The 67,911-nt window shown below is 46.2% G+C and overlaps 2 protein-coding genes across 2 annotated transcripts; one reads left to right on the top strand and one right to left on the bottom strand.

Annotated features, from left to right (window-relative positions):
* Nucleotides 1–15,856: 15,856 nt before the first annotated feature.
* LOC139290434 (low-density lipoprotein receptor class A domain-containing protein 4-like) lies at nucleotides 15,857–47,776 on the top strand. Its single transcript, XM_070912214.1, has 4 exons — nucleotides 15,857–15,926; nucleotides 42,108–42,262; nucleotides 43,839–43,889; nucleotides 47,192–47,776. Exons 1-4 carry the CDS (start codon nucleotides 15,917–15,919, stop codon nucleotides 47,774–47,776), a joined length of 801 nt encoding a protein of 266 aa, XP_070768315.1. The 5' UTR covers nucleotides 15,857–15,916.
* A 12,132-nt stretch (nucleotides 47,777–59,908) lies between these two features.
* LOC139290380 (uncharacterized protein C18orf19 homolog A-like) lies at nucleotides 59,909–64,295 on the bottom strand. Its single transcript, XM_070912149.1, has 4 exons — nucleotides 64,202–64,295; nucleotides 61,671–62,155; nucleotides 61,318–61,429; nucleotides 59,909–61,105 (listed from the first exon to the last, which is right to left on the bottom strand). Exons 2-4 carry the CDS (start codon nucleotides 62,093–62,095, stop codon nucleotides 60,791–60,793), a joined length of 852 nt encoding a protein of 283 aa, XP_070768250.1. The 5' UTR covers nucleotides 62,096–62,155; nucleotides 64,202–64,295; the 3' UTR covers nucleotides 59,909–60,790.
* Between the last annotated feature and the right edge of the window lie 3,616 nt (nucleotides 64,296–67,911).

The following is a 67,911-nucleotide window of genomic DNA, read 5'->3' on the forward strand; positions in this document are numbered from 1 at the left end:
AATACTTTATTGATCCCCAGGTGGAAATTGTACAGTACAGGTGCTCCCATTCTAGAGTAGAAAGCAGCATAAATTAGAAATAAATGTACAAAATATAAAAAATATACACATTTACAATATTTAAGTGAAAAATAAAAGTAAAAGGTATATACAATAGCAATGTATATGTATGTATATATATATATATATGTATGTATTGCACTATTATGTATGACTATGTATGTATTGACATTTAAGAATAAGTAATAGTTAGGTAGAACATAATAAGGCCCGATCAAAAAGGGTGTGGTTAGGGCCGTGTTCAGACCGACATTAGCCCTGCGTGAACAAAATGCAGCGCTCTTATTCATTTCAATGAGGTGAAGCCGACCTGCACTTTAGATCTGGAGGAGCTCAGCGGACCCGTTAAAACCACGGACTTTGAGAACAGCACCACGCAGTTGGCAGAAGGGGAGGCAGCAGCCTACATCCGGTGAGCCAGACTGCTTTTGCTGTAACGCAAATGTGATGTCATCCGGCAAGGTGCTGCTATTAACCAATGAAACAACCGGTATCACCGGTACCTGAAGCAACACGCAGCCCCCCCATGCGTTGCTGTTTTGGACAGGAGCGCAAAGGTGAGAGGGTCAGGCAAGGTTTGAACTTATGCCCTTACATTCTTCACACAACTGCGTCCCTCACTTTTGTGTGCACCACTGACTGTCCAAAAGAAAACGTTGCGTTGGTGTCCCCGTTTTTGTCAGTAATCGCGCAAAGAGCGACAACAGACGCAGAATTCTTGGAGAGCTCAGCAGCCAGTGTGATGCAACCAGGAGGAGGCTATGACAGCAGGCCTTGCCCTTACACATGATCGGAAGAAACATCATACTGTCACAGTGGGAAGTGGAGGCAGCAGACTGGTGCAGTCCAATGATTTATTGTAATGAAATGAGCTTACAGGCAGGTGCTGGAAGGTGGGCAGGCAGGCAGGTAGTTAGGTAAGTAAACTGGCAAAGGAACAAAGGATCTGGGCCGGTATTTGTAGCAAGTGGCTGACGGGGGGGGGAGGTGAGAACAGGTGAGCAGGCGAACGAGGACGGCTGGTGGGAAAGTGTGAGGGCATCTGGTGGACGGCTCGAGGATGGCAGGTCCGGGGAGCTGGAAGAAAGCACGCGTCCTGGGGGCAGTGAGCAGGGGGCTGGGGACGGGGACAGATAGAGGGAGTAATGCAGAGGGGCAGGGGATGAGAGAGTGTGGCTGCAGGAAGGGACTGAGAGGCGAACTGTGACACGTGCGAAATAGGTATTTCAAAACCTGCCGGTGTCCTCTCAGGATGGACATGATTTATTTCTCTGCCTCTCATTCCTGTGGTTCCTGTGTGTTATCATCAAGAGAGCTGCTCTGTGCTGTGACATAGTGCACATGTGCAAAATGTCCCTGCTTTTTTTCTAGGAATAGATAGAGAGCCGGTGCAGCACAGAAACCACGTTTCCGTCCTGCTATCCCCCGGTGCCATTATTTAGTAGGTGTTGTTATTTTCTTACATTTTTAGATGCGTCTTTGACTTGAGGGTCAGCCTCAGCACCGCATAATTGACACACAGACATCAACAACTATTAGCTAGCATAAATGCTAAACAAACGGTAGCGCCAGGGGGAACTGTGACGTGTTAAGTAATCTCGAGCGGTCAGAACCCATTAAATCATAATAGGTGAATCAACGGCTATTGTGTTTTCGAGTAAATTAGGATGATTTTGCCCCAAACGTGAAACAACGCCGCTGTTGTCTGTGTGACGCTCATTTAGCATTCAACAGGATAGCCAGGTTTTCTAGAGTGACTTGCGGTGAGTGTGACAGAACAACGGGCAAAACCTGAATGTCCTTACTTACACTGTGTGATGACAGAATCACCTTATAGAGGGCCTTAAATGGTCCTCCGTGTAACTTGGTGGAACTGCGGACACCCGGTCTGGCTGGCCTGAGCCAAGATTAGGACTGTTTGGATGGACGGAGATTGTCTGACATTGTGGCATCACACCAGCTTCCAGTTCAGCCGCGAGTGACCTAACTATGACCTGACTTCCACTCCATCTGTATGTGTGTGTGTATGTGTGTGCGTGTGTGTGTGTGTGTGTGTGTGTAGTGGTTGTGTGTCTCATTAGCTCTAGGTTAAGGCAGGGAGTCCTGGCGGTGACAGGTTTATTAAATATCTCAGGGCCCACAGTGGACATGGCAGGGAGGGAAACCCCCACTGCTCATGTAATTAATGTGGCCACTCAATGCTCATGTTTGGAGCCTCTGTGTGTGTGTGTGTGTGTGTGTGTGTGTGTGTGTGTGTGTGTGTGTGTGTGTGTGTGAGAGAGAGAGAGAGTGTATGTGTGTAAGCCTGTATGCTTTTCACTTTACCAGCATGAGTTTATTTGTTAATGAGTGTGTGTGTGTGTGTGTGTGTGTGTGTGTGTGTGTGTGTGTGTGTGTGTGTGTGTGTGTGTGTGTGTGTGCCTGGATGGTTGTTTTCCCTGTGCTGTGGAGGGACAAGGAGCTGCTCTGGGACTGTGAGCTTTCCTGCTGAGAGAGAGAAAGAGAGAGAGAGAGAGATAAATGAGAGATGAAGATGATGATTGAGGGTGAGGATGAGGAGGAGGAGGATCTAAGGTAAAAAAAAAAAAAAAAAAAAAAAAATGCTTGGAAGACACAAAAACAAATCCTGCCATGATTGATTACTGAAATTGTTTTTCATGTTTTTACGTACCAAGCTCGGTCTTTTCACACTGACGGTGAAGTCTGCGGAGCAAAACAAAGTGGTCTAAATGTTGCTAACCTCTGCTGTGGTACCTGCTCCCCCCAAAAAAGTTTCTGCTTGAGGGGGTCGTACTTTCTAATGGGCCAGGAGCTTGCACTGCTGCACATCGGCTGCAACTTGTGTACAGCAAGCACAAAAAAAGTTTCTTCTTCCTCTTTGCGGCCAAGTTTTTTTTTTAACATTAAACATTAAAGCCCGCGTGGTTCAAAAAACGAGATGAATGAAAGAAAGAGGGAGAAACAGAGGGTCACTTTGGAGTCTTCCTGGTCTAGTTCCTGAGTTTTGTTCCTTTGGCTCCTTAGTACCTGAAATGATTTGGTCAAAAAGTCTAATCTGATCGAATTAAGATGTATTATGCAGTATTCAGTTCCAAACAGGCATTGTGATTGGAGAAGAGACAGTCCCTGGTTGCTTCTTAATACTGCGGTGTAACACGTCCTGGGTGATATCGCTCCAGCTTGTTCACATAAAAACCTGAAAGCCGAGATGTGCTCAAATTCCACTTTCGCCTGGCTGGATTTGTGCAAGTTGGACTGCTGCTGCTTTTGCACCCCCTGTTTATTTGTTACAAACAGCCCGTGAATGTGATGTGATGATACAGCCGACGATTGACAGAAACAAAGAGAGGGTGAGAGAGAGAGAGAGAGAGAGAGAGAGAGGGAGTGGGTGATCGGGAAAGCAAAACCCAAACGGAAACTGAAAACTGAAAGGCGGTGAAGAGGCCCCGTGAAATGCATGTTTTTGAGAATTTGACTTGAGGCTCTCCAGGACCAGGTTCAAACTCAGATGCATCCGTAACTGAGGACCCCGACAGTTCGACTGTGCCTATGTATGTATGTTCTACAGCTCTGGCTCATGGGCTTACATTTTATATTGAGTGGTGGTGGGGGGAGTGAATTGTGACTTCATGAAGCTTGTGATGGCAATGTACTTGATTGGCTCATGCACAGCTGTGTTCCCGGTAAGGTCGCCGATGACGCCCATGCCAGTGCTGTTAGCTGCTCCACCACCCCGACCTCTATTTTGGATTTTGTGTTGTTGATTTACGCCGATTTGCTCCGATTCATCGAGCGCTCCCTCGAAGAGCACGAGCCCTTTTCCCCACCGGACCATCTCTGACGGAAATACGCCTTTGTGCCGCCTCTCACTCACACTCGCCACACGTTTTAGATCGCTGCAACAAACCAAGGCGAATTTCCATTCCTTTGGCTCTAAATCCGATCGGAGGAGGAGCCAAACGCGGGAGGCTCTCCAAAAACTGCTGTGCTTCGACATTAGGTGGACACACGGCTCGATCAGAGAGTAGTTTCAACTCGGATGCATCCAGGAAACTGTCTATACGAGGTCAGCATGACCTGTCAGACAGCATTGGACCGCCAGAGGTCATCACAGCAGTGCCAGGGTCTCTCAGTTTAACACTCTCTCTTGTTATTGCTTAATTAAAAGGGGATTTGTGTTTTCTTCGCCAGCCACGCGTCCTGATTAATACACAGTCAGATTAAGAGTACAGTATGCAAAAATATTCACTGTATGTCCTGAGTGACCTTACTTCTTATATATATATATATATATATATATATATATATAACTTTTATTCAGTGTGATAATGAGATGTATCTGACAGCTTTATTCCAGTATTTTGGTCGCACACTGGTAATCAAATTGTGAGAGTTTCATTTAACGCATCTCTCTAAAACCTAAACATGGGGGGGGGGGTGGATCTCCGTGAAGTGAAACCTAAAGCGTGAAACATGAAACACGGAGGTGACAGAGAGGAGCGCTTGATGAGCTGCTTGGGAGGACGGTGAGTGACAGGAACTGGACGGCAGTGAAAGCAGACAGAAAATGAAATGATGACACGGGCAGCTCTCCCACCTGCACAGACAAACCGTCTCGCCAGCAAACCAATCACTCTCCGCGGAAGCAGCCTCTCACTGGGTGTCACTGGGCAGACAACAAGCACACACACACGCTCACATATATACACACACACACAAAATCAGGGAACTTTGTCTAAATCAGCGCTCAGATCATTTCCCAGACCATTGCCAAGCGTCTCCACCTCTGCGCTACTGACCGTCTTGCATTGTGTCACTCCGTTCTCCAGAGGTCAGACACACGTCACGCGTTCCACGTGTCTGCGCAGAAATGCAGCCGTCAGGCGCAGTTTCAAACGCGTGCCGCCGCCGGAAACAGGGACGGAAACTCCAACCAGAGGAACAAGACAAAAGAGATGCAAAGGGCCGTATTGGTGCATGTGCGGTGCTACAGGTGCTGCTGAGAGGATGAAGTACCCTCCCCGAAGCCTAATTTGATAGCACATCCATGAGTTTTGGGTACACCCCCAGAAAGAGCTCCTGGCTGTGAGGCAATTTTTGGTGTAGTGGCCACAGTTGGAATTGCAGGTAATTTGACTTCTCCCCAAAAGTGTCACACTGAAATGTCTCCTTGTTATTATCGCAATGTGGGGAATAGCCGACTGTGACGGTTCCTAATTGAAACCTTTATAGTGGCTGTATGTCTCCACCGTACAGCACATGTGCTGTTCCCGACCTGCTTACTAAATACATTGGTTATCTGATGATCGGTGTGTATTTGGAAGGAGGTGCAAAATGAAATGATTGGGTCGGACCAATGAGCCAATCATCGACAAGGAGCTTCAAAGCGTATTTGCTATTACAGATGATGTTATGTAGAAACGTACTTTCCACACCTCTGGAAGGTTTTTCAGTCAGCCTCATTTTACATGCGCCAATCGATGCCTGTAGCGCACACATACAGCAGAAGAAGTAGTCAGGGGACAGTACCTGGGGCGTGGCAGTCCGGGGGGAGCGGATGTGACAAAGTTGCTGCTTTTCTCTAGAGTTGATGCGCACTGATGCTGGGAGCGTGCAATAACACGCCTCAGGACACCGCCAGCGCATGGTCTAACATGGGTGTGTGGGTGTCTTGACACGTTATGCGCAGCTGGCGTGTGTTCCCCTTAAGAAGTGTAGCGCAAGGATGCAACAGCAATTAGTTCTTGACACCAAAGATATAAGTATTTCAGTGTTGCTTATCTCTCTTTCATGCCCAATCACCACTAAAGGGTTTATGCAAAAAAAAAAAAAAAAGAAAATCTGGGAAATTCATGAAATATTCAGGATATCTGCGTATTTCTGCTGTGGATCAGACACTCCACAGTCTTCAGGTTGTGGCCCGGCATGGCAGCATCTGTCAGTATTCCTCACATATGGAGATAGGGATCAAATAATCACCATTTTTGCTGCTAATTCCACCCCGTCATACGCTTTTTATCCACCACAAATGAGATACCACTGCTGACTGGATGCAGCGTTAATGTTGTTGTGCAGCCTTGCCTTTGGTTTTAGCACCTCAGCAGTGAACGCTGCGGTTACAAGCTGTTGTGGGGTGATCTGTTGACTCCCTGTAGTCCTGCTTACTACTACTGTAAAAGGAGGCTTGGTGGGGGGGGGGTCCGCAAGCAATGCAAGCTGTGAGCAGGGACACTCGCTGGCCTGGTACAAGCTGTTAACTCCCTGGTCCTGCTACAGAGCTATAGGATGGCAGCGAGGCAGACTGTAGGGAACGCTGGCTGGGCTGGTACAAGCTGTCACGGGCTGCGCTGTTTACGAGCTGTGTGGCGGGAATGAGTCAACCTGGGAGCTAACAAAGCTACGCGCTATGATGACATGTAAGTAAGTAAAATCCAACCAGCGCAGGCAGGGGTCCAACGGAGGCAGCTGTGTTAGTGTAGGCAGCATTAGATCGCCGGTTGTGCTGACCTGCGTGTCGCAAAGTTCTGCCAGGGTGGTAGCAGGTCTGGGGTGCTGCAACATGTTCCCACCACCATCCATCTGTCAGCCCTTGCTCTGAGCGCAGCATCTCTCACCTAATGTAATGTTTTCATTATATCCCTCAATATGGGAGCTATAGCATTTTGTGTGGCGTGGCCAGGCAGGCAGAGAGGAGTGCTTGGAGTGTTTGGATGGCTGCAACTTGTTCATATGAGCGTCCATCTGTTCCAAACCTGCTGCCCCTCACAGTGGGCAGCTTATGTTTTGACATTCTCAGATGTATGTAAGAGATAATAACACGAAACTGATAATACCTCCGCTGAGACGGCTGATCACGTTGTTGCTCCGGGCGATTTCTCGACATGGAAACGACAAACAAACTACCAGGGCGTGGATTTAAACTTGAATTTTGTTTTTTGGCAAATTAAAAATTCACTTAACACAGTCGTGGGAAGAATTTGGCTACAATCTATTCCGCCCAGCAAAAACAAAAGGAAAAAAAGGACATAAATGGGACCAGCGATCCTAATTAGTCCTTTCAATCGGAGTTAGATTATCTTTATAAAACATCCAAATAACTTTGGATCAGGCAGAGTTCCTACAAATTTAATGGCTTGAAATGTAATGGCAGAGGGCAGCCTAATTATTCTGTTTTTGGGTGTCATTGCAGCGTTTGGTTTGCTGGAAAACAAACTCTAACGCCCACAAAGTGAGCGTGCTTAAGTGAGCTGAAAATGATTATGCCTTTTTTTGGGGAGGGGGGGGGGGCATTAGAGAAAGGTGATAATAGAAAAGTAATAGTGAAACTGGACATCATAACTACATGCTGTATGTGTGTGGGTAATGGGTAAGAGAGGGTAAGGGAGGGGCAGAGGTGAAGAGGATCACAGACAGTGACGGATAAACATGTGACAGACAGCAACATGTTAATGTGACTTCTGGAAGCGGAAAACAGTGTGACAGTCAGGTGACATTGCTGTCGGGTAACAGTGCAAGTTTCACTTCCTTTCCTTTGTTTTCCATCACCAACCGCGTTTGAAGCAGTTACAGTGATTTGTTCTAGCGTGATCCAAGACGGTGAACTGGTGGGAAACAATCTGGGTCACAGTGTGAAACTTAGGTTTTTCAGAAAGTCTTTGATCGGGGCCTCACGTTTGCCAGTGATACCAGATGATAATTATCTTGCAAACAAAACAAAAAAACTTATTTATTTATTAGGGCTTTATTTTTGTAGTTTGTGTCATCATATTTGATGGTAATATCGACATTGTTCTCACCAAGCGGCAACATCGCTGAAAAATGTTAGCATTGTCACTGTGGCAATGCTAACATGCTGATGCCTAGCAGGTTCAATGTTTACCTTAGATTAGCGCGTTGGCGGACATTTACTAATTAGCACTAAACACAAAGCGCAGCTGAGGCTGATGGGAATGTCTTTATTTTTGCAAGTATTTCATAGACCAAAGCATTGGACAGCGAAAGGGACACTTTAAACTGATGCTAGTGCTAAATCAAAGAAAGTGAAGGGATCCCCAAAATCACAATTACAGTTCACCCTCAGGGGAGCAGGAATGTCTGAACCAAATGTAATGGCAACCCATCCAATAGGTGTCAAGGTGTTAAACTCAAAACCACGAACCTCAACCTGACGGTGGCGCTAAAGGAGAAATCAGGGGATGACCAGCAGTGGGTGGGCTTCATCCTTTGGGGAGCATGAGCGTCTGTACACAATTTCATGGCAATCCACCCGACTGTTGTTGAGCTATTTCAGTCTGGACAAAGGTGGTGGACTGAGCAGCACTGCCATCCCTAGAGCCTCGCCAGCTGCACTACAGTCTCGGTCACTACGTGTAACTCTGCAGCAGGCCATTAACACTGACTTCTAAACCGCACTAAAGGCGATATACAGCGTTCCTTTTCCTTCCTCCGTGTCTTGCGTCTTTGTTGTAGATGCAGATTGAATTCAACACAGTTGTGTCGCGAGGCCGTGGTTTACACAATGTGCAGAGATCATTGTCTGAACAGCAGACCTGGGGGTGAGAGAGCGATGCGTAACGGCCGCCGTGAAATGCCTGCAGTGAGAGCAGCCGTCACATTGAGTAAAAGCAAACACTTGTATTGTGGTCATAAACCGTAATGTACGTTTTTAAAGAAACAATAAAGCGAGAAAAGGCAAACCACTGAAACGCTGTGGTCCAATACTGAACATGTGCTTTTTGAGCAAGTCGACTGTGCACATTTACATATTAACGTGTGACAGCATATGACACAAACCCCCCCCCCCCCCCCATACATTTTATGGCTGTTTGGAGATCAGGAACGAGAATATATGCTTGCGTAGGTATGCATATACAGTATGTATGCTTATGTATTCCGGTATATGTGTATACATCATTTGATTTCATGTTGAGCAATAGGTACGCTTCAGTGTGTGTGTGTGTGTGTGTGTGTGTGTGCCTGCAACTATATGTATGGACTCTTAACAGCAGGAAGCTGTAACCTGCACCATCCAGCCTCTGTAATCACTGCTGTTTATGAGTACATAAAACAGCACACACACACACACACACACACACACACACACACACACACTCTTGCTCTCTCCCTCATGCTATCTCTCCTTCCCTCACTTTTACACACTCACACACACACATTTATAGCAGCTGTCTGTCTCACTGGCTGTGTGATTATTGCCGTCTGGTTCGGGGCTCTTATCGGTGTTGTGACAGAAGTGGCTGACGGGACACACACACACACACACACACCTTTGCTCTCTCTGTCACTTTTCTTTCTCTTTTCCTCGTCTTTGGTCTCCCCTCTCAGCTGTGCCCCGTCCTTCCCCTGGCGGCGGTGGAGCGGCAGAGTTGCGGCGTTGCGTCTGCGCTCGCCCTGCCGAGCCGTGTGCCAGTTCAGGAGATTGGCATTAAAGCCAGACATGAGCTCATCGGCCCAGCTGGGCAGACAGCCCATTACAATGCTCAGCAGGGCCCTACCGCAGGGGTGAAAAGAGCTCAATACCTGCTGATTATCTACTCTTTCTCTCTGTCTGTGTCTCTGGGTCCCTCTCTCCCCGACTCACTGGCTTTGGCTTTCACTCTGTTCCTTCTTCGCTTCTCTTCTCCTCCTCCCTTTCTTTCTTCTTCTCTGGTCTTCATTTATTCATCCACTCAGTCAAGTATCCTCCACCTCAGGCTCTGTCTATCTCTTTCTTGATCTGTCGTATTCAATCTGTCTTTCTCTCATTCAAACCCAAACTTAGACACACACACACACACACACACTCACACACTGTCGGGTCTGTCCGTCTGTCACCCTCCTTTCTCTTTTTCACTCTGTCTGTCTCTCCGACACACACACACACACACACACACACACACACACAAAACTTTTCAGTGAGCGCTGTGGTGTCATTGCAGTGGTGCCTGCGGCAGTAAGAGAGGCAGGGAGGGGTGGGTCTTTTTTTAAATGACAGGGGTGGAAGCGAGGTGGGTGTGTGTGTGTGTGTGTGTGTGTGTGTGTGTGTGTATAGAAATGACAGGGGTGGGAAACCAGACAGCTGGTGCACCTGTGCGGACAGGATATGACACGGCACTGCAGCCAGACAAGGGCAGGAAGCAGCAAATATGATGTGGCGTGCCAGACGCTTTTATTGAATGCAACTCTCTGCTCTGCAATCTGACTGTCTGGAGTGGCTCTGCTGAAGACGCCGGGCTACAGTCGATGCCTAAGCAAACACACTCTTTACACTTGCTCTCTCTCCCCCTCTCGCTCTCCAGCTTTGTCAGCTGCTGAGATGCATTGCGGTTAATTCATGAATCCCATTCAGCCTTGGTATTAAGGCTGAGTCATATCCATCTTTTGTTCTGACATTTGGAACGGCATTCAGCAATACTGACTCCACACAGAAGTCACGGGGTGTTCCGAGTTATTAGTCTGACTGAAAATGTTATGCCAGAGTCAAAATGGATCATCGTCATGCGCAAGTACTTTCATCACACAAGTCCCATGATGGAGGCTGCACCCCCGTGAGGAATTTTTTTTTTTTTTTGGGATAAACAGGCATTAGTGATGCAGGGTAGAAACTGCTTTGCTGGAGTTTATACACTGGCTTTATGTGTGCATTGTGGGGATTTACAGTGTTGCAGGTTATTTCTTGTGCTTGGCGTTCACGACAACATTTGTAATCTGTCGGTTTGGGCTGATCTTATCTCCCTTGGTCTTAAGCCTTGGTAAACTGTGAGGCCAAAAGTATGTGGACACCCAATACTTTACAGCCACATGTGATTGTTGAGCATCTCATTCCTCTGGGAAGGCCTGGCCTTGAACACTGGAAGTCTACCATCAGCCATGATACACAACACACACACACAAAAAAGCCTCCCCATCAGTCCATTTGTTTGTATTGACCACTCTTTTCATTGCTGCTGATTTCCCAGAAGCCTTGCCACCTACACGTGCTTTTAACTACGCTCTCACATTCAGCCACACGAGCACAGGTGAGGGGTAGCGGTGGTGTGGCGAGGTCCGGGCCTCACAGCGGCTGTTCCAGTTCCTCCCAAAGGTGTTGGATGGAGGTTGAGGGATAAGTCATACTAACTCATTCATTTGACAGTTTTGGGGGAAAATCAAATTCCTGTAATAGTCATGCTGCACTTTAATGCTTCTTATGTTCACCATAAAGCGCTCACCGAGAAATAACTGGACCTCATATGTCATAAATAATGACTCACCAGTAGAGGCAGGATGGAAACGGCCAACAAGGTCAACTTCTTTTCACTTTTTGATCCAACAGGGAAAAGCCCTGCACTCTTGCGCTAATGCCCATGCTACCATTGTTACCAAATGATCTTGCGCAACTGCATAGATTGCTTATACAGATCACTTCCTACCATCCTAAAGTGCTGTGGTTAGTCTACTTTGCTTTCACACCACAAAGAAACTGCATCCGAGTCCGATTGGACCCGGGCCGAGACCCTCCTTTTCAGGTGGTCTCCGTCTGGTTGTTTCGGTATGCACCAGAGCTTGATCGACAGCTTTTAATGAAGCAATGGTCAAAGTGGAAGCGGCAGAGACCATGATATCCTTTGGACTTTTACTTTAGTATGGGTCAAGCTAAAATCAGCGGAGTGCCCCTTTAAAACAGGGCCTTTCCCCAAACTGTTGCTACAAAGTTATGCTACAGCATTGTCTAAAATATCATTGTATGCTGTAAGCATTAAGATTTCCTGTGCTGGATTTAAGGGGCTATGCCAGAACCATGAAATGGCCCCAGACCAAAAGAATATGAAAGTATGAGGACAATGGTGTCCACATCTTTTTGACCATTTAGTGTAAATGTCCTTTCCACGGTATATTTAGCATTTTTATCTCAGCTTAGCAGTCTCTGTGCAAGAGACAGCGTGCAAGCATAGCTCTATAAAATAAGCTGTAGGATGGGACACTTTCATTTTCCTTGTGCCCCCCCCCCCCAATGTTCCCTTGTGATTTCTGATGAAGACGAGGCGTGATTGATTCAAAGCATAAACCCGTGCCCAGGAGGCGGCTTTGGTTTCAGAAGTAATGGAGCGGCGGGGAGAACTGAAGCAGACACCAGAGAAGTGGAACAGTTTTTCCAGTCCTTGTTTGGGATGATGCATAAAACAGACCTTTTCCCAGCTGAGCCACAAGATGGCGCTATGAAGTAGTCTCTCTTTCAGCACCATGCAAGCTCAGATGGAGAATTTGCTCTGGATATCATGACAGAGGGACGGACCTATCTTCCACTGAGGCCTTTACTGTGCAGCTTTTTGCCAGCATCAGCTTGAGCACACCCCTGATGCGTTCATGGTCTCATTACAAACAGCTCAGCTAAACTTTCAAGCGCCTGTGGCTGAGAAGAGAAGACTGTGTCTTTCTCATCTTCTCAGTCATCTATCTGCAGCATATGGTGAAAATGCAGGCAGGAAACCTCATCTGAAGCGTTATCTTCAAATATACTACACATGTGAACACACATATGCACACACACACATGCACAACAGGCTTCCCTTGGCTTCAGATGAAGCTGGAGTGGTAATATCAGTAGTGCTGGTTGTGCGCAGACACATGGTGGTGGTGTTTCCTTTTCGGCCTGCAATTTATATTTTAAAAAATGATATGTATACTATATATATATATATATATATATATATATATACACATATAGATAAATAGATAGATAGATGGATATAGATATTTTAGGCATAACATGAACATGTCGTGCTTTGATTCAAATGGTCACAAAACAACAGCAACTGTAACACACAGTGAACCCCCTGAATAAGCAGGAAAGCCCCATGCAAAGTCACTAAAATAGACACATGCACACGTGCCGAGCGTGATAAACCTATCAACCTAAAGTTAGTATTCCTCAAATACACGATGAGACAGACGTTTCCCGAGAGAGACACAGAGAGGCTATGTGTGCAGTGTGTGTGTGTGTGTGTGTGTGCAGACTGCAGTCAGGGGGGATGGTAGGGGAGCTGGTAGACTAGAGTGCATTTGGTATTCAGCCGTGCCTAGTATTTATCTGTCTGCTGGCTGTCTAGTCTGGTCTGGCCTGTTAGTGGTGTCACCCTGCATGCTCCCCGGGGGACTAAATTGACGCTCCAGACAGACTGCGTGTGTGTGTGTGTGTGTCTGAGTGTGTGTGAGTGTTGTTTGGTGGTGGGGTGTTTGAGAGTAGATAGAGGTGGGTTCCAACAGCGAGAATCGATGTGTGTCTTGAGTGTGTCTGTATATGAGAGCTTGTCTGGGGTGTGCGTGCATGTCTGGAGTGTGTGTTTTATATGTGTGTGTGTGTGAGGACATGAGAGTGACCTCACATCAAGGCAGAAAAGAACTCTCCTCAGTGTCTCGATTGATATTGCTGCTTTAGCTGACAAGACAGCAGCGCCTCAATTTGTTGCTTCAATAAAATTATGACAGCTGCCAGGCGTTTGTAAATTGCGTCAGGGTCACGCTTCTATTTTTTCTCCCCTTCCAAAAGTGTCAGTTCGCTCATGGAGGAGTGTGGAATTCATTGGAAGCCGTCAAGGAAAATATTTTTGCATGATTGGATATAGAACTTGGCTAGTGATGCGGCACTTAATGCACAACATCTGTTGGAGGTCTTTGCTTTTCCCATTTACGTGTTTTCCTTCACAGAGGTCCATTGTTTTGCATTTGGTTGCCGGTGTATTTCAGAATATAAATGGTAACCCCCCCCCCAGAGCAGGCATTTCCCAAACAATTTTCAGTCAAAGCCCATATATGCGATTTTCTCCCATGGATCAGGGAAAAAAATTATACTTTTATGATCAGGTCTCTGATCAGAAGAGTCATTCCTGTATTATTCTCTCTGTCCTGTGCACAGATGAAGTAAAAATCAAACCATACCTGCTCTGCTGGAGGGCCATCTGAAAGCTCTTCAGTGACCTCCTATGGTCCCTAGACCACAGTTTGGAAACCTGCTGGTCTAGAGTGGCATTCAGAGCGTCTTTCCGATTTGAACAGCCTAGTTTATTTATAGACTGCAGACGGTCCTGTGCTAGAGTCTGTGTGTGTGTGTGTGTGTGTGTGTGTGTGTGTGTGTGTGTGTGTGTGTGTGTGTTGAGTGGGAGGGTTGCACTGTTGGTGAGATTCAGGGGGGGTGTGTTGGGGTGGATGGGGCGGTGGGGGGAAATGCTTCTCTGCTGCACATGTGCCCCTGAACCACAAGACTGGCGCGGGGGGTCACCTCAAGGTTAGCCCCTTCAAAGAGCCGTCTCCATTGGCTGCGGCCCGCCGTAACAAGGGATTGAAACTCGAAGCGATCTCCCCACCCTCCCCAAATAACACACCAGACCGACCAGTCCTCTCCCCCCCTCCTCCTCTCCCCTGCTCTGCTCTCCCACAGCCATTGTCAACCACGACCCGGCCGTCTGCTAGCTTTCTGAGTCAGGTCAGCCCCCCACCTCCCCATCCAACCCACCCATGCACACCCACCCCCCTGCAACCCAGACACACATACACACAAACATATAACTCCTGTCCCATCCCATCTCCGTTGCTGCCTTCAAGTCCTCCTTGTAAAGCTCTCCATCCGAGCTGTGAATATGTATGTCAATGCACATTCAGGGGCATTTGGTGAGAAATAATAACTAGTTTTATTTCGGTGAACTTTTTAAGAAATCAAGTGGTGTAATTTATTCTGCAGGTCAACAGTAAAAACAATCATTCAGGTATATATATATAAATAAACTATGGCGTGTTTAGTATTCATTTTAGTACCTTCTTAAAGCAAAGACTTCAGACTTAACTATAAAGATAGTAGTCTGCCAAACAGGTGCAGCACTCAGCTATATAAATGAGTATATTTATGAATAGTCAGGCAGCACCATATTCAATTAATGCATGTAGCTAATATATGCAAGCCTTCATGAATATTAACTACTGACACCAGACAGCACGCCACCAAGTATGACTGAAACAGGGGCCCCATGCATAAACAAAATAGTATTTTACTCATTTACAGAAAGTAACTTGCTGGGACCTTAAACATGTTTTTTGGCTTTGTCACTTAAGCCACTAGCAAGAAAAAGATAAAAGAAAATTAACAAATAAAAACAGACTTATATCTTGATTATATGACCTAAATCTGTTTTTGGTGTGAACAAAAAAAGTAACCCTTACCATAAGCTGACGTGCTATTTTGGATCTCAAATTTGTATCATACAACCTGTTTCTGTCATCCATCTCTCCAATGCAATTTGTATTTTACAAGGAGGTGTTAGAGTATATGGCATTTTATCATATTTTTGGCTGGTTGAAATCAGAATTGTGGCATTTCCGTCCGCTCCTGAATGCAGCATCCCTCTTACCCCTTGTCTGTCCCTCCTCTGGAGCCCTGTGGTTGGCCGGAGCGGCAGTCTGTCAATGTGTGGGCGGGGCTTGAGCCCGCTGTGTCTGCTCTGCTCTAGTAGAGGAAGGACAGCTGCTCTCAGCGGCGAAGGAAGGAACGGAAAAAACTACACAATGCGTTAGCCACGGGCAATGGCTCGTCCCCAAATATCCTATTAATTCACTGTCCGAGCCGCTCCGACACAAATATGGCGTGAGAAAAACCGTGGGAAATAAGTGCGAAACTGTCGGGAGTTACTCGTAGCGGCGGACTCAGCTGCCGCTGCCTGGAAGTTTTCTGTTGTTTTCCCGTCGTGGGGCCCCGACGGTGGCGGCGGCTCTCTCCCCGGAGCGGTGTCCCGGTCTGCCCAGCCCCATGCAAAACCTAACGGCCCCTGGCGGCCCCGGCAACTCCAATGTCACCTGCTCCTGCAACTGCACCGCTTCCCAGCCACAGGGAATGGAGATATGTGAGTAATATTAGTTGCGTTTCTCCTGACCTTAAAAACCTACCAGGAGAGACTTTAGTGGCTAATCCGTTTTATGTGCACTCTCCAGTGTAGCAACAGAAGGACAACAAATCAGACTAAGTGTTCATCCAAAGACGGTCAACCGGCTCTGCTGTTCACACGCTACCTGTCCTCCTGCACGGGTGTCCCTTATGGTAGTCCTGCACTACTTCTATAGGGACTTACATTATTTCTGCGCTGACTAATAGAAACTTTGTGGTGACAGTAGAGTGATTACCGGCATGTATAATCCTGTTTGTTGTCTTTATTTGCCTGGAAGCTTGTACTTGTAGCACACGGTGTTGAGTCGACAGTGGTCATATCGCACTTTGTGTCGTGTTTGAGCTCTTACAGTAGCCATTACCATGACATGGACATAGTAGCTCTCAACGGCTAGCTTACAGTGAGAAATCTGTCATATTCGTGTAGCGTTAGCATTGCACAGACTTGTACTGTAGCCTTCGAGATGCATTACAGGTTAACTGTGGTTATTTTTGAACAAGAGCTCTCCTGTTGTGAGTTTGTCCTCAACTGTTTCTTCTCACTGTCAAGTTTCCCCGCTGCACTTTTTCCTAGACGTGTTGTGCCACAGAGAGCCGGTGTGCCATGAATACAGGGAGATTTAGCTGTGTGGGCCTGCTGTGCATATGCTCTGAGGGATCACCACAGAGGGTTAAATAGTTTGCCTGTCAGCACAGACAGGAAACGCTGGAATGGTATGTTATGTCTGTCTGCCTTCTGAGCAGCCCAGAGAGAAACTATCATTATCAGCTCTGCCCTAATGCTGCTGCCTGCTGGATCCGCCGCAGTTGTTCCTCTTTATGACTGGAGCGCAGACAGACACATACTGTAGAAGAGCAGACACGTGCAGGCAGGCAGGCAGGCAGACAGGTAGAAATGCAGAGGATAGCCAGACCGTGTATGCATCCAGTCTGACAGACCTGCAGACAGACAGACAGACAGACAGACAGACAGACGGACAGACAAAGCCAAATAAACAGCAGACGGGTGCATAGCAGACATGCAGACAGGCGGGTAGATTCATAACCAGGCAGCCAGACAAGTACCGACAGAGATATAAACAGAGATGCGGACAGACACAGCCGAAGCTAGACAGGCAGACATATTGACAGACAGACATGCAGACACACAGACAAGACTACAGACGGACGGACAGACGGACTGAGTTACAGTGATGTGTAATTTCCATTGGGGCCGAGGCCAGGCCTGGGCAATGTGAGGTGAACGCAGGATATTAGATTCAGATTTGGCAGCAGAGCGTGGTTGCGCTGACGCCACATTGTAACCAAGAAGTGTGTGTGTGTGTCTGTGTGTGTGTGTGTGTGTGTGTGTCTGTGTGTGTGTGTGTGTGTGTGTGTCTGGCAGCCGGACTGGTGTTCCACCATTCGTTTTCTGTGGCATCATCGTATCGCTAGCCAGGAAAAACACACATAGTCAGGCATGAACCGGTGCATCCACAGACACACTGATACAGCAGAGAGCGCCTAATTAGATAATCCAGTAGAACTGCCTCAGACTTCTAAACTGAGCAGACAAGCGGAGCTGCAAAGAAGAAAAAAAAAAGTCCAATAATTCTGTTGATTGGGACTTGCAGCGTATTGAAACTACAAAACAAACTGCCAGTGTATTTAAGATTACTCATGCATCTGCGTTTGGTGCTAAATAAATGCTGGCTTGGTGTTTTCAATGCATTTCTCGTCATCTGAACGTCTCACTAGTTGGAGGGAGCTCCATTCACAAGTGGTTTGAAATAGCTGTGTCCTACTGTAGTGGCCGTCTGGTTTGAAAAGAGCTCTTGTTTGTCGGCTGTGTTGTCATGCAGACTCGGCAAGGCTGAATAATGTAGCTCATGCTTTGATGATTTCTCTGGCTGAAGAAAAGAGCTACAGTCTGCCTTTTTTTTTTTCCCTTTTTTTTTTTTTTTAAGCGGAGCGGGCGGTCTCACTGGTGTGTTTCCTCTTTTATTCAGACGAGGAGAAAAATTGAAAGGGACCACGAACATAGAGGGATCACAGCGCAGACACTGTGTCACGGCCAGGAATCGAACTTCTGCCTACACACTGGGATTCACGTGTAGAATTTGAAAGGCAGAGACCTTTCAACAAGTGTTAGTCCCTAGCTGTATTGCTGTGCTTGGGTTCATTGTGGGGTGCAGCTATCTCGTGTTGTAGGTGTGGTGTTATGAAGTCCTGAGGTCAAACACCACAGCTTCATAAAGACGTGCGGTACACGTGCGTATTCTTTAGCCTCAACCTACAGTAAGCGGTCACAGAAAAAATACTCCGAATCCGTTTTTTTCTGATGACATGTTTAACCCACAGCGATAAAAGCTATTACCCGTACAAATCAAATTTCATAGCCAGTTAGATTGGCGTGTGAAGGCATAGCATTGAAGTATAGTGCAGGGTGACGCCATAAGCAGGTCCTCTTCAAACATTTTCTACTCTTAAGTCATTTAATCTAGCATTGACTTACTCTTATCAGTCCGGTCTTTCTTAAACAAGGGGGTGGGGTGGGGGGTACTGTATGCCAACTGCGTGAGATTGAGATCATTTCACGTAATGCAAATACCCTTTCTTTTTTCCAATCAAGAGACGTCATCTTGATACCGGTGCAGTGGTTTGTTTTGCAATATGGATTCCAGAAGATTGAACGAAAGTGGAAGTGCATCTGCAGTCGGGAAAACTACCTGGAAAACCAGGGTTTGGAGATTCAAAACAAGATTAAATGACATGGATTCGTAATACCTTTGTTAATTTCTGACCATTTTTTGGTGGGGGGGGGGGGGGGTGGTCTCATGTGGTTGCTTGTGTTTTGGTTCTGTATCGAAACATTTATGTTTCTCATAGTAAAGTATCCGGGAATAAAAGCATCGCCTTGGTATTGTCACCGAAACTCAGGTGTCCTGTCGGCACTACTATCAACGGATTTCAAATCATACTCAGCCATTACTATGAAGGTGGGGGGGGGGGAGCATTTTAAATGTGTCTCCCCAGAGAAAAGACTAGAAAACCTTAGCATGGCATATTCATAGAATATCTTTTTCATCCTCCTGGTCCTTTTTAGATGCACACAGAGCAGTAAAGCGTAGCAGTATATATGCACTTGCCTCCTGGGAAAGGCCTGGGTCCATGTGTCTGAGACTTGAGTGGCTGCCTGCGTCTCTGTGTATGTAACAGTTAGCCTGCAGCAGGGGCCAGCCAGCCAGCCAGACGGATGTAAACGGACTGATCTGTAATCCTGTGTATGAGTGGTGTTAGTGTGTAGGTGGCAGCAGGGTCATCTGTCAACTACCTCAGGCCAAACACACACACACACACACACACACACACACACACGGCTACTTGTTGACTTTCCCTCAGACGCGTACACAAAGATGTACACATAGGCACATGTGCACACATTTACACCTAGATGTATGCACACACACACACACACACACACACACACACACACACACACACACACAGACAGGCACTCTCAGGCTCAGCCAATATTTACCCTGCAGTCTCCCGCCAGACAGCCAATCCAATCTCTCACTAAGCTCTTTGTTGTTTGTTTGGGGTTTGTTTTTTTTTGTTTTTTGTTTTTTTTTGCCTCTTTTTATTTTGTTTGGTTTGTTTGTGGAGGTGTTGTTGATTTGGAATTAGTTTGGTTTTTATTTAGTTTCATTATTAATGAATTTTAGTAATGAGCTCTGACAAAAAAAAAAAAAACGACGACTTCTAACTCCTAGTCTGAACAGAAATTCTGAGACCTTGGGGAGGGGAGTGGCAAAGACAACCAAACAACAGTATTAAAAAGAAGGAGACCGATATTTCTTTTGCGATCACTGCTCCTGTAATTAATTTCACAGGGAATTTCTGCACTTGGTTGGTGTTTCTCAGTGGAGCCTTTATTTAGTCTGCCACCTCTCCTGAGTGGAGGGGTTATAGCAGTGAACAGCGGTGCTCAACTTCCAGGGGTTAAGAAAGAGCTCCTTGTTTCATGTAAGTCAGAGGGGGTCCCCACGACCATGTTTTTACGCCATGGAGTTGACCTGCAGACGCACTCTGCTGGCCCAGGTAACTTTAGCACGGAGCCCTATTCTGGTAGAGAGAAAAATATCTCTTCTATAGTCTTAAACGGCTTAAACGCTATTTCATTCTGTCTGACAGAATGTACAGTATGCTCCGTATCAGCTTGTCTTTATTGAAGCTATATGAAGTCAGCAATGAGTGAAATAGGGCAGTCATTTCAATTATAGATTATAAAATGTCAGCAACTAGTGAAATATGAAATATCTCAAGTTCCTCGATCCAGCAGTGATGTTTTCAAATGTCCCACCAACAGTCCAAGCCCCAAATATCATCAGTTTACTTTCATAGATGGCCAAACATCTGTAAATATCCACATGCATTTTTACACATTTTCTTTAAAAAACTGCCATGCTTTAAAGACAATTTGCAAATGCAGAATTGGGCTCAGTCAACTGTAGATGTCATCAGTTTCATGCACATTTCCACCCAAAACTCAGTTTGGTATGTTTTGTAAACTTTGTGGTCTCCGCCAGAATTTAAAAACGCAGTTCTGTGGGTTTGAAAAAGCGTTCAGTCAGTGAGGTTGGAGAGAGAGCTGGTTTTCTCTTTTTGAATGCAAAAAATCAATACGTTCACTTGTACTTACTTTATTACAAGTGAAGGACGGTTGAGATGGGTTTATTTTCGAGATTTGTACGTAGATTAGTAGTGACCGTCAAATCAATCAGTTTCACTTTTTAGCAAGACCTCGTGAAGTCTGTCCTGATTTCTGGTGGAGCGATTCGCCTTCAGTTATGAGAAGACGGTTGGAGAGCTTCAGTGTCCTCTCATTGACCGATTTCTGTTTTTCCAACGTTTTTAATGAGAGGGCGGAAAACTCGGCGGCTCCCCGTGTTTGTTTGCGCGCGCCCATCACGTTGTCTTTTTGTTGGCATGCATTCATCGTGTTTGTGCGGCTTGTAGGATACACGCGGTGAGTTTTGGTGAGTCGCACTGAATGTACACAACTCCACGGCGCACCTTTTTTTTTTTTTTTGAAAGGAATATATTTTTGTAGCGCAGAACAGCAGTGTGGTTGATGTGTGACTTCCCTTGTTTGTTTGGGCTGAATGTGTCTTTGTCTCCGCGTCACTGAGCCTCACACTGCTGTCCGGGATGTTTAACTATATGTTATGTCATGTTAGCACAGCAGGGCTAGGATTTGTCATGCCTTCTTTTTTTGGTTTCTTCTCTTTGACAGTTTTTTTTTTTTTGGCTGTAAATCGGCTTGACCACTATTCAGTGCTCCCCCCCCCCACCCCCAACGTTCTAACCTTGCGGCCGTGCAAACCCTGTGTTTTTGGAATCAAACTGACAACCCTTGAGGCTACAAACACTGTGGAGGATGCGGCCCGCCTCACTTCAGCTGAGCAGGTCAAGTTCAGGCAGTCACTTCCAAAGTCCCACGCAGTGAAAAGGTCAATCCTCGCGTCCGTTCACGTGTCCCGGCAGCACCTTCACTGCTCAGTGCTCCAGCCCCGGCGGCATTCACAACCTCGTCACCGGCTGCTGGGACTCCCTTTGTGTCTAGATTCTGCACCCCCAACCCCACACACACAAGCCCCAGACCTCCTCCCTTAGTTCCCAAAATGCCCTTGAGACCAGGGCAGATTTGTAGACCTAGTGCGTTTGAAGACAGGCCATCCGTCAAGTGTGTGTGTGGTGGTGGTGGTGGGGGGGGGGGGGGGGGGGGGGGGGGGGGGGGGTAGTCTGCTGTCTCGGTCAACATCTATTTACACAGTTCGACTGTCTGAGATGCTAAAGAGTTCCGGTGAGTGAATCAGCCCCGTTGTCTGCTGCATGTCTCATGACTCCAGGTCTGTGGACATGGACGGGACATATTACAGTCAATCAAGGGGTCGCACTCCTGACACACATTGACAGACAGTATGCAAGCACACTATTCCTTTTTTTTTTTTTTTTTTTGTCTGATGGCAGATTTGTTTTTCCCAGCATTCAGACAAATGAAATGGCTGGCATGTTTATTACCCTTTGTGAACCCAGTCTCACTGCATGTCTCTTTCCTTACATGAAACAAAGCAGCGATTATTGCTTTGAAATTGCAAATGCTGTTTCGCATCGCAGGAAACAAAACAGAAAAAAAAAACAACCAAAAAAATCAAGCAGAAATGCTGTGCCTCCCGCTGTTTGTCAGATTTTTGGGTAATCCGTTTGTTTATGTGTGCAGGAACACCCAGACAGTGGAATAATGGCATGTCTCTTCAAGTGGTTTGCAGGATTTTCCTTGGATTTTGAAGAGGCTTACGTGGTAAAGTTTCCAAAGGGGTGTCACTGGTGTGTGTGTGGGGGGGGGGGGGGGGGGAGCGCTCTACAAGATCACTTCAGTGGGGGGACTTTAGTGCCAAGGTAGCATTTAAAATACCTACTGCGAGGGAAATATACGTGGTCGACCATTTTCATGCCACATACGAAGGGGCTTTTCAAATTGTCTCTGGCGCAAGCAGAGAAAAGACTGACACCGGACGTTTGCAGCTGCCAGAGTTGTATACTTAATACTGAGAAAGAAATGAGCTGAGAGCTGTCTGACATCGTGATTATTTTTCAGTATACTGTTTAGGTGTTTGTTGACGAATTTTTGCATCCTGTGATAAATGCTGTCCTCCTCACTGTTGGGAATGAACGCATCTCAAAGGGCTCCTATGTATCAGCAGCAACTTGGACTTTGTTGACATGGGATTAGCTTATCTTGTCAAGTCATGGAAGTAACTGTGGAAGTGACACAACTAAAACTAAAGACTATTTTGTTAAGGCATGGTGCATAGGCACCTGCTATCATTTAAAGGGGAACTCCACCAACTTCACACATCAAAGTCTGTTTATAGGTCTTGGGGAGTACTATTACATATGTGGAAAAAGGTCTCTAAAGCCGCATGAGGCTCCAGAGGGAGCTGTGTGAAGTCGGAATGATGTCATCAAGTAGTGTCACTCAAGTGAAAATGAAAAAAAAAAAAAAAGGTGTGGAGTTAGAAAGAAGTGAGCTTATCAGACCTCTGTAGCCCGCTCCTCACATCTGCTTGAGGCTAGCGGCTCCAGGCTATATTAGCCGCTACGAGCATAAAATACCCAAAACTCCGACCGAGACTTGCATTGTGGGAAGTGTAGGCACCAGTATTGACAAGGAAGAATAATATGTATTGTGATAAAACTAAAAGCTCTGGCTCTGTTGCATCAATTTTTATTATGCTATTTTAAAAAAATATATATCCATCCAGCGTTGCACGAGTACTCTTTCAGAGATGTAGTAGAACGGATTTTGAACCCTCTCTGACCTGATAATAGTGAGACGTATCCTTGGTCATCACACTGTAGGTGTATATGCACCCAAAAATCACCGAGGATTTAATCACCAACAAATGTCTAAAGTTTGTCAGAGATGGAATTGGCCGCATGGTGCAAAAACAAAAATCTAAATGTGTCCAGGCCAAATAAAGACATTGAATACAAGTGCATATTAATTACAGACATCGGGCAAGTCATATAGACACATAGCTGTCAAAACGATAGCGGTTACATGCGTTTGGCAAAGGGAAATCTGAATTGTTTGCTTGTTTGATGAGTCTTACTGTCTGGTTCTTAACGTTTTATGGCTAAACCATAACTAGACACAGTCTGGATAGTAGGTACATGATAAAACTACGTAGCAAAGAGGGCCTTTGGTTCGTCAGTCTTGCTACTTCAACTAGTCTGTTGGACACGGTTGCCTCCATGTCAGAGTTGTCAGACTTAATCTGATTCCTTGTTTTGAGGGAAGTTTGACATGACGATAACAGTGCAGTATAGACGATGCTCATTTTGGTTTTTGGTTTCTGAGCCTTTCTTTTAAAGGCAGCGGATCAGTTTTGAAATTCCCCTCGGTATTATGTTCTCATACCCCAAAAAAAGTTGTCGCCGTGAAGACACCGATCGCATGTGAGTGAGCGAACGAGCTCCTCTTGTGACCGTAAGTAGTTCCTGTTGCCGTTTTTAATTGCCTGAATGTAACTGTTGTTATGTGTAGTGATTGACAAGCGATTGCGTGTTGCCTAGCACCACCAAGACGCCTCTCACTGCAAAAAAAACAAAAAAAAAACACCTCCGTTTGACTGGAGTCAGAGCTGCGAGAAAGATTTAAAAAAAAAAATAAGAAAAGAAAACCAGGCTTTGTGGTGTGCCTCAGGTTTTTAAGCTAATCCATAGTTGTCTTGTTTTTGAATATTGTCATTTTTAGGGTAGTTTTCAACTTTTCCTGAACCAGTGTGTTTGCACGTGTTAAACTGTCATGAAGGGTGTTACCTAAACTCAGTGTTAACTGTCTAAACATAACACTATAGGTCTTTTTTTTTTTTTTTTTTTGCATAACCGAGCTATACAAACACCCTCTCCTATCCTGTACCATCTCATCTTCACTGTACCCCCTAGTCACCCCAGCACTGTCCTGTCGGGTTGGGGGGGGGTGAATCCACAGCCCGTGCCAGCTGGGCTTTGCTCTGGATCTGACCTTATCACAGGAAATTACAAGGATTACACCAGAGGCAGAGAAAGAGAGAAGGAGATGGAGATAAAGATAGAAAGGAGAAGTAGCCTTTGTGTTTTTAAATGAAAAACAACAGAACAACCCTGGATTTTTCTCTGCGGTCACATGTGCATTAAATGTGGCTCTCCTTCAGTACATGTATGTTGGGAGTAGGTAATGGATGTAAACCCAGATGGTTGGCTGATGCATCCATAGGGAAGACAGCGCTCTGCCAAACCTTACACAGCCGCAGATTCCTGTAACTGAACATTCTGCAGTGAGCAAGTGATGTCTGTGGGGTATTTTATTTTTTATTTATTTACATTTTAACCCAGTTTAACCTCCCAGCTTGGAGTCAAATAGTAGTAGAGTATGTGTGTGGGAGTCAGAAAAAGAAGCCTCTGGTTGCCCAAATCCTTCTCCTTGTCCTCCTCTCCTCCGTCGCTGCTCCTCGCTCTTCAGTGGTGATTCAGACGGCTGTCTGATTTTTGGTCCCTCTCCCTTCCCGTTCAGACGCACAAGTCAGACAGCGGTGTCTGATACCTACCACCCCCACTTCTCCCCCTCCCCCCTCCCCTTCCTCTCCCCCCTGGCAGCCACCAGCTGACCCCAATCAGGCACAGGGCCTGCTCTATTGTCTGGCAGGGGAGAGGGGACACTCGTACACACACACACACTCGTAGACTCAGACAGGGGGTCAGAGGGAGATAGAGGCTGTCTGGTCTGGTCTGGCCTGCCTCTTTGACTCCCAACCCCCAACCATAACACAGCATTTCTCCTTTTCCTCCCCTCTTCTCCTCCTCCCCTCCCTTCATGCAGACTCATTGGAAGTCCCAGATGTATCTGACGCTTGTTATGCAAAGTGCTTTGGATTGGAATTGTCTCACTAACTAAGTTATTAAGACTCATTATGTAAATGAAATGGTGTTCTTGCCTGCGTGGTCAACTTTGCGGACATATATGGAATGCTTTTTGGCCTTTTTGTCAAGGAAAGAGCGTCTTCCAACATGGTTTTTGTCATGTTGTTTGTCATTTTCTCATGAAACAACAAGTATTCTTGATTAAAGTATAAGGCGGACAGTATTCAATTTTTTTCTTTTTCAAGTCCAAAGGCTGATGTATCTTCTTCCTCTGTGCCATAGAGCTCCACTGTTGTCCAAGATCACAATCGCACCAATGAGCCACACTGTTGCACTGGGTGACATGTTCCTTCATTACCATGAACACACACACGCACACACACACACACCCACACACTGAAGTTTATCTTGACTCAATCCCACACACACACACCATCCTGCTGCTTTAAATACTCACTAGAGCACCAAAATGTTTGTTAATCGGCAGTTGAAAATATTCCCCAACATATGCAGCATTTACTTTTCTTTGTGTAACATTTGTTACAAACTACAGTGCCCTGCTGTTGGAAATTACAGACCCTTTTTTTTTTTCTTTTATTCTTTACCACATATTTTAGGGATGCCATGGTGAGAAAATCTTCTTCCCACCGGTTAATACAGTTGTGGCGGCACCGGTGTTGCCGAATACACTGGGCATTTTACAAGAAGAGATATTCGTTGCTGTGTATGGCCGAACACCATGTAACACCATTAACAGAGGCTAACGAAAATACACAAGCCTAATATATTAGTGACAGCTTTTAAAGATCAGTCTTTAGTAGGATGGGCTTGGTAATGAGTGCCACAGACAGGGTATGGAAGTCAAATAAGGCCGGCACTATCCGTGAATCTAGGGAGCCATTTCTGATATTTACTACGCTTGCTGGAGTATAATTTGGTCTCTCCATATGCATCCACATCTCACCTGTGGATATCAAAGCATTTCAAGTCACAGAATTGACATTGTTGAGCATTATTCTCCAATATCCAAGATTGCTCCTACTAAACTTTAAACGGTGTGGAAATGTGTGCTGCAGAGACTGGTTGTCATGGAAATGATAGATTAATATAGAGTAAGAGAAAGCTGAAGAGACAAATGTATCATGTAGGCCAACCGAAAGCATTTGACTCAGATTTTAAGTGGCCATTTGTGTTCAACTTGACCACTTTTTGAAGTTTGCACACTGACCAAACACACACAGCCTGTCTCATCACACGAAGGAGCTATTTTTGGTTTTGATTTAGGCACATGGAAAATAGAGAGGACGGCGGGGAAGGCGTGCTTTCTATCCGTCTCTCTTCTCTCTACACTTGGCGTTGTGCTGGAAGCTAATGTGGCTCCTGGCTAGCGTTGCTAATGATGATTAGGGCTCCTGCTCCGTGCAGCATGGAGATCCTGTGTGTGTGAATTATTAATATAGGTCATAGTCGCAGCATCCGGCTTGGCCCAGCCCGGTGCCGTCCCAGCGTTATCGCAACACACGGCCCCTGCTTACCCACGGCCTGCCCCATCTGTCTCCCAGATTAACCCAGCGGATCACCTACACCAAGGTCTGCACCAGGTTGGGCTTCATAAAAGGGCCCCACCAAGAGTCGTTCTCTAATGTCTTAGATTTTAAAAGATTCTGTGCATTTGCGATTGGAATAATGATTCCAAAAACACTGAACGCAGAACCCTGGGTTGCTCATTTACAGCAATTATATTTTCTTGAAACAGGAATCTTAATGGGAAGAGTTTATGGTTCCTCCTAAGAAACTTGCTTCCCATGATGAATTGCTTCCGTATATGTGTGTGTGTGTGTGTGTGTGTGTGTGAGTGCGAGTGCGAGTAGGCGGGTGGGACTGTTTGGGAGTCCCATTTCAAGAGCCAAATTGCTTTCCCTCAGTTAATATGTGACTGTTGCTGCATTGAATGTCTACTAGTCTGGCTGAATGTCTAGGAGCACAGAGCATGTGTGAGTGAGAGAGAGAGAGAGTGTGTGTGTGTGTGTGTGTGTGTGTGTGTGTGTGAGAGTGAGAGAGAGTGTGTTTGTCAGCCCTAAACAGAGACAGACATGCCCTCTCAGCTGTTTTTTGTCTGCAGAAGCGCACACACACAGAGAGTCAGACTGCAGCTCCATGCGGTGTTGAATGGCAGTGAATCAGCCTCAGTCCACTATTGTCTAATTCTGATTTAAAAAAAAAAAAAATGAAAAATCTCCATTTCTGTCTAATGTCGTCTGCACTGAAAAGATGTAAGAGTGTGTGTCTGTGCGTGGGTGTTGCTAAGTTGTTGATATCTCTGGTTACACGCCGTCTTTGTGTCGCCCAAAAGAGTTTTACCTCGTCGAATCAGGAGCTTCTTTTCATTTCGCAATATTCGCCGTGAGCTGAACTCCCCAAGTGGTTCTTCTACAGAGAGAGACAGAGCGAGGAGAAAAGGAAGGAAGAGGGCGGTGTGGGTGGGGAGGAAAAAAGGAGTGCGGGAGAGAAGGCAAGAAAGAAGTGACAAGAGGCAAAAAAAAAAGAGAGAGAGGGGAAGGAGATGTCAAATCTGTGTTGTTCCGCTGCTCTTCGTGTCGACTCTAGAAAGTGAATTCATAAAAAAAATAAAATAAAAAAAGCAGGCCCATGGTTGAACCTAATTGCTGACGCCTGCACCAGAGGTTAGTAAGAGAATGTGTTTTTTGTAGTTTGGAAGAACCAACCCTTTAAATTCTTGACCTTACTGCTTCAGCGCCAGCTGAGGGAAGCAGTTGCAGGGGTTTGGAGATGCTGTATTACTGCAGCATCTGTGCTGGCCTTTTGCCCAGAGGACTTGGGTTTGACTTCTTTTTGGTAAGACACGAGCTGCTCCCCACACTTAACTATCCTCCCCTCTGTTTGAACCCCTTCAACCCCCCCCTGCCGCCCCGGGTCTATTTATACCTCGGTCCCTCCTTCAGCAAGCCTAAGACATCCTGGCCATCTCTAAAACACCATCACCATTACTTAGAGAATGCCCCCCTCCTCCTCCTCCTCCTCCACACACACACACCTTGCCTGCCTGCTTCTTCTTCTTCTTCTTCTTCTTCTTCTTATGCAGCTTCTTTTCTTTTTTTGTAGTTTCCTCTGTTGTCGGCAGCTGTTGCTCAGCACCGCACCGAAGTTCAGCCTGCGGTCACGGCCAAGTGTTCCAGCGAGGAAAAAAAAGTTTTTGATAGGAGTTTTTTTCTCTTTTTTTCCCCCGCACATACTTCCCTTTATCTTGCATTTTTCTCCTCGTATACGCGCACTATTTCTCCCCCTTTTGCACCGACGTCGCTTCCCCTCTCAGTGTCTTGCTTCTCTTTATCCCCGTCTCACTTTCATTGTCTTTTCTCTCACTCTCTCTCTGTCTCTCTCTTCCTCTCTTCCTCTCTTCCTCTCTTTTCTGCCTCTGTCCCTCTCTCTCTCTCCTGCCTAATCCTGCCTGCCAGGCATTGCTTCATGGTTGTTAAGCATCTCAACCCGAAGGGGTGGCGGTGGTGGTGGTGGTGGGGGAGTAGGGGAGGAGGCGCTAGTCATCTGGTGAAGCCTATTGAGCAACTTAAGCGTGGTTGTTTTGCTCTGTTGGCTCGGCACAATGAGAGCGCATGTGGAAGACATGTTTGCACCCCTTCATCTGAGAGTTGGGGGGGGTCGGAGAGGAGGAAAAAAGAAAAGTGGGAGGGAAGGTAGGAGACAGAGAGGAGGTGGGATGAGAGAGAGGGAGGCAGAAATGATGACAAAAGTATATGGAGTGAAGTGAAAGAGAAGAGGTGGGATACAGAGAGGAGGCTGAAAGAGACAGAAGAGGAGGAGAGTAATAGATGATGAAGGCAAAAGGATAGATGGATTAAAAGTGAGACAGAAACGGACGGATAAATGCAGACTGAAGGAGAGTGAGAGGAGTGTGACAAGAGTAGCAGAGTCGGACATAATGAGAGGGAAAGAGGAGAAACGCAGACTAAAATAGAGGGACAAGAGAGACAGTCCATCTCGGTGGAGAGACGGTGAGTATGACAGTGAGTCATAGCAGAATAAAACGCCACGCAAGCATATGCTGCTGTTTAGGAGCCATCTTTTTCCAAAATGGAAACCAGTTATGATTTGTGGGCAGAGATGAGAAGAAGAAAAAAAAAAGCAGAGCAGATTAAACTGAGTTATTACAAACAGACGGGGCGTAATTCCACACAAGAGGAGTCGGCCATTTGTCTTTTGTTCCCTCATTATGTGTTTTTAGCTGTTTTTGTCCACGTGACGGTTTTTAGTTCACCTCAGAATTTGTTTCTTGGTGAGGTGTGAGATGGGACTGCAACTGCGGTTGCTAATGTGTCCATTATCAATTTGTCTTTTGAGTATTAATGAAAAATGCCCACAAAACCCAGAGGTATTCAATTCAACAATTGTATAAAACAGCAAAGTAAAGCAGCAAATCCTCACATTTAGGAGCCAAGATTACAGAATATTGGCTCGATAGATGATTTACAGTAATAGCTTATCAAAATTGATTCATTTCCTGTTGATTGGCTAATTGATCCCTGAATATGTGTGTGTGCGTGTGAGAAAACCCTCGAAATATTAAAGCTAAATCAAAGCTCGAGTAAGCCCAACAGTCAAACATACTGTTTACGTACGCTAGCTGGCCAAAAGTATGTGGACACCTCTGTCTACATACCTCACTGCACTTTTAGTCTGTGGCTGCATGGGACGCGGTACAGGCGTTTTTTCCACTATTTTCTGACACCCAATAGACCAAATGTTTTAATCTATGAAGAAAACAAATAATGGGCAGATTCACTCATACTGAAAGTTTGCGATAATGGCAGTCATTGCGTGCTGCCGCCAGGTTCCAACATCTGGCGGAAAGCCTGAACCCATGGTTTTGATATGAGATGTTCAGTAGCCACCTATGAGGACAACGATCAGATGTCCACATGCCGTTGGTCAAATAGTGTTCAAGCAAAGAGTTTCTTAGAGTCAAACTCTCCAAAAACACATACACACCATCATAATGGAGGTGGGTGAAACTGACATATTCAGCATGAGCCTGGGTTCTCTGCGCAACCCCAACAGGCCAGGCAGCTCCAGTTCGGATGTGTCCCATTTCTCCCAGAGCTTCCTGTGTTCCACCCACAGTATCCCCCCGCTGTCTCTGTTATGGCTGATCACAACGGCCACAGAGAGCTTTGCAGCACATATGCAGCGCGCAGCCTACGTCTGGGAGGTGTCTGTTACCCCTACTGATGTTGAAAACCCACTTTTAGAGTCGCTTGGTAAAATCGCCTCTCCTGCGGGGGTGAGGTGTGTGTGTGTGGGGGGGGGGCATGTGCCAGGAAGCATGCAGACAGACAGACAGACAGAGAGACAGACAGATAAAAGCCCAGTCGTTCCTTCCTCCTCCTCCCCTCTCTCATCTCTTCTGTTTTGTTCTTTTTTTTTTTCCTCCGCCGCTCCGCTGTTTTGTTGTTCAGTCTCAGAGATGAGACACAAGACGCCACGCTTTGTTGTTTGTCTGCCTTTAACATCTGTCTGCCTTAACCACATTCTCCCCGCACCTCTATCTCTTCCTCTGCTGACTCCCCCCCCCCCCGTCATATGTCCTTTTCCCGCTCTTATCTTTGTTCCTGTCTCCTCTCTGTGTCCAATCTCTCTGTGTTTCTTCAACCTCAGCTGTATTCTCTTTATCCTTCTGTTTTTCTCTCTGGCTCTTTCCTTCTGTGCCACTCTGCCACAGTAGCTATGTGCTACTTCTTTCTTTTTCTTTTCTTCTGTCATGTCTCCCTTGTTCTGTTCAGCCAGACCTGTGATGTTGACCTGTACGGAAACGAACACTGCAGAATAATTTCCATAACCCCCAGGTCGACAAAGATCTATGTGTCTGGATGGCTGACTGAGTTGTCTTTGGCTGATTGGACTCAGCAGGGTGAGATGCTGTGTGTGTGTGTGTGTGTGTGTGTGTGTGTGTGTGTGTGTGTGTGTGTGTGTGTGTGTGTGTGTGTGTGTGTGTGTGTGTGTGTGTGTGTGTGTGTGTGTGTGTGTGTACAAGCATTTCCTTATCTGTGCATGGGCCATCTCCATTAATGTTGGCCTTTTTTAATTGTGTCTCTTTGGGTTTCGATTTCTACCTATTCAATTTGGGAACTTGCAGTATTTTTCTATGCAAACTCTTCAATACCAACATCAGATTATAATAAAGGATTTCATTGGTGATGTTCTATATTCTTCTTATTGTCAATGTCCTTTTTTAAAAATGAGACTATACGCTGAATGCTGCAGAGGAATAATGTAAAAAATACAATCAGGCTTTGGATACACACACAATACTTGTTAAAAGGATCAGTTCTGGTCTCTTCATGGACTGTTGACAATAAGAAAAATATAGAATATCACCAGACCTAGCCTATTATTGGTTTACAAATGTGATCTGTACACAAGTAGAACATAATATCAATATCAGCTACATCCACCTGTCTTCCTGTTGGTCTTTATTTGCCCTTGGGTTGTATGTGTGCTTGTGCGTGTCCTATTGGCTAATATCCTTATGGAGCTAATTTCCTGCCAAAACTTAACAAACAAACAAACAAACAAAACATGTTTTACAAAAACAAACACAGTGTGGTTGGCAAACACAACAACACCATTGACAAAGGAAAGAAATATGGCGTGACTTTTGTGCACAATCTTTCTGCCATGGTTGTGCTGAGGATTTCCCCACAAATGTCCTGAGTAATTCGCCCTCCACAACAGCCGGTGGCGCTATGGGTCAATTAAAACGCGCCTGGAGGTTGAGCAGAGCAGAGCTGACTGAACAGCCACTGTGGACAAGAGGCTGGCGCCGTTCTGTGTAGCTATCCGAGAGGTTCAGCTCACTCTCGGATAGCCAGACAGAACGCCGCAAACAGAACAGTTTTGTTTTGTTTGTCAAGTTTTGGCAGGAAATTAGCTTCATATATTCTGCCCCTAAGGCTGTCGCACACCCGGGCGCTGTTGCCTCCTACTGGCTGTCGTTTAAGAGGAAGATGACGACAACGACGATGATGACGCGTATGTTAGCGATGAGGCTAACGAAGCCCGTCATTGCCAGTCACTGTCAAAGCTCTGCTTCCAGGTTAAAGCACATTACTACACACCCCTCGTACCCGCCTAATCTGCTCCAGGTTATTACGGTCTGTCGGACAACACTGTCTGCCCCCCCCCCCGCAGTACCCTTCACTGTCATCACAGTGTTTCCATCATTTATAGCCTTCCTTCTTTTGCTTGTTGAGATACTTTGGGTCCAGGCTATTGTTGTACGTTCAGACTGATGGCCTTCACTTTCTGTCTTTCAGTCATTTGCTACCAGCATGCTTAGAAATAACGGAACAGACTGCCCAGTGTCCTTTTTAGAGTAATAGTTGTAATTATCATCATCATCTAGCAACTAGACATGCAGCAAGTTGCTCTCAAGTGGACGGCTGCTACTTCTTTTTTTCTCTTCAGATGCTTCTCACATTAGAGAAAAAGGATTCTACATTTCTCTTAAGTAGAATCACCACTTTGGAAGAAATATCCACCCAGCTAACACACATGCGCGCACACACACACACACAGACCCTGTTGAAGCTTTGAGCAACATGCTATGGCAGGGTGAGCTCTAATCATACAAAACGTACCTCAACCTCCCCCACCCTCCAAACCCACTCACACACTGACCCTGTCTGACCACGGTCAACATCCCACACATGTACACACACACACACACACACATGTGCGCGCACACACACACACACACACACACACTTTAACCCTGACATTAGTCTGACCCTCCAGTCTGGTCTGATCACTCAGAGAGAGTGAAGTCAGTCTGGCTTTATGGCAGGGGGGTTGGGGGTTGGGGGGTGGCCGGCGTGTCTAGACACTATCCTGTCTGTCTGGCTCTGATAATGTACACACACACACACACACACACCTGAGAGACTGAAGGCCAGCTCTGACTGTAGGGGAGTGCAGTGTATGTGTGTGTGTGTGTGTGTGTGAAGTGACATGGTGAGCCTGCCGTGCGTCCGCCGTCTCACCGATTGGATGAATACTTTAACACCGCTCCCCTCTCTGCTTTACTGCTGTTCATGAATATTACAGCACTGGAATATTGATAATATTAGACTATATTGTAATATTCATGATATGTTATCACAGTGCCCTGCGACTTTCGTATCTCTGTTCATGTTCTATTCATGCGGATGGAGATGATATGGTCTTTTCAGGAGCCAAAGTGGGGATTTATTGCCGGCTCAGCATCGGATCTCATCATTATGGCCTACCGCAGCAATAATCAAACTTAGTCTATGTTCAGGGAAAATGCGGGGGGGGGGGGGGGGAGATCATTTAGCGGTGACGCAAACGCACGTTGAGTCAAAGTAAGAACGTGAAGCGCTCGTGACACAACAAGAGAATGAAACTAGCCTGATGCCATAAAGTGTGTCGGCAACAAGCAAAGCGCTGTCTTTTACATTATTTATATGTTATCTTTACATTCGAGTCACAGAGCTTCAAAAACCCAGCAGGTCGTTTCTCAACACTTGCTCACTTTAAGGTAATGCTTGAAGACTCTTCTGTCCATCGGGCTCACATGCTAAAGCTAGTAAAGCATAGCTACAACTAAAGCAGTCTAGCACAATAGTGTGATTTACTGAGAGGTGTTCCTAATGTTTAGTACCCTCATTGATATTAATGGGGTGGGCAAAATGTTAGAAACGCATCTCAGTATTACACCACAAAGTGAAGGCCCCAGACTAACGGCAGCGTCTCTCTGAAACAGAAACATCATAGCGTTTATGAAGGCAGGATTTAGCACATGGCAACGTATTATTATGCAATGATAGTAAATGAGTGGAACAATCTGGGGCTAGACTATAGTCATGCACCGCTAAATGTTTCCCTGCACCTGGCATGGTATGATGGACCTTTGAGGGCTGCACTCGAATCAGAATTTTCCAAGTGGATTGTCCATTCCGGTTACTCTTGTGGTTAAGTGATCTTGATTTGTTAACGGCCTGTAATGCCGCAGATTGTCTAACCAACGTTTTGCAAAGTCGGGCCTGCGCTTGCATGTCCCGATTCCAGTTTTGCCGCTTGTTTTTTTCGAGCTCCGAAATGAAGGTGACGTGTGTAAAGCATGGCGTCCTCTCCCAGTGCACAAGTTACAAAGTGGCCATCATGTATGAGTCGTGCGTCTTCATCCCGTTTAGCCTCTGTGGTGAAAGCGTAGACAGGCTGCCCGGTTCCTCTGCGCTGTGCGAGCGAGAGACGAGTGGACGGACGGCTGAGGAGAAAGCGAGAGGAGGGAGAGTGGAGAAAAGCGACAGAGCTGTAATTGTTTGTTCTCTTGTTGCCCTGAGTCCCCATCACATGTCTGGCACCTTTCTCTCTCTGTCTCTCTCTCTCTCTCTCTCTCTCTCTCTGTGTCGGAGATGGAGGGAGGGAGGGAGGGAGAGAGAGAGAGAGAGAGAGAGAGAGAGACTCGTTACACCCCCCCCTCCCCCTCTCTTTCCTCTTTTGTCAGTCTCTTCCTCTTCTTTTCCTCTTCCTCTCTTTCCGTCTGCCTCACTGTCTCCATCTCTTTCCTGACCCCGAGATACCTGTCTAATGGGCTTAGTATCCCACACACACACACGCACACACACACACACACACACACACACACACACACGCACACAAACAGGCCCCCTCTCCTCAGGGTTAAGCAGCACTAAACTAGTTCATTTATTTCCATGGAGAGACTGACTGTAGTAGAGGAGGGGAGGCTGTAACTAGGCTGATATCTACTACATGCTGTGTCACACACACACACACAGACTGTTGCTGCCAGGCTGATACCAGCCGTCTAGACGTTACAGTGCACGTCTCCCAAGGGAGGTAGAGTGCTGTGTGAGCCTGTGTGTGTGTGTGTGTGTGTGTGTGTGTGTGTGTGTGTGTGTGTGTGTGTGTGTGTGTGTGTGTGTGTGTGTGCGCACCTCCTCTCCCACCGCCTCCCCTAACTCTTTCTGTCCCTTCATTACTGAACTCTCTCCTTCCCTCTAACTGTGCCAGTCTTTTTACGTGCGTGTGTGCATTCGCTTCCTCTCCGTCCTCGTCTTCTTCTATCTCTCTCTGTGCCACTGTGTGCGTGTGTGTGTGTTTGTGTGTGTGTGTGTGTGTGTGTGTGTGCCAGGTCGCTGCCATGGCGCCCCAGCAGCTCCGGGCCTTGTTGATCACGGCACCGTGCCCAAGGGTTACCATAGCAACGGCAGTGGCAGCAGACAGGGCTGTGTGCGTCTGTGTGTGTCGAAGGAGGACTGTGTGTGTGTGTATGTGTGGGCCCAGTGTGGTGGGCAGCAGGCTGTGAACTCAGCAGGCCTCTAGCTGGGCTGGAGCTCTCTGGGCAGCAAGAGGAGGACGAGCAAGTTGGAGCGAAGAAAGTGTCCTTTATTTTGGTCTTTCTGTCTCTCTTTTTACTTTATACATATATTCTAATACAGGTTTATAGTTTATAAATATACACAGTGGAAGTAAGTAAGTGCCGGGGACTTGTGGAACAGCAAAAATCACACAGCACTTCCAGCACTTCCTCTATCAGTCATGGAGGAAGTGCCGCATTTCACAGCAAAGTGCAGTTTTGAGTGCCAGGTGTGACCGTGAGAATGGTAATTTTTTTATTTTTTTTTTTCATGACTGAGATGTAGCTCTGGAGTGCAGCAGGAAACAGGAAATGACTGCAGAGGAAATAAGCCAGCTGGAGGCTTTGTTGAGTTCAGCTTGGCTAGGTGAAATGAGGAAAAAAACCACCAACAAGTGTGCTGCCTCCACGTTTTTGCCAAGCTTTTAGATTTTATGGGAACACGCAAATCCCAGTCATTTCCGATGAAGATTTCCCCGTCATTTCCGTCTGTTTTCTGCTGTCCTGTCGTCTCCCACGGCAGCCTGGTCGGGCTGCTGTGGGAGACTGCTTGTCTGTTGCAATTCCATGAACTGCTGCTTTAGCTCAGGGGCCGTGTGCTGCGTGGCTGCAAGATAGGACTCATAACAGCTGAAGCTCAGTCTCTCCAGTCTGAGAGAGAAGGCATTTCCTTTGTTGGTGGGAGTAGCTCTCCTACTCTGAATTAGCAAGCAGCTAGCGAGCCGTTCCCTGCACGCTCAGGCTCTACTGTCAGCGTACATCCACTTTCAAACCTGAATCATGGAATACATTCTCGTGGCTTTGGACAAAAGCCTGCTCCTTTTTTGTGCAAACGAAACCAGCCGGGCCCAGTTTTCTCACGGAAGCGTCTAAGGTCATCGGAGCTCAAATGTTAAGTTTATTGAGCAATAACAATGTTAGAGGCCCCGGCTGAGTGTGTGCACTCTCTATAGATAGCCATTAGCCTGATTTTCATTTCAGGGCCGAACAGAGTAAGCCTGTATGCCCTCATTAGTCACAGAAGTGAGTTTTCCCCCAGCATTAACTCTTTCTTGTTGCCAGTAGCAATGAATTTGCAGTAGACGTACAGTGTGAGTTGGTCCAAGTTATAGGGAATTATGCACTGAAACAGGCTGTTGCTAAGGTAGCAGGGAATAGTAGACAGATAGTTCGATGCCAGTGTGAGATGAGAGTGTGCTGAATAGTTAACCTGTCACTCGCAGACAGTGTTTATCGCCCAAAAAACAGACCATGACTCTATTGCATTTTACTTATTTTAATGGGTAGAGCTTATATGTGGTAATATATCATAGACGGCCTGGTGTTGACGCACAGAAGCAGTATACTGCATGCGTTTAGGTCCAGGCCTTTAAACCTACCATAAGCCAAGGCAAAAAGAAAGTACAGTTCTTCTGGTTTTGCTTCTTTTTTTCCCCCACAAGAGCTCTCTCAGATTTTGATGTCATTAAAGAGTCGGTTTACAAAAAAACATATCTGCCTCTCTCTTTTTAGTCTAGTCGTATCTGTCCGTGCAGATTTGGTTTTGTCCAGGCTTTCAGATATCTGTCCGCCTCCCCAGTAATGCAGGTGCTCGATTGATTAAAAAATTCAACAAGGGCATTCTGTTTCCAGCTCGTGGATGATTCACTGTCAGGGGGACCATTTCTTTGTGAGAAAGTGGTGAGAATTTTTTTTGTTGTTGTGTTATTTGGGTGAACTGCCCCTTTTGTAAGGTTCATGTCATTAATGATCCATCGCAGAATGGTAGAATCTCATGTGCTTCACCTGTCTGAATGTGTCTTCTGTCTGTTTGGCCGCTGTGTGTCTGACAGCTTCTTTTCACCGGCAGGTCAGCTGAACTGTCCGACCTCCCAGTGGCCTCTCTCACTCACACACACATACACACAGGTCAAAGGGCCGTCATTGGGTCACTGTGTGTGTGTGTGTGTGTGTGTGTGTGTGTGTGTGTGTGTGTGTGTGTGTGTGTGTGTGTGTGTGTGTGTGTGTGTGTGTGTGTGCACCCTCTTTCCATGCTGTTTACTCTGCTGCTGCTGCTGCTGTGACTGCTGCTTGTGTCCGACAGGGCTGCTGTATCAAACCTGACTATTTTTCAGTGCTGACCAAAATGTGTCTGTAGCACAGAGTATCAAAAACTGTCAAGCACTGAAAGCTGTTTATTCTAGAGTTAAAGTCCAGCTGCGGACCCTTCATTTCCTGTCGCCTGTCTACTATTGACAATCGAAATAATGGCAAAAATGGGTTTGTAGACAAACATTTATATTCCTCAAATTACCAAAACGAAGGTATTGTGTCGACACTAGTACTGTATGGATGAAAAATTTCAACAACTACTATTATTTTAACTCTCTACTTCCGTACTGTAGGCTGGATGAGGGAGAGGGTTCACTTCCTTAGTCATGAAAATGGCTGCAGTTAAACAGGCGAAGCCTTGACAATGGCATGTGTCAAGCTATACATAGTTAATAATTATACTACTGGACTAGAAGAGGCAATGGCCAATTCAGTGGAATATAGCAGTTATCACAAGCTGCGCAAAGCTACCTGTCCACTGACATAAAAAGTAGCCTGCTTGGGGGTAAAACCCATATACTCTGGCAACACTGCTGTCATTAAATTCATGCCAATTTTGCTGTTTTTTTGACAACCTGAAAGTATATTTGATCTGTACTCTTCAGGTTCAACCACATTCATGTTTGTCTTTTTTTGCCGGGTAAACTACTTTCTGTAAATAGGCGGGTGCTTCCAAATTGTGATCCATGTCTGAAAGAGCTGTCGTGTAATGGTCCTCTCTGAACGGTCACTTTCACGTGATTTTAAATAAACTCGATGGCCTCTCTCCTCACTGCGGCGGGGAGGGTGGTGGGGGGGGGTGTCGACGGGACGGCTGGCTTGCAATGCAAATTATTCAGCCCGCTGAAGGAATAAGGGTGCTGCAGACGCTGGGCTGATATTGTTTTGACAAGTGGATTACTGTTGTAATAACATCAGACTGATGCTGGTAATGCAGACAGCCAGCACACACTGATCTCTGGCCTGTGCGAGAGTCAGTGCCGTACACTGTGTTCTGGAGCCTCTGAACTGGGCGGATACTGCGGTTCAGGCAGGATGGGCCTCCCCTCTTCCCTGCCTCTTTTTCTCTTATTTAATCTCCCCTCCTCCCCGCGCTTCCTTCCTCCCTTCTCAACTCCTCCTCTGGCTTCCTTCCTCCCTGACGTTCAAGGGAGAGGCCGTTAACTGTTAACGCTTTACTTTTATTTAGCTTGAACTGTAAAAACATCCCCGCCCGTACTTCAGAGGACAGCTTCGAGTCGGGCGTCTGGTTTGTGTGGCTTTTACAACAGCAGCAGAAGGCAGAGTACGTGATATTTATCCGTCAGGGTTACTGAAGGGCCTGGTTGACTTGGTTTTCCCAGAAGTCTGTTCTCTGAATGAAACCCTCCCTCAGTCCCCTCCCTGTGGCTGCTGTGGTGAGCACACAGGCCCAGGCTGGTAGTGGCTCAAGCTCCCAAGTGAGACAGCATGGCAACGTAGCATCTTTCCAATGCATTTTGTCTTTTCATAGAGACGCCCCAAAGGGTTGCAAAACACAACTCAAATGATGAAAATCATGTCGGTCTGTCTGTGGACCAGACTGAAATATCTCAACAACTACTGGAGCCCTGAAAACTTGTATTTTGACATTCTATACTTTGGTTTATGGCCAAATACCTGCCATTGCCATCAGCCTCAGCTGCACTGTGTGTGTTGGGCTAATGTTAGCATGTTAGCATTGCCACTGTGGGCATGTTAGGGTGCTGATGTTAGCATTTAGCTCATTTCACTCACCACTTCCCTCAAAGCCCAGCCTCACAGAGCCGCTGACATGGCTGTCATGAAATACACATTTACCTCGTCAGGATTCTTATAATAAACAATGTGATGTGGGAACTTCCCTTTTTGGTTGAACTGTTCCCAGCTCATACACACATGCAACTTCAGACAAGGGGCCATCATGAGTAGGCATTGCTTGGCTTTGAAGGTTCACAACTAAAGGATTTGGAACCAGTGATGGTGGGTTCACCGGGCCTGAAGAAACCAGGTGTAACGGGTTATTTTCTCCTCAGGAAAGTAGCTCCTTGAATGTAACCTTACCTCAGCCCCTCTCTCTCACGGCTTGTTAGGCAGATTTGATGTGGTTGATGACGTCAGCAGCGAGTCATCGAGTGCAGTTTTGGTTCTTCATCTTCACCCTCAACACTTGCAAAAGGAAAGTTGTTGAGCTTGTCTGTCGTTGTTGTTTTGCACTAAGCACCTCATACCTCCGCTCTTTGGTGGTTAATGTCGGTTGGTTTTACTGGCTTAGGTTTCATTATTCACCCCCCCCCCCCGCTTCTATGTGGTTTGAGCTAGTCGGGCCTTCCTCCTCTCAGTCTTACCCCACCCGTCCCCCGTGGCTGCTGTGGTGGAGCAGAGGCAGGTTTGGGTGGGTTTGCGTTTCAGCTCGGGCTCGACACTAACCCACCCTAATGCAGACAAATAAGCCAGGGAGGATTACCGAGGCTGAGAAGACTGGGATAGGTTGGGTTTTACTGGACTGGGCTGGTCCCCGCTTTCATTTTTTTGTGTGTTTCTTGCATGTTTTCACCTTTTCCGTAAGAACGCGTAAAAATAGAAAGCTATTTTGTGATTGAATTTATTTAAAAAAAAGTTTTTTCTCCAGTGGTAATCAAAGCTCTAACTCTCCCATCCCTGTTGTATCAAAAACTGCCCTGGTGGATTGTGGGTAATACCCCCTAAAATTGTACAGAGCTTTGTGGAGGAGGTGTCCGCCAGAATCGAGGCATTGTAGCTCAAATAGCTGAGTGTACATTGTGTCATTGTTCTTACAGAGCTGCACGTACCCACGAGGACACAAACTGTATAAACACACACAGACGCTACACACACACACACACACACACACATAAGTGAGTGAGTGTCCAGCAGTGAGTAAGAGCGTGAGTCAGAGGTCAGACTGTGTGCCAAGACCAGACAAGGTCAAGACTTCGGCTCAGAACAAACCGACAACACACAACAAAAGAGTCCTCAGACTGCAGACAGGGAGCCAGGGAGAGGGAGCGGAGACGAGGAGAAAGCGGAAGAGGGAAACTGAAAGTGGGAGACGATGAAGAACAAGGAACACAGAGAAAGAATGATGGTGGGTGAGGGAGGAATGCAAGACGGAGGATTGTTAAAGGCAGGAAGAGTTGGGAGAATACAAGAAAGGACTTGTAAGGAGAGGGAGAGGAGGATGGGGGGGCGGTTAGTGGAAAGATGGATCGAGAGATGTCAAAGAGACAGAGCGGGAGGAGAAGAAATAAAAGACGAGACCATGAAACAATGAACAAGAGACGAGGGGGCAGACGTGACTGTAAGGCAGTTTTCATTGTGTCTCCCAGTGGTGCCCCGGTCTGAGAGGTCATCCCAGATCAGCTCTGATGCTGGTCTGAGTGTGTCACCCACTGTTGTTTGTTGAGGACAGGAACACCGCAGTTATTCAGAATCCCGACAAAGACACCAGCTCCGACGCTTGTGTGCATGCGAGTGTGTCACTCGCTGTTGTTTGTTGAGGACACAAACGCCGCAGTTATTCAGAGTCCCCCACAAAGACACCACTGTACGCCGGGACAGACGCCGCAGTCTCAGCGCTCGTCTTTTCTGCAATTTGAAGCTTTTCTCTGTCAAATCCTCAGGCACACGCTCACACATGTACACCACACACACACACACACACACACACACACACACACACCCACACGCTCGCTGTGTGACAGACGGACTTGGAGTTTGACCTGTGCTACCCCCTGCTGGTGAACACAAGTTCTGACAGTCAGACAGTCAGAATGGTCTGAAACATTTTCAGTTAAATCCTTTATAACGTCGTTTCCCAGTTGAGGAAACAGTCCCACCAAAAGGTCCATTTAGTAGCTGTTCTGGAGCTTTTGATCATATCACAAGATCTTCATTAACTGATGGAGTTTGCCCAATTGTCATGAACTGTAGAACTCTTTTGTAAATAAGACTTTTTCCATGGGGTCTTCCTCAGCTCAGATGCCCAGATCTGTAGATGTTCACATATGTTTTGTTCTCTGAGCACTCGAAGGGCTTCTTGCGACTGGGCTTCATTCAGTGATTTTAAATCGTGTCTGACGTGCATCTCTTCTAAACGTTTGACGCTAATCCCTCCTCTCTCCTTTTTGTGTGTGTCTTGTGCAGCTGAACTGGAGTTTGTTCAGATCGTCATCATCATCGTGGTGATGACAGTGATGGTGGTGGTGATCATCTGCCTGCTCAACCACTACAAGCTCTCCACCTGGTCCTTCATCACAAGGCAGAGCCAGGCCCGCAGGCACGACCATGCCCTGCAGCAGGTCAGTAACACTCGGCGTGTGAGAGTGAATGAGAGACAAAAAGATACAGTCTGTGTTGGGTTGCATTTAGTTGCTCTGGCTGTGCTGCTCTTTCAGTATCCATGCCAATAACATTTTGATCTAAACTGATAGTGAGTGAGAGGCTTCATGTCTGTCTGTTCATCTGTTCTCACTGAATGTCCCCGCGCACTCATTGTGACAGTACATTTCTTTTATTTCTGAAGCAGGACAAACATAGCTTACCAGTTTGTTCCCAGTAAAGCTGCGCTGAGCTAAATGAATCCTTTTATCCCAGTCGGAGGCTCTGTCCCAGTTTCACTGAGGTAACAGCTTTGCTCCAGTCTGTTAGGTGAACTTGCCGAATTGGTTTCTTCAGAGCCAGACTCTGTCAGGCCTTGATGTTTAATTCACTACAGCGCCGTCTAGACAGCAGCAGCTCTGCCCCCATACTGACATGTCGACACTCGGAGACAAACACACACATACAAACTTGCATATACGCACATTGCAAGATGGGCTCGGCTACAGAATATGATCCATGATGCGAAATGATTGGTCCATTGATATGTTCGGCCTCCAGACCAGTATCTGAAAAGCAGATGAAAGCCTTTGCTTTTGCTTCGTTGTCCCGTTACAGGTTATTTAAATTCAGCTAATAACCTCTCATCCCGTCTTTTTCATCTCTCCTCTCGCTCTCTGCTCCGCGCGGTCCAATCAAAACAAACGACAACAACAACAAAAAAAATTAAATAAAACAAAAAAAAAATCTGCAAACAGAAGCAGACGCGTAACAAAGCGAGCCGTAAATGCAACATCAGACGGCGACAAGCCAACAAAGCGCCGCAGCAGAGAAAGTGCTATTTGGAAGGATAGCCAGTGGCCTTTGCCCCTGACAGACACACAAACAACCAGGATTTCTGCGTGTTTGTCCTCCTTTTCATCTTTCTTTTTTCTCACTAAATATTGTCGGCTGTTCCATCTGAGAAAAGATCCTCAAGTCAAATGCAGACGAAGGGAAACTGCAGTTATTTGATAGTTTGTGTTTTCTTTGTTGTAGCTTTTATCCTGCCTATTTATTTTTTTTGAAGACGAGAGCCGTCTTCCTTTTGTTGTCCGCTCTCCCAAACAGGGCAGGGATTTTGGGTTTGAAGCCATCAGGCATTTCTCAGCATTGTTGTTTCATCTTCTGCGTCCTCATTAAGTTGTTACTTATTGGGTGTTTATTTTTTGTTTTTTGCCCCCCCCCCCCCCCTTCATCATTTTTTGTAAGAGGAAAAAAAAAGTTTGTATCCTCCTGCTTAATGGCCTCACATCAACAAAAACATCCCAGACGTAACAAACAACAGAGCAGGAATGATTGTGGATTTGTAAAGCTTTATCAGTCGCAGTAAATCTAACAGGAAGTTAACACACGTTACGTTTTCAAAGAGACGAACTGATGTCAGCATTAAAAAGTAACGACACAGTAACTTACCATATTTCTGAGCACCAAAAAAAATCACACTGAAGCTCAAACAAAAACAGGGTGTATACCAATCTTCTGCCTTGTTTTTCTTTTGTCTGTCTCCATGTATAGGATGGGTGTCTGTGGCCTTCAGACAGCGGCTCTCGACAAGGTGCCTCGGAGGTAAGACCACCACCACACAGTGACGACCCCTGTTAAACTCACAGCCAAGTCTTATTCACAGTGAGGGGCCGCACCGAGCAGGGCTATGGCTCGGCGAGGACCCTGAAGTATTATCAAGTGGGGCCAAGTAGGCCTTCTGGAATGCCCACAAGTCGGAGATTATTGCAGCTGTTACGTTTTTTTGGGGGGATGTTTTTTGTATCTTCAGTCCTTTCGCTGAGGTCGTACATAGGAGCAGCCTCAGGAGCTGTGGGCCAGAGACGCCCTCACCTTGTTGCCGGCGTCCTTTAGCCACTCCAGCCTTTTCTCGACTGACGCTTTTTTTCAACTGAGGCTGCAGTTACGTGTATGTCATCCGGACTGGATAAATCGGCAGACATTTTCTGGAAGTTTGCAAAAATGTTCGGTATTTATATATATATATATAGTGCAACATATGTTGCTGTGGCCATCTTGTTATGAGCTCCGGGACCTAATTAACTTCAAGCATTTCTAACTGCAAAGCGCTTCGTCTGACAGTTGTAGACGACAAAAGCAGGATTCAACGATGCTAAACGGCACATCCTGCTGAGGCAGCCTGTGCGTCCCCGCCAACTGTGTCACGTGACTCCTTTATTTTAAAAGATGGTGTGTGCAACACTTTTTCATATTATATATATATTATTACTGAATCACTGTCAAATAAATGTGTAACCTTGGAATAATTACCATAAACAAATGATAGTATGGACAAGAGCTTTGGTAGTCTCTGTATTATGCTAACGGTGTTAGCGTGGGTCCCGTTTCTTATGACCCCTGATGGTACCATCACCTCATGGATGTCTTCCACGTGTGTGTCTGTTCTGTTACCTCTTTGGCTTCATTGAAAAGGTTCGACATGTAGGATTTGTCTTTGCAAGAAAACCTGAGGGCCATTTGTGCTGAAGGTGGAGCTCCCTCTTCCTCTTTTGTGCCATAAAACAAACTGCCTCGGTGCCATAAAGCAATCCGGCAGAATTCCTGCTAAATCTGATTTGGTTTCGATGGCCTTGTTTCTGTGTGGTTAAAAAAAACAACTCTAATTATACAGTACGTGGAAATGACTTGTAGGTGATAACTTGCTGCAAGTAGCACATTTAACAGTGTTTGACATTCAGAGGCTGTGTAGAGAGAAAGTATAGGCTATAAAGATGGCAACTAAAATGAAGCAAACTGGGAGAAAGAAGACCTTAACCCGCTTCGTGATCTCTTTTGTCGAATCTACTTGCTTTACTTGACGTGCTACAAAAGAAATGTGTCTCTTCTCAGCTCCTTTTTTTCTTCTTCGTCGGCTTATGTTCCCAGTGCTCGCCCATGAATAATTGTTCTGTGGTTGCAGGAATACTGCCACGGCGCAAAGATCCTGACATTTGCATTTGGGTTGCTTGTAAATATTTGATCATTGAGGAATTGAAGCTTGTAAGTCGCGCCGGGTACGGCTGGCACTATACTCCAAACAAGATCAAATTTGGCATGTTCTCAAAGACTCGTAAACACAGAACCGCAAACAAATGCCAGTATACTCACTGTGGCTGGTGATCTGTTTGCTTAATGGTGTGCACGCCAGATGGAGGAGCTTACGAGTCGCGGTGGGAGGAGATGCACTGGGAAAAACTAGAGGCGGGGGAGTTCAAAGCGCACTCGAAAGCACAACCGATCGCCTGATAGTATTGATAACTCGCACACAATAGCATTTTGAGGCTGCGTGAGACGTTGAGCCCACTGTGGCAATCAAAGCCAAATGTGGCACTTTGTGTGGGGGGGTGGGGGTGGGGAGGGCATCACAACAAACGCGTCCAGGTTTGCTTTCGTCTGGAGTACCCTCCCAGCGAGAAGCCTTGTGTGTGTAAACAAAACGAAAGGAGAAGAAGGAGAAACAGACATGAAGGGTGGATAGAGAGTCGGAGAGAGAGGAAGAGGTGCGGGAGGATGACGGGATTTAAAAACAGTGTCAACGTTAAAGCACCCGGAGACCTGGGGGGGGGGGGGGGGGGAGGAAAAGGCCATGGAGAGACAAGCGCAGAGGGAGACGCAGCCAATGAGCGTGGGTGGCTGATAGATGCAGGGAAGGGGGCTGTGTGTGTGTGTGTGTGTGTGTGTGTGTGTGTGTGTGTGTGTGTGTGTGTGTGTGTGTGTGTGTGTGTGTGTGTGTGTGTGTGGCAGGGGAGGGTGGATGGTTTTTGGTGCGTCATTAATCAGCAACACCTCCCCTGACACTGTCTAGACAGCCGTCTGAGAGCTGCCCTGCTCTGCTGCGCTCTGCTCCCTCTATCAGCTATACACCTTTCTCCCCCCCTCCCTCTCGTCTGTCTATCTGTCTGTCTGTCTGTCTGCCTCTCTACTTTTTTTTCTCCCCTCTCTCTGTTCTGTTTATCTTTCCAGCTCTCCTTCCTCTCTTTATCTCCGTGGCTCTTTCTTCTTCTCTCCTTCCTCCACTCTCCCTTTCTCTCTCCTTATCTCAGTAGCCTTTCTTTTTAATCCTTTCCATTCCACTCTTTCTCTCTCTGTCTCTCCATTTCAATTGCCCTGACCCCCCCTGGGTTTTTTTTTTTTCCCACTCTGTTGTTCTCTCCATCCAGACTGCCTTGTCAGTGGGTGTTGACTATTAGAGCCACAGTCACTAATTGAAATGGGTTCCCTCTGATAATGACTCGCCACAGTGGAAATGTGTTGAATTGGACAGAAATGTGAGAAATGAAGAAATGCATCACGCAGTCACCGTCTGAAGAGCTAATTGAGGTGAAGATCTCTGACAAAAGCTGGAGGACGAGCCGACGTGTTGGCTGTTGACTGTCTTGTTCTTGGCTGTAATTACACTGTTATGTCTTTTTTTTTTTAAAAACAAATTGGTGACACGTCCGTCAGTGGGCACTGTTGCTGCAACAAGGATCATCATTCATTGGCATCAAGTGTCGACCTTGAATTCAGTTATACCTGCAGAGAAATGCGTTTTATGTCATGTCTGAGAGAAACAAGGTCCAAGATGGTGCCCCCGTTCATCCGAGGGTACATCCTGTCCACTCTCCACATACTGAGCACGTCCACCACAGTCCCTCTCTGGCACCCTAGAGAGTCCTAGGTTCATTTTAAGGGGCCGTGACTAATACGATGAGAAAGAAGAACACATTACAGTGGAACACACAGTTCACTGGACTGAACATCAGTTTGTTTTATATGCATACATTTGCCATATTGTGGTATTGTGATACTGATATTAAGCATGTTGCCTGTTGATAACATAACTTACTTCCCACCTTGTGTTACCCCCCCTGAATTTCTCTCAGGTATTATACGCTCCCCAGGCCAGGGATCGCTTCACTGCTCCCTCCTTCATGCAGCGCGACCGATTCAGCCGCTTCCAGCCCACCTACCCCTACCTGCAGCACCAGATCGACCTGCCGCCCACCATCTCGCTGTCGGACGGCGAGGAGCCCCCGCCGTACCAGGGGCCCTGCACCCTGCAGCTCCGCGACCCCGAGCAGCAGATGGAGCTCAACCGCGAGTCGGTGAGGGCGCCGCCCAACCGGACCATCTACGACAGTGACTTGATCGACATGGGAGGAGGCGGGAGCCTGGGTGGGGTGGGGGGAGGAGGGGGCGGAATGGGAGGAGGTGGTCCGAGGCCGCCCAGCAGTAACTCGGGCATCAGTGCGGCCAACTCCAGCAGCCACGGGCGCATGGAGGGCCCCCCGCCAGCTTACAGCGAGGTGATGGGCCACTACCCCGGCTCAGCGTTCTTTCTACACCAGCACAGCAATAACCAGAGGGTGGGGGGGCCGGGAAGCAGGACGATCCAGCAGCAGAGCCAATCAGAAAGCACAATAGTACCTGCCAAGGCCAAGGACGGCCAGCCGGAGGACCTGGTGTGAAAAATTTGGTGGTGGGGGGGGGGGGGGGGCGCAGGTGGGGCCACCCATCCCAGACTGAAAACTGTCTCTCCTCTTCACCCCTGATCACCTGTAAGCAGTGGTCTCTCTGTCGCTCTCTCTCTCTGTCTATCATGTCCTCTCTCCGCACTCCCATGCACAAATAAATATCAACCTTAGCTACAACAAAACAAGGAAAGAGAGGAACCAAGAGTTGATTTCATTTCACTTTCTTTCCGATGTTAGTAATCCAAACAGCTAGCACTGCTGGGGCAGGATGTATGCACTGCGCGGAGAGTTCTTATTGTTTTTTCTCCTCTACATGAGAAAGAAACACACTGCTAGCACAGATTGAAACGATTTGCTTTTTTTTTGTTGTTGTTTTTTTTTTTTTTTTTTTTGTCCCCTCTGGGCGACGGCTCTGTCCCCGGGAACTGAGGATGATGTTTTCCTTTTCTTTCTTTTTGTTTGTTTCTTTCTTTTTCGGACCGGGATCTGTGCACAAAGCGAGAACTGAGAATCGAGGACTTAACAGAGAACACAACAAAACAGACTCACAAACCCAAATCTTTAGTGCCAAGGTTCAAGAGGAAGCAAAGCAAAGGAGGAGGGGGGGAAGGGGGGGGGGTGACTCGTTCTAACATTCAAAACACAAAAAAAAGAAAAAAGTTATCTAAAAGTTGCACTATCTTTTTGTTGTAAAAGAGAAGAGGGAAATTATGCTATGTGATGATGATGATGATAATGATGATGATGTGTTTGTTTTTCTTTTTTTTTTTTCGTCCTTTTCATGAATGGACTGACTGACTGAACTTCGGCTCCAGAGTTGTTTTAAACAGTTGGGAGCAAAAAAAACAAAAACAAAAACAAAACAAAAAAACAAAAAACACAACAAGTATTATAAGCTTATGTCCTTCCTTTTTTGAAAACCGCAAGAAATACTCGTACCCAGCCTACAACATCTCTGTCTGCTTACACCACAGGCACAGTGAGACTTAGTAAGAGAACAACCTTGTACCGCTCACGTCTGTGCACACTTCAGCCGAGCGGGGACGAAATCTGCCTCGTGACCAGCCGCTGGGTGTACGCAACATTTCTTACTCCCTCTTGCAGTTTGTTACAAGATTTGGAGATGGGTTTCCCGCACCAGAGTGGTCCCTAAACTCTTAAAAAGACGAGAGCTGCTTGGCAAGATCCAAACATGCTCCGTACTAATATTTCTGGGGAATCTGGCCAGCTGGTTGGATATCAAGTAAACAAAGAGTAACATAACAAACAAAAAAAGACATATCTTAACTGTCCATCCAGCAGCCTGGTCACAGCAGATTCTTCACTTTTCAGCTCTGACCTGACCTCTGAGCACCTGACACTTCCTCTTCCCCATTTCCTGCGTCCATACCCCCCCACCCTTTCCTCTCCTCTCCTCTCCTGTCCTCTCACCGCTCATCTCGACATGCACAGTGCATTCTGCCAACAGCCACACTGAACACGAACCCCGCCGCCATGACAACGTAAAACACAAAACAACAACAACAACAAAAAAAGAAGGCTCAGCTCTCCGTCTTCACGTCTCTAAAGCCACACACACACACACACACACACACACACACACAAAAAAAACCAAGACGACACAAAGTGAAGATTCCTGTCTGCATCCGCCAGCACAGCGATCAGGTTTTAAACGAGAACTGTCTGTGGTCGAAGTCAAAGGGCTATGGGAGGGTCCTTTTTGTAAAAGAAAACCTTTTTGAAAATCGAGCCTTTTTCTCTGCTCATCGTTGCCTTCTCCTCTGCTCTTGCGCTTTCTCTGTCTCTCTATCTTGTTTGCGGTCAACGCCTCCTCCCCTCTCTCTCCCTAACCCCTCCCTCCCCCAATCCCAGCTTCTTCTTTTTTTTTTTTGTTTTTTTATAAATATAACAGTGTCTCTTGTAAACACTGTTGATCATCCCTCCTTCCATCCATGTGCAGAAAAAGTGCGTTCAAATGATGCAGAGTCCGCCAAGCCCTTTAAAGTGGAGACTGGAGTGGAGTCCTTGTTTGGCAGTGTGCTAGTGCAGTCCTCTCCTCCCTGTGTGTGTGTGTGTGTGTGTGGTTGTGTGTGTGTGTGTGTGTTTGTTGGTCAGACCTTTTAACAACACAGAAAAGCACTTAATGCTCCTGCAGGAGCATTGTGTGTGTGTGTGTGTGTGTGCGCGCGCATGCACATGTCTGCATTTATCTGAGTGATTTATTAGCCGACTGTTTTGTCTCAGTTTAGAGATTCAAGGACATATTACTTATTTGGCACTGTCCATGTTAACACATCAGTAATTAAGCTTTCATTAAAGCCAGAGATGCATGGTGGCTGTTGTCGCTGGTGCAGAAGCGACCTCACTGTAAAGCTCAAGTGCGTGCCACGGTCCACCCCACAGGCTCCATTGTAGCCGCAACACAAGTAAACCCCACCTTTCTTGATAGTGATGATACAGTAGATCCACGCGCTGTGTCCCAATTCCATACTGCATACGTGTTCTCAGCAGGTTTAGACTATGTGGTGTGTTCATACGGTAGAAGTCTTAAAATGGAGTGGTGCTCCAGCATCCTCAGTTTGCACACTAAAAACACTTTGTTGTGAGCGGAGCGTCCCTCGATGAGATGCACAAAAGAACAGCTCGAGGAAGATCTGAGAAAATAAAATATAAAGTACGAAATCTTTGGAAAATGATTTAGCTTTCTCTTTGAGGAGATTCCGTATTTTTTCTTCCTGTCAACAAATCACCTAAACCCAACACACCAAAGACTCTTTCTGAACAGAGAAAGGGATTGCGATCTTTCCCCCGTAAATACTACCACCTGTTATCACAGGACCAAAGCTCCATACCTGGGTCACGTCACGACAGCTGCGTCAAGATAAACTACAGTGTGTGTGTGTTCATGGTGATTTGTTATTACTTCCTGTTGGGACAGCACAGAAAAAGAAATACATTGATTTCTTGTATACTAATTGGAAAAACAGTATACTATGACAATACGTATATAGTACATATTGTATACCATTAGTATATGTTATGGAATTGGGACACAGGTACCTTTTTTTTTATGCTCTAATTCAATCGTTCGATTCATGATCTCCAGGGACCGTCACACTTTGAAACTTTCAGTTATCCTCAGCTGGAGTGTGAAGTCGCCTTAATGCAGCGCTAACAAGTGCTTGGAAAGTGTCGTGTAATGCCAGTGCAGCAGAGGGAGGCCTTATGCTGAGCTGAATTCCAGGCGAAACCTCAAACCCGGGAACCTGGAAAACGTTCCTGTAAGTGAACAGTCCCCTCGTTGCGCACTTAGAGCTCACATGCGACTTCACATTCATTCATACATACGTACGTACATACAGACGTCGTCGTGGTGATGGGGGGTGTGGGGTTTGAACGAAAGCCGTTAGCATCGGTGTGTTTGAATGTATGCGCGTGTCCCGGTTGTTGCGTGTCTCTGGTCAGCGTGTCCATCTGGCTCTACAGTGTATGTGGATGTGATATGTGTGTTTGTGTTACTACATCGCTGCTGCTATTGCTGTTGCTGCTACTGCTACTATTGTTGCTACTGCTGCTTCTCATGCCCCCCACTCCCCACCCCCACCTCCTGCTCCCCTGTCCTCCTGTCCACCCCGTCCCCTCAACTCATCCAAAACTAGATGGAGAGAGCTTTGACCCTCTGCAGTCAAAAGCACAAGTATTGAGACAAATGGACACATTTTCATTGAGTTGCGCAGAAATCTGGGGGGCTCGGTTGTGAAAAGACTGTCCTAACACTTTTGCCTTTGACTGTACGGACCTGCTTCAAACCTGCGTCTCTTTCCCCTTTTCTTCCTCCTCTCTGTCGTTTTTCTTCTCGCCTTGTTCTGTCCGCGCAGTCATAGCTTGTAAATTGAGGATATAAAGATGAATTTTATGTTTTCTACAAGGAGGTTTGCATGTTACTATTATGTGAGTAAATAAGGTGCCTAATGTTCATGTTTGAGCAGACCACACCTCCAGTCAAACTGCTGCTTGGAATCCTTACAGGTGCTTTATCTCGGGCTTGACCGCCTGTCTGGCAGAGTGGAACCGAATGGAGCTCTCGTTCAGCTCCCGAGCTCCTGTTCAATCACAGACGGAGTCTGACCCGCAGTGAAGTGGGCTCAAACCCACATTTAATTCGAGGCCCACATGAGACCATAACATGGACATAAATAACATGGAAACATGGGCTGCCTCTCCGAGCCGCAGCTCAATCTCCACCGTTGTTCTCTCTGGAGTTCCGGTTCCGATCAGTGCACCGGCGGAGCGCGCTCGACGGCCCACCCGCCTCCATCACGCCAGACAGGAGCGGCCACGCCCGCGCGAAGCAACTGAGCCCATTTCAACCAGTAATTTGGCCAGCGTGTGGAGCAGACATAGGAACCCACTTGCACTCAAAAAGCTCCCACCTTCGTTGTGCCTCACTTCCAACGGTGCTTTTTTCAGTAGTCTGTCTTTCTTTATGTTTGTTTGTAAGGTGCTGTATATAACTTGAATATATTATGCACATATCCTACCCAATGGGTAGAAACCACAAAAAATGTTGTGAATAATGTAATATAATGTATAGACAATATAAGAATTTTAAGAAGGCAGCATCAAATTTGTAAATGCCTACAGTTAAAAAAAACGTGCTTTGTCTTTTTTTTATGAGAAAACATGGTTTGCAAAGTATGCTTAGAATATGGTTGCAACTCAAATACAAATTACTACTTATAATATTTTGCTATAAATAATAGTCTGTTATGATGAGGATGAGATAACCTCTGGATTAAGGACGTTGCTGAGAACGGATGTTATTCACTTGTTTATTGGGTCATCTGAAAACAAGCTTTCACAGTGCTTTCCATCATTTTGGGTACCGGCTGGTGGTTTTACTTTCACCACAATCGTCTAACAAATGTATAGTTCTATTACACAGATCTTTTAAGGAAACAGAAAATCACACGCATCAGTTGGTGTTTAATGCCACGACTTCAGCCCCCCCCCACCCACCCCCACCCCCACCCCACAAGAGCCGTCAGCACTTCCAAATATGGGAGAATATGTGTCTGTACTCATAGATCTTAATATTTTTTTTGTTCATTTCAGCTGTAATTTTTGTATATCTGCCAAAGTATAAATCTGTGGAGCGCACTCAGCACTGCTGTAGATCTGGCTGGATGTTCGGCTCTGGTTCAAGCATTTCAGCTCCGTTACAGGAGGATCACCGACTTTTGATCACATTAACGTTGAACAGAAAGGAAAAGAGAAAAAAAAATGAAAACAACAAAGTGTGTAAAGCATGAAAGGATAAAACATTTTTTTTTTTTTTTAAAAAAAAGGTCATTCCTTTTTTTGGTCAAGATTGGAAAGTTGCACCAGCGTGACACGAGTGGGGAGGGCGGGGAGGAGGAGGAGGAGGAGGAGGAGGAAAAATGCCGTTAAAACTGTCATTTGAACTCTTCTCTCTTTTATTGTTGTCATTTCTTGTTTTCATTTTCTACATTTACAATGTTCTATGTGGCACAGTATATTGAAACAAAAGTCATGTTTAATCTGCAGTCCTTTATTTACAGTATGTACTGAAAATAACTCCACTGTACAATAACCGCAGAGCATGTTCATTCTTATCTATAGATGATGTACATAGCAACGCGCCATTTTCTCTTCAAAGCACCAAATAAGTGGCAGTTGTGTAGTTTTAATTTGGAAAAAGTCTCTATTGTAACTTCTTCTTAATAGACCTTTTTTTATTTTTATTTATTTTTTTTTTTTTCTTCCGTTTCCTGCACTAGCTTGAAGAACTAACTTGGGCTCAGACTGATTTCTATTTTGATTCCCCCACCACCACATCCCCCCCCCCCACCCCCACCCCTGCAGCGCGCTCCCTCTTTCCACTTGTCAGACGTCTGTACTCAACTGCTGACAACAAGTAGCTGTTTTTATCGTTCCAGATTTTAATAATAATGATAATAATAACAATGATAACGTCGCAACAGTTCGGTATTCTCTCTGTCTTGACAGTTACCATAGGACTGCTTCCATCATGGGTTTTGTAACATCGGTTTGCTTTATTTACAAAATGAATCCTTCTCGTTCCCTCCCCCCTCCCCGCCCCCCCCCCCGCCCCCCCCTCTGTGCTGAAATCTAGATATATATATGACTGTATTCAGTAACCATACAGTATATATATCTCCACACACGGAGGTAAAATTGTTGTGTATTTTTGGCCTCTTTTTATTTAAGCAATTGTGATGTAATAGGTTTTAGGCCTAAGGTCTGTTATTGCAATACTTTTACAGAAAAGAAGAAAAAAAAAAATCAAAAAATGTTGCTCTAAGTGCTGTTGTAGTCAAAGATTTTATGCTTGTACTTATGCTGTAGTCAAACTGCAGCGTAATGAATAAAACTTTAAAAGTGATTACTCCAGTGTTCTCTCCTCTCTGCTGTTTTATAGGTAATGAAGCTTTGTAATGTGATCGCCACTTGGCTCTTTACCTGTCCCGATTCAGCCAATCGACGTGAGCGGGCTCCAAGGCGGGATCGGCAACCTCTCGGATCGGCGAACCCCAAATCTGAACGCTTTCAGTTGGCCGCGATGACGCCTTTTAGGCTACGCGAGGTCACAGTAGCTTCAAACGCAGGACTTGGACCCGGTGGCGCGCCGACCGGTGGCGATTGGAAAGCTGACGGCGTCACTGATCATCAAGTGGTCAACACACGTGTTTTGTTTGTACATTTGGGCAGCCCCTGGATGCCCTCCTACACTGCACAGGGCCTGGATCTGATCTAGCCTTGGACCATGAGCTCTGTGGAGTCCGCGCCAAAGAGGTGTTCTCTGGTCCTGGCTAATGGGTAGTGTCACAGGTTGAAATGACTGGCCACTGACGATATAACGTTGTGCGTTTAAGTTTGGGTTTAATTAGCTCGGACAATGTGCTGCAAGGCGGCATCCATGTTTGTTTGCCAATAGACTGTTGGCAGGAATGACGTATTTTTGTAGGCCGACCCGGAAGGTTAGCATCGCCCTGGTTCCCCTCCACAAAAAGCCAATGATGGGATTTTGGGAAAATAAGCTCCTGTGGCAAACAAAAGTTCATGATGCTTTTTGTTCAGCAGGATAATCTTCACCAATGAACACCACTTTTTTGGCTTTTGTAGCGTAAATGGAATCGCCAGAAGCAAAAAGCTAACGTTAGGCTATAAACACCACGGTCGCATTACTTCAACGTCACCACCGCTAAGCTTAAGAATATAGACAGATAAGATACAGAGCATGAACACAAGGCCGACTGGTGAGTCGATGACTTTACGACGTTAACCTCTGTAGTCTCATTTAGCCGCTTGTTAGCAACCGCCCTTTTTTAAGACACGTTAAAAGCTTCGAAATTCACGAGTGGGGTATCGACCGACGTGTTTAGAACAAAACGTGGAAATCTCTGAAGCTTGTGTTAACCACAGACCTTATTTCAGGCGTCTGACCAAAAACCTATTCAGAAAACCCCACTGACTTCCAGACGAGGGGACTGGAAGTGTAAAAAGCCCTAACCCCAACCCTGCTGACTCATTTCCGGCTTTTAGGACTCATTCCTGCGGCGCTCTGTTCAGACACTTTAAGTCGGATATATCAGAGCTTCTGGAAAAACTGGAGCTCTTATCATAAATACAACCGGGACGTTGATGTGAATGCTATTTACAAGTCGGAAACAAGTAATGATGGTGATATAACATGAGTGCGGCATTAATCCCCTGTACGGCCGGCCCTAAGTCAAGCTCCAAAAAAAACAACCTGCGGGGTCACACAGTTCCTGTAATGCAACCCAACCGCACTATTGAATCTCCCTCCCTCCCTGGCTGGTAAGTGCCCCTGACTGATAGCTCCATGTCTCAAACTGTAACGCGTCAAAACCGACCCCGAGCCGAGGTAACCCTGGTGACATCATCGTTGGAAAAAGCAGGAACTGACCACTTCCGCAGCCGACAGTGCCGGAGTACTTGGCCGCATGTGACTCGTGACCGCGGCGCGGTAAAAGGTCACATTAAAAACCTCCTCCCTCTTCCTCTTCCTCTTCCTCTTCCTCCGTCGCTGGCAAAGACCCTCTTGAGCTAGGAGCAGATGACTCACTGAGCCCCGCAAAGTAATGAAATGCATAAAACATAGGTTTCTGTATATTTCAGCAGCAAGACCGGTTTATTTATAGACAGGGCCCATCTGGCAACTTGTCATAACATTCACAGGAGCGAAACAAAGCTAATGTTCAAAGCACTTAGCCTCACTTACAAGTGCAGAGGGAGGGTGGGGCCCCCGGGGGCCCCGCCTCCCCGTCCTTTCTGTGAACCTCCTAGCTGCAGAACACTGCAAGGAGCACACAGTCGCCCTGATACCGTTCACATTTCCTCCTGACTCACTGTCTTCCGACGACACACACACACACACACACACACACACACACACACACTCGGAGAGCTGGCAGACTGGTGAAGACCATGCAGAGGAAATCATGCATACATCAGCTGCAGTTTGCTCGGAGATGAGACATGATGCAGCTCCAGAGTCCGAGCCTCTCCCAGGCTTTTAGCATCAGACAGGAAACAGAGAAGGGGCGGGGGGGGGGGGGGGGGGGGGCTGCTTTCTAGTACTAAGTATTTCACCTCCATATTTCATCAGGAAGCAGTGTCTAAATGCTCACTCGTGTCTGGAAACTGGTTTGAAGGAAATACCAACATCTGTAATGAAGGCAGTACTGCTTCCTTTGAGATCAGACCTCAAACAGATTTTAATCGCGATCACTGAGTTAGTGAGCTCTCTGAAATGTAGTGCTTTATGTACATATAGAGTCCCCGCTTCACTAGGTGGAAAAACTCAGAAGAACAAGGGCAGCTAATGTCGGCCAAGTCAAAAGCCGTAACACAAAATCCCCCTGCAAGTACACCCTGTCTCGACATTCATGTTAGCCCAGTGTGCTAGCGTCTACTGTGCTAACCTCAGCAGGACTGCCACAGTTCCTGGTCTGCAGTGAGTCGGGCCAGCCCAGGACTGCCGTGTGTTTCCCATCACTGAACAACCAGCGCGGTTCATCTGACATCAGCACCATGGCGTCATGATCACGGACGGCAGAGCACCTGCGACTTTAATATCAAATTAGGGGTTTGGGACAATTTTCAGACAAGTAATCAGAGAAGTGGTGGGGGCATGTCCATGTTAACAAGTGTACTTCTCATAAAAGTGTAAAACAGTTGCATAATGTCCTTTGTGGCTTAAAGTCTGAGAATTTAACCCTGATGGACCAGTGGACACAAATGCAAAAGGTTCTGTCTGCACTCGGAAGCAGTGAAACGTTGAAACGAAACGTTTATCCCCTCTTGTTTCGACCAGAAGCTCAGCCTATGAAGGACGCTGTTGAGGTGCATTATGGGAAGTGCAGGATCCAGGGTTCTGGGGTCTGGACCCATACGAGGGGCTAGAAGTCAACGTTTTTGGAAGCGCATTGCTGCTCGTTGCTAGCGTGACTCTTTCAGCTTTAAGGGTCAGTTCACCCAAATTACAAAATACAAAAAACACTATTTTACGCCTTTCTAGCAATGCAGATCAAGGAGTCACGACCAATATACAACCAGCTGTTACTGAGCAGTTCGACACTGAGGTCACTGTGGTGCTTGAGATGTGGATGAAGGCCCTGTAAAAAAAAAAAAAAAAAAAGAAGCTGGTAAGTGGACTACTCCCCCCCCCCCCACGCTTGACATTTCAAAGATTCAACAGGAACATGTCCGTCAGGAGGCAGTGTCCCCATTATTCTGGATAATCAGCAAATATCAGCAATTCGAGCCACTTTGCATCAGTTTGCACTGTGATTTGTCCATTACAATGGGGACAGTGAATCTGGAACGACATGCTGCTGAACTGTAAAATGTTCAATGCTGTGAGCACCACATGATGGAGACCCCCCCCCCCCCCCCCCCAGTACAATGGAGGTGAATCTCAAACCCCAGACATTTGAAACCAAAACTGTCCGCCTGCTTAGATACCACCAAGTTTGTTCCCTTCTGTTTGATGTTGTCACTTAAACATCACAGGGTCTACAACGCGTGACGCTGAACTCGTCCCCCTCAAAGACGGTCACGGCTCGAGCCGTTTCGACTGGCGTGACCTCGACTGCGACTCTCCGGCGCACACGCGGCCTGTCAGCCATGTGGACGATGAGCCCACTGACCTTTCGTAAGGAAAGATGTAAAGCAGAGGAAGAATCACAGACTTCAGACAGTTTGGACAGTTTTTTTCCCCCCTCCCTCCTTCCCTCCTTCCCTCCTTCCCTCCTTCCTTCCTTCCTCCCTCACCTGTGCTTCACCTCAGGCTTCCCACAGGCATCTTGACACTTGAGTCATGTTTGGCCACGGACTCGCGCCCCAAGGAGCACAGATTGTCTTCAGGAATGGCGGCGCCGCTCCGTCCCCTGCGTCTCGCTCCCTGTGGGGGAACGGACAGGTGTTTTGCGTGAGGGCCCGTGGACTGCATAAACAGTCGTCCATTAGTTTGGACAGCAGAGGTCATTGCAGCTCGCGCGCGCTTCCCGTCAGCACCGGGCGACGCCATCATATTTACATATAGATAAGATTCATAATGAAGGAGGCAGGCTGGAGCATGTCCGCGGCCTGACAGCGCCATGTTTACATCTGCTGAGCACTTCTGGACACCGTCGCACTGACTCTTCACTAAGTGCTGTGTACCTTGACCTTAACCCACTGAGTCACAAGAAACACTTTCCCGCCTGCTGTGCACCCCCCCCCCCCCGCCCCCCCCCCGGCCCCCACCGCATACCTGTGCTTTTACCTCCGGGGAACAAATATCCAGCACTGTGGCGGGAAGTCTATTGTGCTTTCTTACAACATCTGAATGTGAAACACTTGATAAGGTTGACCTTTTAGTCGTACATTCAAATAGAAGTGGGGGGGGGGTTGAAACTAGCTACATTTACTCAAGTGCTGTTCTTAAAGCTGCATTTATTTATAGCATTCTTATATCAACAATGTTGACTGTAAATGAACTCACAGGAAATGACGCCCCCCCCCCTCAAGGTGTCCCATTCCAAATTGAAAGAGAAAAAGGTCCCTCTGAGAAACTGAAGGAACAGCACAGACACTTACATTCTTGAGGTCACGAGGAAGAAGCCACCAAAGGGGGTCCCCTCTAGAGCTCATGTAGGACGTCTGGGTCTAGTCTAGTTTGGGGTGTTGACAGCGTGCAATATGGCCTCTCTGAATGTGCCGAAAGACACCACGTGACTCAGTCAGTTGGTAGATGTCAGCAGGATCATCTTACAAAGTATAATGCCTTACAACTTGAGCTGCCCGGCTATAGATGTAAAACAGTAAGAACTGGCTCCACCTTGACAAGCTGCAGCAGTGGAGTGCTACTCTTACGTCCATGCATCAGAAATATTAATCCAATGACATGTTAAGTATTTAACGACGAACCATCACAGGGACCATTTCTCTGTGCGGGCCACTTCGACTTTGGAGCCGCAGTGAGGACTTTTGACCACTTGGGGGCAGACCTTTGCAACAAACTAAAAACCACATTGTGTGGCCGAGTTGTGTTTCCGGCCACCTGATGGAACTCCTGAGAAAAATGTGTGTAACGGTGTGCGTGGTGTTATCACTGAAAACACCTGCCGCCAGCGGTGAGAGGGAACAGAAAGTACATGTATGGGACATAAAAGCAGGCTTTACCCGTCACTGCTAGAACCCTTTCATGACCCCAATAAAAATATTGATTGCAGCTTTTAGTATATTTAGATAACAATACTTTTACCTGAGTAAGATTTTGAATGCGGGACAGTAGGGTGTGTACATGTACTGCTACTTTTACTTAAATACTTTCTCCACAACTATATAAAAAGCTTGGTCACAGTGGAGTCATAGTAACTAGTGACTCAGAGTGGTGGCTATGTAACTTTGGCATTACAGCCGCCATTGTCCTCACAGGGGACAACTGGGTCGAAAAATCAACAACAACTGAAATTTTCCCCAAACATTGGCCCCAGTTGCGCTTCTGGTCATATCATAACAAGTCAGGCAGTAGCGGCAACACGCGGCCTAGAAATACAGCAAACAAACTTGTGATGATTAGCGTTCCACTTTATTCAGTTGTAGTTTTAACCGGACATCCGTTTGAATTTCTGAACATTTGATCTATTTACCAGAGTACCCAAAGGCATTTCATCTGCCACACTGTCAACACTTCATGTTACAGTGCGTCTGCTGTTCATACATGCTGTACCTGCTGATAATCATCCCACTTTGACATTTCATACACAACTTTTCAGTCAATACATTAAGTGGTACAGACACCAAAATAATGTAATATATATTAGTTTGGGCTATCAGATAAAAATACTTTAGAAAAACTTAATTCCTCTTTCATTACACTAGAAAAGACACAAGGTGGTACCAAGCCTTCAGAAAGGCTTTGACGGAGTAGTGCACACAGGTAACTATGAGCTTCAAGTTTTATTAACAACCAGAAGGATTAGCAATGCTCAATGGATATTGTTTTTACACAGGCAGATTGGTTTTCTTTTATCTCTTTGAAGCCCAGACCTCTTTGTTTTTATACCCATATGTATCTGCAGAGACATGACAACAGAGCGTCTCTTTAAGAACAGCCAACCAAGAGTTAAAGTCCAGATCGCTTGAGCCTGTGTAAATCCAGTCTGAGAAGACGGAGACAGAATGTAGCATTGCCAGGATTCTGCTAAGCTGCTGTCTAGTCTACACTTACAGTGCATCGTGGCGGAGTTTGAACAATTAGGGACTGAATTTGACATTTAAACAGACAACAGAAATGCGTGAGGTGAACATTTAGGACGAGGATAGTACAATGTCTCTCTCTTCTCCCCAAACAGTCCCAGAAGAGCCGTCTGTTACTTGCCCCAAACTCACTGACTGCTTGTCGAGACCAACGTAGGATCATTTATTCAGAAGCCACCTGTAAAACGTGATTCGTTAATCGTTTTTCTTTCTAAAAAACGCTTTACTCTCGGAGACTCTGTCTTTGGTTTCCTGCAGTTTCTCAGAAAGCTTGTCCTTGGTCTCTTCCATTTTCTCAGAGAAGAGTTCTTTGGTTTCCTCCATTTTCTCTGAAAATCTCTCCTTTGTCTCCTCCATCTTTTCCGTCAGTTTCTCCTTCGTCTCCTCCATTTTGTCCTGAAAGTATTCTTTAACTGGCGGTGGTGTGGACAAGTAGCCATGCTTGCGGAGATACTGAACAGATAGTGACGTGCCGCCCAGAGTGACCGTATATCTAGCAGGGGTTGCAATCTGTAGGGAAACAAAGAACACACTGGCTGGTCGGAAGAGCAAAATGAACGCCTGAATCCGTCACTTAGAAATCACTTGTTAGATACACGGTATCCGCTTTTCAAATGTACACTGGCCGAGGAAATGAGACACATGCTAATCTAAGCTGGGTAAGAGCTGAGCGTTTTTATTAACAAAATGTCAAAGAGCAAAAATGTTAAATGATGACTTACCTTGTACATGGCGTACGCAGTCAGAGCGTAGCCACTTGACGAGTCTCTCAAAAGGCCAACAAGTGACTCTGGCAGACCGATCATCTCCAGGAATGGCACTACGTTCACACCTCTGAGGGGAAGAAAAACATAAAAGAGGGGACAGATTTGAAATAGCTGCCAAAAACAATGCAATCAACCTTTTTCACAAGTTGATAATTAGTGGTAGCTAGACACCAGAGTTAAGATTGTACAGCAGATTAAATACAGTTTGTCATTCTTCAAAAAGATAAATCAATTTAGAAACAAATGTCAATCTGATCTGTAATGGGAGGCCAAATGCAAAAGCCGTGAAATCAGAACACAAGACTCACTTCATAGCAGCGTAATAGAAGGTTCCAAACCAGACGGAGGACGTCAGGAGGTGTAAAGGGATCATCACCTTCCCATACTGTTTGAAGGTCTTCTTAAACCTCTGGACCAGACCGCTGGACTTGTCCTGCAGGGGGTCCACTTCGGCAGCATCAGGCCCAGCTTGCCCTCTCTGGACCTCCTGGGTTTGAGGTGTGGAGCTGGACTGTGGTTCCTCCTGCGGTGGCTGGTGTTTCGGCTGATGCGCTGCCTTGCTGGAGGCCGAGGTCAAGAGCCAGCGCCGGCCGGTGGGCGGCGGCAGTGACAGGCGGAGGGCGCAGCAACAAAATGCTACCGGTGGCTCGGGGACGGCGACACCCACCAGCAACAGGCGCGCTGCTGCCGCCCGCCGCAGTGTCCCGAAACTTAGGATGCGCTGCATTGTCATCCTCCGCTTCTCCTCCCCCTCCTCCTCCTCTCTGCTGCTGCTGTGACCTTTAACCACAGACTGAAAAGAAGACACTCTGTATAAACTCCAAATCACAAGAGCAGCTTCAGTGGGAGACTCATTCCTCCCAAATGTACAACGGAGCGCCACAGGAAATCATTCCTGCCTGTGGCCATCAGACTGTTCAACTCCTCCCTCTGAGTGTCGACACTCAGGAAGAGACTGGAAATCTGGAGCTACTTCACCTGTTCATATACTACCTCACTATTTATTCTTTAAATGTTTCAGTACAATACATATATAGTCATACACAACAGTGCAATACATGCATATATATATATATACACATACACACATTGTTATTGTATATGTTTTTTACTTTTATTTTTCACTTAAATACTGTAAATGTGTATATTTTTATTTTCTATTTCTTATTTTTATATTTTGTACATACTTTTAGCTCTAAATCATGCTACTTTCTACTCTTGAATGGGAGCACCGGTACTGTACAATTTCCCCCCCGGGGATCAATAAAGTATTTCTGATTCTGATTCTGACTCTGAATCTAGGCAGTGACATAGTTTAATGATTATATCCTTACTTAGTGCAGCAACTCTTGTTTAACCGATTAATCACTTGTCCTGTAACGGGTCAGAAAATAACATAAAAATGCCCACCACAAGTTCTATGAGTCCAAGATAAGTTTTCATATCATGGACGCAGATTTGACATAAAATTCTATCCAACACGCCCAATTATACTATTGAACTGTATGTAACGTAACTTGGATGAACTGCAGTTGATCCCTTTGGCTTCTTACTGGAAAATGTGTGTCAAATGCTCTATAGCAGCCTTTAAAACGCATTTGAAATACTTGCACGTCTGTTATGTTTGTCTACATCACAGCGATAACTAGGCGACACACTGAACTTTGTATGACCCCCATTGCAAAATGTATGAAGCGCAAACATGTAGGCATCCCAAGCTCAAGTTCAGACTGGAGACAAATATGGACTACATGTGACCAGCGTTGATAAAAACAACAGTGTTCCTGCTCTTCAGATTATATTACCTCCTAGATCTGGACCGCAGACTAAAAGGAATTAAAGACCAATAGTACTTCCTCTTACGTCATTTGCGCCTGAGGGGCCTCATTTCGTTGTATATCTTAAGAAACACAATAGCTACGTGCATGTGTTACTTTTATACCGCAAAGTTAGCTGCAACATTATCTACGTAGTACTAGTACTGAAACCGCCAAGCCAACAAACCAGCCATCACCCACATTCCTACCTTCGTTAGCTATAACGTTATCTATGTTGCATTCACTGACTGACATTAACGTTACACAGGTTATATGGCACACTGGAAGTCCCGCACATACCTTGTGATATGACTGCACAGCCACAAATGCAGCACCTGACGCAAAAACAAAGGAGCGGGCGAGTTCAGTGCAGAGAGTTCGTCTCAAAAGCTTAACGCTGTAACTCAAAATAACTTTTCTTATTAACGTTAGCGTCCACCCGCGATGACCGTTACGTTGCAAAACTTCTGGCAAACCTTACTGGCAGCTAGCCTAGCGCAAAAGCCACCGAGCTGTGTGAAATCGCCACAATAAGACAGGAACTGTTTGCGTTCGTCTTCAAAATAAGAGTATTGAAATAGACTGTAGGGAAAACACAGACAGTAGGAATTTAACCTAGTCTATTTTAAGAGGTTCCAACCGGAAGTCTACAGCAACACTTGTGCTAGCTTTACGCAGGCTATCTATTTTAGGCTAGTTGACATTGCCCAGGTTTGTCTGGAGGACAAGAGAGAGACAGCTTTTAGTTACCAGGTTACTAGGACATTCTCCAATGAGAGACGAAGTAAAGAGGCCTTTATCTCATAAAAATAGACAGGGTTTCTTCTTCAGACACTGGCTGGTAATCGGGCTTGTCAAGGCCAGACTCTGAACTCGTGCCAACTCTGGCTTCCGACGCCTGACGTTAGCGACTTAGCTGTTAGCTAGCTAGCTAGCTGTACTGCAAACCCTCACAGGCAGTAAGTTGCCACTATATAAGTAAAACGTACTAAAGCAGAGGGCATAAAGCAGACCAAACTTACGTTGGAAGTTACGTGTCGAGGTCAAGACTCCTTAATACTTAGGGCCATGCGAATTTGCCCGGGCTATGTGTCGTTCAAGGACCACATTTAACGGTGCCACAGCGCGGACTGCGTGGAGAGCAGCATGTAACCCCAACCTGCGCAGAGAGCCATGGGAAATGTAGTTCGCATTGGCCCGCTTGTCAAACGCTCCAAGAGGCGCAAGAGACCAGTTTCACAACGTCCCCAGCGCAAAGTCAACTTCCTGGGCAGACACACGAAACTGGCCTGTGGTCTGTTTTCACTCCCTGTAATGGCGTGGCACGTACAACAGACACTAATGCAAACAATGTGAGCTGTTTGGACATTTTACAAAGACAAACCACAAGTGCATTAGTGCAGTAAGACCATTCATACGGCACCCACACCAAAGACAACGTGACACTTATACTCATACGATCCACGCGCCCCAACACGTGCAGTGCACGAGTTCCATCAGCAGAGGGTGGTCTGCTCACATTCTTTCAACTAGAACATTCTCTCGATCTGGCATCTGCATCTGTACAGTTAAAGACATTAAGTCAGTTTTTCTTTAAATTGCCAACTACAAAAGTATGTCACGTGTCTATTTAAAACACATGGCTGGGGACAGATTTTTCCAGTGAGGCCGATGCCATGGCTTAGTCTAAAAATCCATCTTTAATTAACATTCTGATCATTTCCGGCTTTGTCGGGAATTACCACCTGAGGTAAATGTGAAACTCGTTACACAGATCATCCCAGATGCTGATTGGGATTCAGGATTATTGCTTGTTGACATGAACCATGTCCTCCAGCTGAAGAAGAGTCTCTCACCACGAAGCCACCCTGACACTCCGTGCAGCCATTTTCTCCCCACACACGAGTATGAATCTGTGATTGAGCTCCAAGCACACCTGGGACTCGGCACACACCATCCCCGCTTCAAGGGTCACCAGCGCTGCTTAGAGTTGATTCAAGACACGCTGGTCCAAACCTGAGGACAGATCGGTCTGCTGAGTGGGCTGACAGGGGGATCAGTCATTCCATAAACACCAGCGAACTCTTATGTTGCACACTAAATAGAACGCCTAAAATCACCTTTCACTCTTTCTCTGACATATTTAAAGCTGCGCTAATACATATTTTTATATTAACGATGGGTCAAATGTGTAACGTGAACGGCGTTGCTCGTATAGTGTGATTTCTGTTGTGGTTCAGTCTCACCGCTCTCATCAGTGTCGCAGCAAGCAGTTGTTTTCAGTGAAAACACCCTAGAAGCTCACTGTAATCTGCCTGCCCAGCACCTAACAGCAGACAGACAAAGCTGGCGACTAGCTGGTGAACACAGCGGAGCATTTAGCAGCTGAAGAGCCAGATATTTTCCTCAGGATTTACAGCGGGCATCGACACAGAACTAAACGTGGAGTGAACGTTTGGCCTTCGCTCGTCAGGTGAACAGAAACGCGGCCGCAAATAAACGAGTGTCTACTGTGTCTACGCGTCTACTGGATGTGTAAATAAGCAACTGTTTCCTATAACAAGTTCATGTCAGTGTTGTGTTTTCAGCTTGATGTGCTGCCCCCAACGTGCAAAAACAACAAATGCAGGTTTAAATATGATTTCAAAACTGATTTCAATCAAGCAATAACCTTACGACCACTGTGGAGACTGAAGGGGAATATTACATGCATTGTGCACAGACGGTACCCGTACTCATGCCATACAACATTAACAGAAGTCTAAATCAGCCTCTCTGTTCTTCTCCAAAAACACACAGGTAACTTACATATTTGTGCATGAGCCTGCAAGCAGAAAGAACTACATCGGGCAACAATCACACAATTAAAACGACTGTAAATATCAACTGAAGAAGACAGCAGAAGAAGAGTCTTGGTACTGCCATACACAGCCCCAGGAAGACCTTCAGAGCCACAAAGTCGGTTTTATTTTGTAATGAACTGGAAAATCCTTGGCAGGCATGTTAGAAGCCAGCCTAGACAGAGCTTCTATGAAATCCAAGCACTTGGTTATATCAGGATGTTTGCCTTTCTGTGTTTATAGACTGCGTACGTACCCTGGACATGTGGGCCTCTCATGCCATCTTTACATGGACTGGTTGTCCGTCTGAATTAATCGCAAGCAGGTAAAAATATCCAGTCACGCGGCCAGAATATTATGGACTAAATGTTCAAGTAGCCAACTTGTGACCGGAGGGTTGCCGGAGTGAGTCCTTCAGAGCAACTGGGGTGGAAGTGACAAATGCAGAGTCGGCAGTAATAGAAGAAATCGGTGATTGGGCTGCCGGTCAGATCCCAACTGTTAATGTACAGAGGGTGGGCAGAAAGTTGGAATAAAAGAAAATGAGAGTTCAGTCAGCCTCTCTGAAGTGATTACGGCTTTACAGAGATATGTGCTGACGTGCCATGTGATGCACCTTTGTCCTGATTTAGTCTTTGTATTACAGAGTGAGTGCTGAGCACAGTCGCTAATCCCAGGAAGACCTTGGTAATCATTCTGAGAAAGCTTTGTACTGACAGAGAATGCATTTTTTTTTATTTCTGTTGTGAAACAGATAATGCACGCGGGGCACAATGAGTCACTGAATGGTTTGATGAGTGTGAAATGTATGTGAATCATATGTTGTGGCCTTTACAGTCGCCATATCGACCTGAGAGATCGACTGTCGGGCCACCGCGGTGCAGACAGCACATGAGGCAATATCATTTGGAAGAATGCCGCTCGTCCCTCCAGTCGAGTTCCAGAGATTTGGAAAATATTAGGCAGCTACAGTGTATCACAATGAGCGAGTAACCCCCACAATAAACCATACTCAGCAGACTTCCAAAGGGGACAAATATTCACTCTTATTTCAGCTCTGTTTGGTCTCCACCTACTCTGAAGGGAAATATCCGGCTCGTTAGCTACGAAACGTTCAACTGCTAGCAGCTGACTTTGTCTGTCTGCTGTTTGGTGGGTTTATCAGAGCTTTTTCACAGCAAAAAAAAAAAGATGCCTATTGCTGGTGGAAACAAGTTGGGGAGAGTGATGAGAAACAAAACAGTACAGTTGGGGGCCATAAAGCCAAAGCAATACCCTGAGAGATGCTAAAAAGCTCAGTAGAACCCAGTTTGTCACTACGAGCGGGTTCTTTCATTGTCGATATCAAAATGTTAGTGCAGCTTTAATGTCTGCCAGTTTTTCAAAGGGTAATTTTCCGCTTATTTGCACATCAATGAAACACACATACACAGGTTTATAGTCTACATTCTCAGACATTCCTCCTCCCCCATACTTATTACATATCTGTTTCTGGAGCTAGAAAATCCTTTTTTGGTCTAAAAAGATATGATTTATACCTGTAAATTGAGCAAACATGCCCCAAAATATAATCAAGCATGCTGGTTTAAAGGGGAGCTGAAAACGAAAAGTCCCGTCAGTGTGTGAGAACAGTTGTGTAATGTCTTCAGGAGGGGCTCAGGAGGAGACTACACACATTTATAGCAGAAAGCCAACTGAGGGCAAGGAGTTTGAAAGAGGTGGGCATTTTGCTGCTCCATCACATTGAAAGGAGTAAGTTGAGGCACTTGATTGTTGATTAGGATGCCTCCGGGATGGGAGGAGAGCCCAGTGTAGATACGGAGCCCGCTGGAGGCCTATAAGCCTTGGTCTTCTGCAGGAAGAGCTGGAGAGCACAGTTGGCCAGAGCGATG

Source organism: Enoplosus armatus, chromosome 9 (assembly GCF_043641665.1).
Source record: "Enoplosus armatus isolate fEnoArm2 chromosome 9, fEnoArm2.hap1, whole genome shotgun sequence".
NCBI lineage: Eukaryota > Metazoa > Chordata > Actinopteri > Centrarchiformes > Enoplosidae > Enoplosus > Enoplosus armatus.

Excerpts from the sequence above, each read along its gene's own strand:
- LOC139290434 (XM_070912214.1), top strand. Across the intron at positions 42,263-43,838 it reads ACGACCATGCCCTGCAGCAG|GATGGGTGTCTGTGGCCTTC; the intron begins GTCAGTAACACT and ends CTCCATGTATAG. Across the intron at positions 43,890-47,191 it reads CTCGACAAGGTGCCTCGGAG|GTATTATACGCTCCCCAGGC; the intron begins GTAAGACCACCA and ends AATTTCTCTCAG.
- LOC139290380 (XM_070912149.1), bottom strand. The coding sequence starts at position 62,095 with ATGACAATGCAGCGCATCCTAAGTTTCGGGACACTGCGGCGGGCGGCA. Across the intron at positions 61,430-61,670 it reads TTCTATTACGCTGCTATGAA|AGGTGTGAACGTAGTGCCAT; the intron begins GTGAGTCTTGTG and ends TCTTCCCCTCAG. Across the intron at positions 61,106-61,317 it reads CTGCGTACGCCATGTACAAG|ATTGCAACCCCTGCTAGATA; the intron begins GTAAGTCATCAT and ends GTTTCCCTACAG.